The sequence below is a fragment of the Saccostrea cucullata genome, unplaced genomic scaffold (genome assembly GCF_032062105.1).
Source record: "Saccostrea cucullata isolate Sc308-1 unplaced genomic scaffold, CSIRO_AGI_Scuc_v1 ctg229, whole genome shotgun sequence".
Lineage (NCBI taxonomy): Eukaryota > Metazoa > Mollusca > Bivalvia > Ostreida > Ostreidae > Saccostrea > Saccostrea cuccullata.
Window position 1 is genome coordinate 141440 of NW_026928915.1, and position 50813 is coordinate 192252.

Here is a 50813-nt window from a genome sequence, read left to right on the forward strand (position 1 = left end):
TTTTATGTGGTTTTAATTTATATGTATGAAATTCACAGCAGTTGGGATATAATGACCTCGTCAGCAAATACATTTTATCATTGAGTCAAATGCTGACTGACATTTTTCATACCAATTGTTAGTCCATTATTTATACACTGAATTGACGCCGGACCGATCTTTCCGTTATTTCCCGATCGTGACAAAGAACACACGGCGGGTGTGACCGGTCGGCAAGGAATGCTCACTCCTCCATGGCACTTGATCCCACCTCTGATGTTTTGGAGGTCCAAAAAAAAAGAGGTTTGCTCTGCTCCTAATTTGTATTGTTTTATGGACTTTGATATTGAATACTGTTCGTTATCTCAATATATTTCATTGCAATAGGTTAAACTTACTAGTATATTTTTTTGTTACGGACTCGATATAATACCACGATCGTTGTGCCGTAGAAGACATATCCACTTAGTGGCTTTAAATTCCAACGGAAAATTATTGCATGTTCATTGAGCATAAAAAGTATGCAAATTTGATACAGGACCAGATATGAGATATGAACTGAGTATTGTAGCCCACCCACTTTATCAGTTGATTGAAAGCTAGGTATAAGCCCCTGATGGTAGGACAAAGATGGTGATATATTGAAATTGGTTTATATCCTCGAATTTTTTTTTTTACATATCGACTTCTCGAAAGTAAACTCTTTGCCAGTCTAATTGAAATTACTCCTTTCATCTCGCTCTTCTTTAATCTATAGTGGATTGATCTTTTCACGAGAGACAAATAGATAAACGAAGAGCAAGATAAAAGCTCTACTATTAAGTAGATTGATTCTTTGCATTGTTATAATGAGCAGGTAGCCTATCAAGGATTGAAATTCATGCCCCCTCGGTCTTATTTGGGCCCAGGGTAGGAATCAGATGATAAAGTTCGGTTTACAATGTACTTTTGATAATAATATTAATTACTGAACATTTAAGAAGCATAATGTACAGTGTATACAGGTACCTAAAGCTCTGTTCCAAAAGCGGAGGATGATGTATAAGTTGATCATAAATCGAAAATGCGATGTATCTTTATCTTCCGGAAACAAATTTAAATTTATAAAGATAACTTAAAAATCAAAGAGATATTGATCATATCCGATATAAGAAGCTTATAATACGCAGATAACCTTCAAGGCCTTTGGACCTATTGTTTTAAATAGAAGCTCTCATGCATATGAAGTTAATAGCTCTCAGTTGATTGATAGAGCAAGAGCATGTTCTATAGTACAATTACTAGTATTAAAAAAAACGAGATACATGTAGACTGTTGAAAAAAGTTAATGATAAAGGGTATAAAAAATTAGCTTATGTCAACATTTCAGAAATTCTATGGTCGATACAAAGGCCTTGATTGAAAATATACTCAGTCGTTAGGTCCAATGTTGACTGACGTTCTCAAACGTATTCTTAGGCCATTATTTTCACACAGAATTTTCTACGGAGTTTTGTGTGTAACCGATCATACAAGGCACAAGGCGGGTATGACCACTCGGCAAAGGATGTCTATTACTCTTTGTCGCCTGATTCCTCCTCTGTTTTCAAAAGTTCGTAATGCTTATAGTTTGCATTGTTTAAATAGACTTTTGAGGATAATAACTACTAGTATTAGTTTCTCTTATTTGTTCCGTATTTCGAAAATTTATTAGAAAAAGACGACAACTGTAACCTTATAACAAAACTAACGAGGAACGTACAATATACACATCATCTGGATACTAGTATGTTGAATGTGTCTCCCAATACGCGAGTTTCGAGATTGTAACTCTCCTGCGATAGAGGCGCAAAAAGTATCCATTTCAGTATGGAGGTGGGACAGTTTGTTTATGTATACAAACGCGCATAAATAAATGAACGATGTTTATGGCTTTTAAAATTTAATTAATGTTATAGAAAGATAAAATGTTAAGCAGTGATGCGTTTTATGATTTTATCAAGCTCAATTGTGTATATTTACATATCTACTTTCAATTATAGGGTACTTGAAAACGAAATAAACGTCGTGGTCTTTATAAAAAGTAAAAGATTTTCTAGATTGTACAAACATTGAATTCTCTAAAAAGTAAGTGTTCTTTTGAAGTTATGATAAGGTAAAAAATCCATGTGTCATTTAGATTGCCGACATGTAATGATCAGATTCATGTTTACCGTATTTATTAGAGGTCCATATATCTCTTCCCTCGTCTGAAAAGTCTCACATCCTCTGAATTGTCTTTTTTGTTCCGATGTTTTGCTTTAAAAAATGACACCTTTACTTTAATTCGGTTATTCTCAAGTTGAACAGTGCATCTTTACAATTATAGTTAGATGAACCAGTATATCGATGATGCGATATATCCAATAATAAATATCTGTCCCACCTGTTTGTTTACGCGACAACCAAACTTCCCTCCTCAACGAAAGAGCGCACCAAGGGAGATAATCTCGAAACTTGCGTATTGATTCGATACGCAAGAACATGCTCTACGTACAATCAATTTCTAAAACGAGGCAACTATTCACAAACATGATGAAATAATATCAACAGTCTCGTTTAAGGGGGCCGACTATAGTTTCCATTGCGCAATATTTCGCGCATCATGGTAAAATGAAGCGTATTTACTGTTTTAATGCAACTTTTTTCGCTTAATTATTAAAATTAAACAAAATTAAGAAATTATAGGTATAAAAATGTAATTACAATTTGATATAACTGATTTTTTAACCGATTTTGCAATTGATAGGTAGGTTAACGTCGTTGCAGTGTGTTTTTGACGTTATGATAATCTGTAGCTCTTAAAGAAAGGGATAATAAAAATATCATTAAAGAAAAAGTAAAAAACAGATGCTCTTGAAATTCAAAATATAGAAATTTGAGAATATCTCCAATATTTTTATTATGTTTTCATGTGAATCCATGGTGTATGTCATATTTTGTATTATACTCTATAAAAATAGTAAAATTTGCTAATTTTTTGCATTTTGAGATCCCCCCTCTGGTAACAAGACGGTAGAATTTTGTGTTTCTTACATATATTGCATAATATAGTATTATTCATCAAATATTATAGTTTGAACAAAATGTCTATTGTAGTATTTGTATAATTTGCTTTAAAGTGCTAAAAATTGGCATTTTCCTATATAATCCTATAGTAAATGTACCTGTATTTTGAGACGGTCCCTCAAAAATACCTGGACGATAGATTTCCCCCAAACTTTGCATGTACACTGAAGTTAATGTTAGTTATTTATGATATAAAAATGAAGAGTTTTGCTATTGTAGTTTTCATATAATAAAACTATAGTCGGCCCCCTTAAATCTACATTTCTTAAGTTCTTGGTCGATACAATGATATGTCAGCAAATACAGTTTATGAAAAATCGAATGCTGACTGGCATTTACACACAGAATTGTCTACGAATGTTTTCATATGACCGATCAGAACAAGGAGCACATGACAATAGTGATCGGTCGGCATTTGATGCCTTCTTCTCCATGTCACCTAATCTCAACTCTAATGATTTTATATTTACATGCTTTCTCCGAAACAATTTTGTTTCGAAGTTGTTTACTGTTCCTTATCTCCACATCAGACTGCAAAGTTCCAAAACTACGTGGCATGCGTTTAAATATCTGTATTTGCATTTTTTTGTGAATATTTGGATTTAAATTAACTTTATGAAAAGCTTTTCATTTTAGAGAGTGTAAACAAACAAAAAAAAAAAAAAAAAATTCGGTTCTTCAATATACGAAGAGTCGATATTGTCACAACGTTTCCTTAGTGCAAGGCATAATGACTTATCTAAAATTAGTAAAATGAAAACGCAAGGCAAATATTTCACGATCAGTTTATTCTGTTGATAAAGTGAGTTAACATTAATTTGTTATGTAAACTTAACTTTATTGAGACGTGTTAACAACAAAAAAACTGCACCTTAAAGCTGAACACGATAGCAGCAGGAATAAGTCCGCCATATTCACTTGGTTTCTCGCTATATCTGAAGACCCTTCTTTAAAGCCGCTCACTTAGTCACTTTTCAGTATAATGGGTAGACACCGGTGTAGACAAATATATGTTCGAAAATAACTGTGTACTTTTTCTAATGCAGGGGAGAAAAGGAAGAAACTTGCAACTGTTGCACAGGGCCGTGCATTATATAAACGAACGCAGATGTACATAACTGCAATTGAATGAAAACAAGGGTAATGTAAGATAGCCTTCACGAACACGTGTCGCCATTACACGCCGATACCCGTGACAATGAAGAAATCTGGTATAACGTATAACGAATGCGAAAGGTAAACCCTGATACTAATATTGTGGATAGTATGATCGAAAATGGCGTTAGCCTACTTACGAATCGTGTTCAGCTTTAAAACATCATTTTACAAGTACATAAATATACATTCATATTTGGTAAATTATATTCATAAGCTTAATCACAGTAAGCTTTAACAATGTTTACCGAATAGAAAAAAAAATAATTGTGCTTTTCGTTTTTAAAAGTTTGCTTTGCTAAAAGAAAGAGGAGGAGAGAGCCCGAAGTCTCTGAATTCCGAGGAAGAATTTTCTTGAAAATGAATTTAAAATAATTTTAAAAATTCTCTCAAAAAACCTTTTGTTCGTTACTTAATGTTGCCGTATAATGACAAAATGCTTTCTATGATGTTCGAAAATCGACCGCTCTGCAATCAATCTTATTTATATTTACAACTTTTTAACACTTAAATCAAATTAGGCTTATTGTGAAATTTGGAATGGAAATTTAAATATATTGTATGCAGTCAAACATTCATTTTACTTAATAAACATACGTTAAATTAAAAGAAAAAAGATTTTTGATATCGTTATACTTTCACCAATATAACCTATGCATTGTGCAATGGAAAAATTTATCAAAATACATGTATAAAAAAGAATAATTCTCTGAAAATTTTAATTATTGTGTATAAATGGTGCTTCTATCAACAATTTGATAGTTGCTTTTTCATTTTAAAAATTATTTTTTGGCGAAAAAAATTAGTAAAGTTTCAGTGAAGTTTTGCATAATATCAATTGTCACTTTAACAAAATTCATTCTATGTAAATAATTTCTTAAGACAGCTAATATGGAATTCAGCTGGACGTATTTTTGGTGAATAATTAAATGTTGCATTATCTAAAAAAAAAAAAAAAAAAAAAAACTACTTAATTCATCATTTAAATCCATACAAGATGACCCAAAACTTATTCGTATCGAAACCGTTTTTCTCTTTCATGGAAATTTACTTAGGTAAGTTGGGATCAAATTCAAATTGTTTTCCTTGGCCTTGCAAGACAACTCCATTTACTGAAATTGAAAATAGGTTAAATCAGTGGATCTGAAGATAATTAAATAAAACATCCAAACAATCTTACTTTTACTAAATAAAATAAATAAATGAACAAATGCATAAATAAATGCATATTTATTGTATTCAGTACATTCCAAAGATGGTGCTTTATAGATTTTTTTTGTTTTTGTTTTAAAATACTTGCCTAATTCGGGCACAGAGTCAACGACTCTATCTCCATTAGTGGCAGTAAGTCGAATGAGGAAAGGCGCCTTGACAGGTCTCTCAATAGGATCCACACCAAATGTCCAGAATCCATCATGGGTGTGAGCAAGGGTGGCCCAATTTTGCCACTTCGGTTGAAAGAATTCTACTTTCGTGGCAGGAATTCTACAAAGATTTTGGACAGTTAATTAATGATAAAAAAGATACCCTTTTTTATTTGAAATGAAGAAAACCTAGAAATGATCTATTTATTAAAAATCATTATGTAACAATTAAAATTTTAAGAATGTACCGAAAGTATTTCTAAATCCTTCCATGTAGTAATTGTCTCGTCCTTTTATTATATTTTTTTTTATACTTGCCTTGCATTTCTGACTTGAAGCTTGATGTAATAAGGACTGCTCCCTTGAAATTTGTACTCTAGTGTTGAGTTTCCTACAGGACATTGTATGGCCTGCATTTCCATTCCTAACAACCCATCCACATTCTCAGGTAATGCAGGTACCCCTAAATCAAAGAAGAAAGAAACCTTGTCTACTGCATATAGAAACCTTTAGATATAAAAAAAAAATCGAGAAAAAAATCTGAATTAAAATTTACCTACCAGGCATACAGTTGGGACAAAAATCCTTGACAAAAACTGTAAATGTTCCATCGATCGGCAAGCCTCCATTATATTTACCTGACATGTTTACCTGCAAAATAAAGTTATAAGGTAAAATACCAAAACTGAAATTCGTGTTTTAATTGAGCTCGTGATTTTATATTCCGTAAAAAGTTATCTTTCATGAAAAAAAATCTTAAAATACTGGTAAGTTTTGATTTTTACATATTTACCCAGCATGCTTAAAATATGCACAAAATGGACGAGTTAAGATCACAAAACAGGCAAATTCGGGTAATACATGAAAAGGCATGGTTTCTTTAAAAAAAAAAAAAAAGTTGCTCAGCAAAACATACCCTATAGCAGACGCCACATCCATATCCACTGTAAAACTGACCAGCGTTGATGGCTATCGTCCTATCGATGTTCTGTGCAACGGGGGGCATGCTTGGAGGATCGTAGCTACACGTCCCTCCGTGGGTAGCTTCATAAAACATTCCCTGTCCAAAAATGAAAAAGAAAATGACAGAATTTTTGATTTAATGATTTATCTTCGTCCGACACCTGTAACGTCTACATTCTGAAAACTACAGAATGTAAAGAATTACTTATTGCTCGTCGTTTTAAAAACAAAATGAGATCAATATTTTTTGAGAATACAGAAAAGGTCCAAAAACTTGAAGCAGTACGAAACATAATAGCCCCCCTCCCCCCAGCTGAAAGAAATTTCAAAAATGTAGAGGAAATGAACAACTACCTTAAGATTGAAAAGGGTTTTCATTCTACTATACTCACATTTCCTTGATATTTGTATCGATAGAGATCTAGAACATCCCTGTTTGTTGTTTGAGCCTGCACTATTCCAAACACGAGAAAAAATATGGCTACAGCCATCGTGAAAACAGAAATAATAAACAAGGCGTATTTTCCGTGAGATTTTCATCACTGTTTAGCCTGTTTTATTGTTTTTATATAGATTAACAATTTGTTTCAAGCACGACTTGTCAGCAACAGTCGAAAGAACGCAAAGATGTCAGTCCCCTGCAAACACGAAGATGGCGGACACAATAAAAATGTCATGGTCACAGTACAGGTGTCTTCTTTCTTTGTACATGGAGTTTATAAATAATCTCAATTGGAAGAACGATCAATTATCGAGATATATTTAGATGAAAATTAAAAAAGAACGTTGAACCCCTGTTTATTTACAAAGAAATCTCAAAACATAATGATTATTTGTAAACAATTCTATGTAGAAAAAATAAAAGTGTATCTATTAATATATCACAATTTCGGTACGTTTAATTGTACGGCTCATTATTTTTATTCTACTTTAGAGGAACTTTGATATTGCAAGTGGAAATTCAACTTATTCTCATAGTTACCTTTCTAAACAGAAATTCTTTAAAATAGATTTAAATATTCTCAATATATTTCCGACAATCAAATGAATTTTAATTAACATTCCTATGGTTCCTTACTACATAGAACCCCTTAGTTTGATAAGAAGGTAATTCTACCAAGTCTCTTTCTGCATTTCTCTACTTTACTGCAATGAGGGAAAAACTTTATAAGACAAGATGTGTTTGTGAAACACTATGCGCCCGGCAGCAACAAAATTCGAAAAAGCTATTTTTAGCATATAGGTCACAGTCAAGGTCACATAATCATAGTTCTTTGTGTCATTTGAAAGCACTTAATTAGTGGAGTATGCATACCAAATATGAAGTCTCTATCTCCTATGGTTCGAAAGTTATGGCGAAGTTCGAAAAAGCTATTTTTAGCATATAGGATACAGTCAAGGTTAAAAGGTCATTGACCTTGTTGTCAGTTGAAAGTGCTTTTAAATTAGTGGAGTATGCATACCAAAGATGAAGTCTCTATCTCTCACGGTTCAAAGTTATGGCGAAAGTTCGCAAAACAATATACGCCCTGAATATTGGTGTACATCAGGTGTGGATACTTAAACACGCCATGGAACTTTTAAGAACCATAATAAAATTTGAAATCACATAATTTTTACAAAACCTTACGATTTTCATCACTTCACACAATTATTTGCAAGACCGTTTATTAAAAACATTCTGATTGTGTATACAAATCTTCGAAGTTGATAATTAAATGATGCCCGAGTTCCTGATTGACATTACTGAGTATCAATATACCAGTAGTTTTTGGAGTTTAAGCCCTCCTACAATATGTCAAAATTTCGCTGTTTAGGCCATTATTTACTGAACGAACTATCTACATATAATTTCATTTTCCCCGATCAGGACAAAGGACAGACGGTTGGTTTGAGCGGTCGACAGAGGTTGTCCACTCCTTTATCCCACCTCTGATGTGTTTAGATGTCCATGTTTGCTCATCTCCTGATTTGTATTTTTATTGGAATATTGAGCATAGTTACTCCCTATCATCTTTATATTTCATTACAAACTCCATTGTCTACAGATTTTTATGTTTGCCTGATCATGACAAAAAGTACTGTGTTACCGGTCTAGAGGGGATGTTTACTCCTCTATGTCTTCCAGTCCCATCTCTCTCTTTCTCTCTCTAACAATTAATATAACTATGTACTATCGAGATATATTCAAAACATGAATTCACTCTGTATTATAGTGGATAAAATGATGTAGAAAAAATGAAGCTTCTATTCCAATTTATTATAACTATTTGATCATCCAAGAATAGAGTATTCATTTATAAAGCACCACATACATAATTCAAATTTTAAACACTTTTTATGAAACAAGATGACTGGATTTACAGTGGATGTAATGTTAATGAGGTAAGGAGGAATCCAGGCTGAATTGTACTCCGTCTCCATGTATAACAGCGTCGTTTGCTGAAAATATAAGACATTTCGTGTCAGCAAGCTATATGGAAAATACTAGCATGTAAAATAAAAAGATGCTTTCGAAATCGTATATCTTTAAAATACATGTATGTTTAAAACGCTAAAAAAAAAAAGACTTGGTTCAACTTGGATCCCTCTTTTAAAAAATATAAATGAACATAAAAGGTAAAAGCAACTTTAAAAAAAATTAACATTACAAATCCAAAAGCTGATAAAATAATACATGTATTTTATAAATTAATGATTCTTTTTATTTAATCTGTTTATCAATAAAAAATTGGAATGGGTCAAAGGAGCACCATTTTCTTGATATTTACCCAGTCTGGGGATGTGGTCCACCACGGTTTCTCCATTGGCTGCGGTCAGGCGTACTCTAATTGGAGTGACCACTGGTTTATCAATATGGTCATTGCCGAATATCCAGAATCCGTCTGAAGTGTGACGTAAAGCTGACCATCTTTGAGACTTTAGTTGATACATCTCCACTTTGGTAGCCGGGATTCTGTCACAAGATCATATTTTTCCTTAATAAAGCTTTGGTGAAATTATGTTTCTATATAATTTAAGTTAGGGATTGATCTTATATACGAAAGAGTTTGAAAGAAATATGTCAGCATTGTTGTAATTTTTGACTGATTATGTTTTTAGTTAATTTTGATCAAGCTATCATTTTTCTATCTCACCTTGCATTTCGTATTTGTAATTTCAGATACCAGTTATTACTGCCTTGGAATTTGTATTCGATTTTGGTGTTTCCGACTGGACACTGGATGGCCTGAATTTGGATCTTCCATCTTCCGTCTCCATTCTCAGCCAAGTCCAAAGAGCCTTATAGCAAAGTAAAGTACTGTTGCATAATTTTATAAGGGTACTAGTAACTAATATTTTCAATTCAATCAATGAATTGACTATTTAAAAGGATTGAGTGGTTTTTTTTTTAAAATTAATTATCTGAGAGTAAAGAGACTTTGATTAAACACTACTCGGAATCAATGCCCATACTAATTCAGGGTTGTTATAAAATAATGTAATTAGCAATGTAATTCATGAATATAAATTTTTCTGGTTTAGTAATAAATGTCATGAATGTGGAGTTAAAAATTTTGTATCGGTACATGTAAATGTAAATCAATTGTAGTAATCCAGAGGAAGAATATCTCTGTCTCTACAGTAGCTTTCTCATTAATAAAGTGGTCAGCCAAAGATAAACTGGACACCTCTGTACCCTTTAAGATAAGAACTGACCGGCGTGACATTCCGGACAGAGGTCCTTGACGTAGACGGTAAAGGTTCCAGTTATTGGGTCATTGCCAGCTCCCTGGCCAGTTCCATGAACCTTGAAAAGATGCAATTTAATTTAAAATTTTTTTCCCCTTAAAATGTCAATCAATCCGAAAAGAATTTTTAACGTAACAAACAATAGTTAATGGAATGAAACACGTTGAAAATTCACATAAAATAGAACAAAAAGGTAAGGCTACTTAGTCTTAACTACGGACATTTGCAAAATCTATGTTAATTGCTTGAAACAAAAAAATAATTTTTTCTCCACTATAGAAAACAACTAATGCAGCCTGTTTGGTACTCACTCTGAAACACATTCCACATGACAGAGATCCATAGAACTGGGGAGCATTCAGGGCCACCAACTTGTCTAGTTTACTGGCCACGGGGGGCATACTGGGTGGGGGGTAGCTACAGGTACCACCTGTTCCAGCCCCGTAGTAGGTACCCTAAAATAATAAAGTGGCAAAGTTGTTTAAAAACACAATTCAAAATAAATATAAACTTGTTTTCCATACCCATAAAATCATTTTTAAGAGTCAAATAAAGGTACCGAAAAGTTTTCGCAATTGTTTATTACACGAGTCGAAATTTGCAGTTGCAGTGTACAAATTATAGACACGTGGAGCAGTGTCTTCTAGTTCCATGGAATAAAAAAAAAAATTCTGAACTTAAGAGTTAACTAAGTCTGTTGGTTGACACTAATTAACCCGATAAGAAAAAGTTTTTGCGTCTGTTTCATCCTCCGGTTTTTACAAATTGTTAACCACTAACTTTTCTTAAAATAATTAAATTTTTACCATCTCAAATCAGTTAAAATGTTAGCATTGATATTTACACAAAACTTTAAAAATACAGTGAAAACAACATTTTTTCAAATAAATAATACAATTACATAGATGATACTTACATCGCCGCTATATTTCTGGTGATACAAGTTGAGAATCCCTTGGTGTGCTCCCTCTAGTAAACCAAAGACAGAAAACAGAATCAGTAAAGTCATGGTCTACCAATAACCTACAGGACTTTTATCGTTCTCTACAGCCCTTAGGCAGGAATTTATCGTACCAGGTATAAAGAGGGGCTATTTATATTACCACATACCATTAGAGACACCCTACGTGCCGGTGTTGACCGGATCTGTGATTCAGAAATAAGATGTATACTAAACGTCTCGTTCATCAAAATGTATCCTGGTACTTTGACTATGTTTTTTTTTTTTAACTGAACTATCATTTTTCATTCATGTTCATGTAACGCCATTTTCTATCAAATCTGTCATATTTCTCTCAAATATGTGAAGCACCAAATTAACAAAAATTAAAATAATTGATATCTTCGCATAATAGTATATAAACCACTTAACGAGTTGAATAAATAAAATCTCCAAATTGCAGAAGTTCTACTTATGCTTTAATTAATTTCAAACTAATGAACAGTGATTGAGCTAAAAAATATAAAAACAATATAATTCTATAAAACAAGCCTAAAATACAAGGCCTTAAGAAATTCCAGAGTTAGGGTCAGGTGTCTTGAAGGAGTGAACATCTCCTGTAGACGGTCATGCACGCCATGAAACCCTATGTGTATTGATTTGGTTGACGGAATATTCCGCATTCAGATTTAGTATAAAAACAAAGGCCTATCAATTTGAATAAATACAGGCTTGTCAAAATACGAACAAATTACAAATTTTAATATTACTTACAAGGTCATTTTAATGACTGCAGAATTTAAGAAACGCTGAATTTGAACGAGGTTGTTGAATTTCCTGACCTTTGCATTAACTTTTCTGTTAGTTATCTGTTTCAATTAAAAAAAAGTTCGTTGTATAAATTGTAGAAAAGTTGTATGTTTCGATGTATTTACTTTTGGAAAATTTGGTTGATTTTTAATTAGAATAAAGGTCCTTTAGAGTTTTTGAAAAATGCCACTTCTAGAATATGCTTAGTGAACAAGTTTCTCCTTTATATATCAGTTAATAGTTAGGTGTAAATGCAACTTTCTTATCTGTCTTTAATTCAATTTAAGATATGTGGAATTGTTTTGAAGAAAGGTGTAATATAACTGAAGATATATGCAAATACTTAAAATTAAAGATTAAGAAAAATTGATAAAAGATGAAATCAATTGAATTGAAGCTAGGTTAAATTGAAATGTACCTATCTTTAAATCATTTGTAGAAATGTTTCATTATCAATTGTGCCTACCTGGTGTAAAGATATACTTTAAATTCACACCCAACTGTAATTGAATTTGGAGAAGCCAGTAAAAGCGTCCCCTATTAAAACCGTCCCAGTCAAAGCGTCCCTTGATTTTGGTCAAAACACCACTTATAGAACTTTACAGTAAAATGATGTTACAAAACCACCCCCAAATATTGGCGAGAGAGTCTCCTTATAGAATTTTACAGTAAAATGATGTTACAAAACCGCCCTCAATACCAGCAGTTTCGTCATAATTTCGCAAGTTCTTTGGTCGATTCAATAACCTTGTCAGCAAATACTATTTATCAAACGTTTTTCTTACTAATTGTTTGGGCATTAAAGACACACTGAATTGTCGACGGATTTTTCCGTTAAGTCAAGATCGTGACAAGGAACACACGCCGGATGTGACCGGTTAGCAGGGGATGCTCACTCCTCCATGGTACCTGATACCACCTCTGATGTTTTGGAGGTCTGAGTTTGCTCTGCTCCAAATTTGTATTGTTTAATGGACTTTTGAGCTTGAATACTGTTCGCGATCTCCATATATTTTATTGAAATTAATCGTAAAAACTATGCATGTAAACGTTTTATGGTTGGAGTAAATCTTAAATCATCTACGTAGGTTTTCCAAAGTAATTTTATTACACCTACCTGTAAGTGCTTCAGTAGTAGGCGGTTGTGTTGGCACTGCTGTTGAGGGTCGTTTTGTTGGTGCTACAGTTAAAGGTTGTTGTGTTGGTGCTGCGGTCGAAGGTTGCTGTGTTGGTGCTGCAGTTGAAGGTTGCTGTGTTGGTGCTGCAGTTGAATGTTGCTGAGTTGTTGGTGCTGCAGTTGAGGGTTGTTGTGTTGGTGCTGCAGTTGAGGGTTGTTGTGTTGGTGCTGCAGTTGAAGGTTGTTGAGTTGTTGGTGCTGCAGTTGAGGGTTGTTGAGTTGGTGCTGCAGTCGAAGGTTGCTGTGTTGGGGCCGCTGTCGAAGGTTGCTGTGTTGGTGCTTTGGTGGTTGGTGTTGGCATTGAAGTTGAAGGTCTGGGTGTCAGAGTTTGGCCATTTCTATTAATAGTACACGTTCCAGTTGGCATAGGAAGAGTATCAAAGTCAACTTGAAACCTCAGATTTATTTCATTTTGCCTCGCAGGCCATCTGCTTTTTAACTTATACCATAGCCCGTTTGTCTGTTGATCTTCAATATCCATTGTCCAATCCTATAACAAACATAATTCTTTAAGTTAAAATCAATCTACTTTTATAAAATTTGATTTCTAGTTACCCAGAGTTAGTGCGGATAGTATGATAGAAATTGAGATAGTCTAGTTATCAAGTAAATGAATACACTTCTGATACCGTCATGTCAGAAGTTTCTTTGTCAAATTCCAATATGATATTATAGGAGTTAAGAACTGGGTTAATCTGGAATGTACAGATTCCGGTCATTCTATAGCGATTTCCAACACTCCAATGTTGTCCCTCTACGGATATCGGTATGACGTCAGGAAATGATCTTGATATTGCTGTTGTAGATGATCGTGGTCCTGACGTTGCAGTGGGTTGTTGTGTAACTGACGTGGTACTTGCTTGTGGTGACGCTGACGCATGCGTAGTGGGTGATTGTGTTGTTGTAGATGGTGGTGTTATGTTACTGATGCATCTTCCCTTCGGAAACCTCTTCTTGCTACCTCTGTATGTCAAAATGAATTCTGCTTTAAGCATCGTGTTGGAATATGGATATTTGCTTGATAATTCATATGCCCGTCCCTTATTTAGTATTTTGTCGATGTTCATGATCCATATCTGTTTGAAAAAAATTAAAAAGATAAGCTTTATTGACTATATATGTTAAAAATGCCATTTTTGAACATTTATTTCAGAATTTGACGGAGTGAATCCTGTCACTGTCACAAACTTTTGTTCCGAATAGACAAGGATTGTTCAGAATGATTGGGTATTAACAGAAATGAAAACAAATTCATCATACATCTAGCCCTATATGGCCCTTTATACAGAGAGCAGCTGAAACATCACTGTTTAGAGTAATCATTCGTCACTGGTGTAGACGGAGGATGCTGTATCACTCATGGCGAAAAACAGACACTTTGTGCTTCAGAGTAAGATAACAAAAAATTTACAACAGTTGCGCAGGTCAGTGCAGTATACAAACAAAAATATGCGTAACTGCAATAAAATTTAATCAATTGTAATGCTAGATAACCAGCAGGAACATGGGTCGCCATTCCACGCCAATACTCGTGACAATAAAGCAGCCAAGTGTAACGGATGCGAAGAGTATACACCGGTGCTGATATTATAGATAGTAAATAGTAATATCAAAAATATGTAAAATGACGTAAGTCTATTCATATACTAGTCGTGTTCAGCTTAATTTTCTTTGTGTATGTTAGGATGCACGTAGTTTAGTAGTTTTCTAAAGAGTTCAGCTGCAAATTGATTTATAATGGTTGAGTGATGAAAAGAGGAGTATGCATATCCTGAGGCTAGCTAAAGAGCTTTACAACATATAAAGATCACATTTGTCATGGATCATTGTATGCTTATTTTTTTTTCTTTTTAATAAGTAGAAAAGAGATGAAATTTGCGAATTGATTAAAAAATATCCTACCTGAAGATTTCTAGTAGGTTTGTTAAAGATGAGGTCTATTTTAATTTCTCCCGCGTCTCTGGATTCGTTCAGTTCGAACACGCACCATCCTTTCATTTTCCGTGCAGTCCTTGTATCTCCCCAAACATTCCCATTCTTTACGGGTACCTCGTACATTGCACTCACACCCACCCATAAAGCCGTTAGTATTGATAAAATATACCTGGATTAGAAGGAAATTTCTCATTTGAGTTACTAAGCATGAAGAAATTTCAAATTAATAAAATGCACTTCATTGTTAGCTGGTAGTTAATTCATGATACTGGTTGGTGACTTGGTTCCTCTTGCTTGGAATTTGACAAAAGTTCGTTTAGTTTATATTCAAAAAGGAAAATCTGAGATAGGGTGGATATAGTAAATGGTGATGGGAGTTTAAAAAAAACGTAAATATTTTGAATAGGAGCTGCTATTTTACAAATCAAAAGTTAAATTAAAGAAAAAAGGATTTTACCTAAAGGCTTATACGACAGGACAACGATAAAAACTTAACATCGAAGTCTTACGCATGAAACTGTTCCAAGTGTATAATCGTTTTCTTTAAAAAAAAAATCTCAGTTTAAAAAATTTAGTGACCTGTCTACAGTAGATTTGCTGTCTGTGACAATTTTTATAAAATGCAAGATATGTATTGCAATCGAATTTTCATGACAGTACTGTCAGAAACTTGCATGTTCCAAGCCAAAATCTGAAGTTGGCACACCTATCAATTTTACTGATTTTTTTAATATAAAAATTAGCTATAAAAATTAGGTACACTGTATTACATACTCTTTGTTAATCAAAAATTTCAGTAAAATTGGTAGATATAGGATTCCTATGCTTAAGTTTAGAAAAAAATATGCATAAGATATTATCAAGCAAAACTTACTTCATTATGTCTTTTACTAGTGTTTCTCTTCGATTCTCCTTTTCAGTTTGCTTTTTTCTCCTGTGCTTACTTTTTGATGGTCAGTTTCAAGAGAACCTCTATTTATATCCTTTAAGAAGTTTTCTTTGGGTCATCAAAATAAGGTTATGCCGTATCTTTATTTAAATCTCAAGTCCAGTCTTTTATTTTTGTTTGGGTAAAAAGTTTCAATGCAATTCGTGCGTTAACGTTGTGATTCAAGGGTACGGTCAGTTTGTTTGAAATGTATACATGTGTTTATTTGGATAAGTTATTAGTTGTCCTAAATTGCTGCATGAAAAATTTAATAGAAACAAAGATGGAATTGAAAAAAAAGGAATTTACAAATGAATTGGAATATTGAGCTTTCATTTATATATGAACACATGATTTGAGAGATATCCTAAGTATTATCATGTAACAAAGCATTTATATGACGATTTCTGGATTTTGTTAATGCATGGTATACTACGCATGCAATAGCCGGGTTTTCAACATACAGGTGTATGTATTATCGTCCGCTAATTATTTATCAATTATTTTTCATTGATCTTAAACCAAAATCACTTACACTTATGATTACAAGAGTTTATATTTTTTGAAAGAGTTTAATTTAATTTTTGATTGGTTTATTTAAAAAAAAAAACAGTGTCGGAATGCCATTGTTTTCAATAGGTTGCCATTTAAGTAAGGAGGAATTTTATTTTTGATTTAAATATTTGTCATATTTTACCACAGAGATTAACATATAATTTATATTTGAATAATCTACTAGATAAAGACGTTAATGGTAACCTAACAATAAAGCTTTAAGATAAACGGGATGACTTCAACTTTCCATCGTCAACTCTTTCTTATATACAGCAACATTAGCCAACATAACCTTATCAACCACATATGGGTTTTTTGTCTTCCATTTGTTAAGATATAACGCAAGGGAATGCTCGAATATGAACAAAGTTTAAAGAAGCATGCTATTAACAAACAAGTAGATGAAAAGACTGTCTCAACCGTCTCGTTCAAAGTCAGCATATCCCAAGTTCTATGGTCGGTACAATGATCTTGTTTGCAAGAACAACCTGTCACCATCTCGAATGCTGACTGACTTATGCCATTATTAACACACTGAATTGTCTACCGATTTTTCCATTTTTCCCAAAAAGACAAAGAGCATATGACGGGTTTGAAAGGAAGACAAGGTATGCATACTCTTCCATGGCACCTGATCCCACATCTAATGTATTTATACGTCCTTGTTTGCTCTGCTCCTGATTTATACTGTTTTTAAATGAACTTTCGAACATTATTCCTATTTGATATTCTCGCATTTCATATCTAAGTCATTACACTCGGATACTCAGTATATTATTTGCTAATTGTTGTAACTGTCTTCACATACAGTGCACATACAATGATTTTTTTTTTAAATACATTTTCAGCTTTATCTATTCGTTTTTCAACTAATACATGTAACCAACATCATTATCATGTATTACCAAGGTAGACCTGGTTAATTTTACTGTCATATTAGGATTAAAAATATATATTTTAGCATGCTTTATAATAGTCTTGTTTAATCTTTTTACATCCATGTAGATGTCAGTATCAGCTGATAAATCATCCCAATCCACAGTGTTCGTTATCTCAATATAAATCGTAATTGTCTAGATTTAATAACCAATTTCGCGTTTGAATGAATGAGAATTACATTCGCATATATATAAATAAGAAAGTGACAGCATATACCATGGTCCAGGAAACACTATCGCCTACGCTTTTTTCCATAATATTACTATCATTAATTGTGATAACATTAAGAATTGTAGGATATTCTTTAAGTTTGTTCGATTGATTAGGTCATAATATACATTGTGATTCTATTTATAAGATAATCAGGTGATTATTGTTGGGTCAGTAAATTTGCATTGAAATCAGTATAGTATACGTCTATACGATAAAACCACAATGTTAATTGCTAAAAATGTTTAATATGAATTCCAAAATACGAATTTTATTTTGGAAAGTTTTTTTTCGGGGAAAATCCCTTTTAAAAAAAAACAGTCTCAATGGAATCTTTTGGCAAAGATGTATTAGCATGTAAAAAGTAAACATGGCGGGAAATTATGAAGTTATTGAAAAAGTCGAAAAATTACCTCTTGTCATTGACACACATGCATGAACAATGTATCAACCATTATTAACCATTTGAAGAAGTATTAACTTCTTTAAGCTCCTTGTATGAATCATGGACATATTGACTCAGAGATTTGTGAATCATTTACTTGTTTACAGCTGAACCCTTGCTAATGAATTGGTAAATATCAACAATCGTTAAATATGTCGTAATTACGACGGGTGATCAAAAAGTTCGCGAACTATCTCTATATCTAGAAAACCACAATTCAGATTAGAATAAAATTTTGTACATACATAGCCATACACAAGTTCTATAAACAGCATTTTTTCTCCTTGTTTGTGACAATATGAAAATGACGTCACTATGTAGGTCACTTGTGACGAAAAATGGTTGTCTCAGTCGTACTCGTTCAACAAAGGACTATACAATTTATTGAATATCTTAGAAATCCCTTCACAGTAGCATATAATAATTTGTACACAGTTTATTAAGACAAAGGACTTTCTAAAAATTCAGTGAATTATTGGATTGGTCGTTTTAGTGAAGGAATGCAGATGGTTAAAAATGATACTTGTTATGTTGTCCATTGAAAGTAAGTTTGAAAGGAGATGTGTTTTTAATAAAGCAATTTGCTATCAGAGACCTCCAATTTACTTTAGATTTTAAACATATCAGATATGATAAAAAGGAGTCACCCATTCTCTATCCACCTGGAATAAACGTCTCTCCCGAGACAGAAATTTTGGGTTTTAATGGTCGCCATGCTTATTTTTGGAAAGGATATTCTTATCCAAGAATTCTGTTACCGCGATTTGACCATTTCTGACAAATGAACAGCTTTTGCTATAAAAATTAACTTACATGGAAAGAAATACAAAACTCAGAAAAATCTTTCAGCATTTGTGACAGAACGCTACGGAGGAAGTCACGTGACCGCCTATATCATGTGATTTGCGCATGAGCAGAACGGTGGTTGATGTACATTAAAATCGGAGAGGACTAATTTAAAATATAATCAGTACTGAAACCAAATATTGTTTATTTTATGGAAGTTATTGAATTAGTTCGCGAACTTTTTGATCACCCCTCGTATATCACATTCGTTCTAGATTAAATCTTTAGGGTGAAAAATTACTCATCTTATTTACGTCTTCTTTATTTATTTTTTTTTTAACTTATTCAAAATTTTATTCACATATAAAAGTGAATGGGATTGGGCAGCAGGCAGAACCTTTTTAAGTCCTCTCCCATTTTTCATCGTTGTAATGAAATGAAAATGGAAAAAAAAAAGTCTTCTGCATGTCGAAATAACAGCAATTTTTTTTTCTTCAATTTTTAGCAAGAATTTAATAAGGAATCATTGAAGTTCGGTTTTTGCATTAATTTGTATACTAGATCAAACATTATATAAGCATTTTAAAATTTCCTCACCCTTGTTGATAAATATATTTGGTTTTATTATAATTGCTATCGTGAACTTAGCTTGAAGAAGAAGTCAATGAATGTTTGTTCAATTTAATATATTAATTTTGCTTTGTTTTAATATTCTAAACATATAAATGTGTTAATAAATATTTTTATTGAAAAAGAATGGTAATTCCCGCCAACACTTGACTTCTGCATCTGCAAAGGTATTTTGTATTTTAGTCATAAAATATAAAAGAATTAAAGAAAAACAACTAAAGAGGGGGTCACAACAGCCTTGACCCTCCATTTGAGCATTTAGCAAGCAAAACAAAATCACATTTTTACAATATTAAAAAAAAAAAGATTTTGGAATTCTTAGCCCACGTTTATTTTCATTCTTTGGTTTGAACTTGAATAACACGATTTAAGGTTTACTGGTGTGTGTCACAGGCCCAGCCAGTGTAAATACTGGTTGTCAATGGTCTGTCGTCATTTAATTGAACTTTAAAAACATTTATACAATAAGGTCTAACATATTTTATACACTTAGAAAATTATCTTGTATAAAATAGGAAATACTGAACTTATTCATTTTCGTTTTTAAGCAACTTTTTACAACAACAAACTGTTCAGCATTGAAAAAAATTATGTAAAATTTTATTTCATTGATTGTCAAACAAATTATAGATGAAAATAATTGACTTGAACTTTAACATGATATTTTGTACTGTTTATTATACATGTATCCGGTATTATATTCTTTTTCTATGTGTTTGTATCTTTTCCTACCTCCTCTCTACAATGTACGTTTGTACATGTAAGAGAATAAATCATTGTCATTGTCATTGTTTTAACATGTTAAGACCTGACATTAACCCCTCAAAGACACACAAAGATGTCACTTTTGTGGCAAATGTTTGATATTTATTTATCTTGATGTATAAAAAAAATGTTCAAAATGATTTGAAAGTAATACGCGGGAGTTTTTAAAATGTCATCTTAAAGTAGTCTTAAGGACAGATTACTCTAAAATGCGAATAGTGTGCAGCTAACAGACAATCCTTTTATCTACTGGGAAAGGGTCTTTGTAACACTTAACAAATCAAATCTCTACAATGAATTAGAGATTTAAAATTTTAATACAATAGTTAAATTTAATAAATTTAAACCGAACTCGTAAATTTAAATCTTATATTTGAGTCAAAAATATAATTTTTCAAATTTCTAAACATGTTTTACGTGTTAACGTTTTACCTTTTTATCATAAATATTCAAATTTAATTTCCAAAAACAAATTTCAATTTTCAAAACGTAAATTTTTACATTTTTACTGTAAGGAAAAATGATTTAGAAAGGATAAGTTTTAGTTTCTTACATCAATTCAAAATTTTAGAAAAATACAGGGCAATATCTGTATTAAAACTGTACTTTGTTTTCAGTAGAAATCAAAAGTCCATCAAATCCCACCGCCAATTGTACTTAGGGTCAGGTCACCTACAATACGGGCACTTTATTTGCATCAGAAAATTTCAAAAGGAAGCTAAGTACACGCAAATAATAATTCAGGATTTGATTTTAAAGACTGGTAGTATGCATCCTAAGATGTACCATCCATGCAAGTTTGGTCATTATATGTCTCATAGAAACTTGGAAATGAAGCCTGCACCAAAAACTTTAAACTGTTCACTCAACCGGAAAATGTAGGTCAGATTCAGCATCCGAAGCAAGTCTTGTAATATGCATCCTAAGATGTACCATCCATGCAAGTTTGGTCATTATAGGGCTCATAGTATCTTCGAAATGAAACCTGCACCAAAAACTTTAACCTGTTCACTCAACCGGAAAATGTAGGTCAGATTCAGCATCCGAAGCAAGTCTTGTAATATGCATCCTAAGATGTACCATCCATGTAAGTTTGATCAACACAGGGCTTATAGTTACTCGGAAATGAGACCTACACTAAAAACTGCACCAAAAATGTTAACCTGCACCAAAAACATTAACCTGGTCATTCCTTTGCTGAAATTGCAGCATCTGAAACTTTGACTGGTACAATGAAACACAATAGTAACATCTTCCATGCATGTCTAATCAATTTTTTTTTATTTTAAGAAGTTTTGTAAAATATCTGCATGTGTATTTCATTTCCTACCTTAAGTTCACAAGACTATGGTGGAACAAGGCCTTTTAAAAAGGGCTATGATGAAGAATCGAGTAAAACTTCGCCCAACCTCAACAAAAATAGCAAAACATGTATACCGGTACTTTCATTTCCGTCGGTTCACCTAAAAACAATTTCGCTGATTTATAATAGAGTTTAAAATAATATCAAGTATCATCTCCTGGATACGTTTTGGATACTGACATGCAATATTATTGATAAAAGCGGACAAATGGAATCGAAATGATGTACGAATTAATATTTTTAGCGATACCAATTCACCGTATTTTATTCACCTCTTTTGACCTTCGTCAAGCTCGTGTTTTGCGTAATTCTTACGACTCTTCTGAAAAGCAGATTTACTGGTCGACAGCATAAACTTTTCGAATTGGTAAGTGTAATATGTGATTAAATTCTGTATGATACTTTAAGTGTATCATAATACTGTACATATTTATTTAAAATACAAATAGAAAAAATAATTGTATAAACTTTTCCGAGTGCATCGTGTGTTTTCTTCCACTCTTACATTGAATACGGAAGGCAAAACGGACAAATTATTTTTGGGAGTAGAACGAATAAATTTGAATACTTTTTAGCTCACCTGTGAGCTTTTCTGATCACATTTTGTCCGTCGTCTGTCCGTCTTTCTGTCTGTCCGTCCGTCTGTAAACTTTCCATATTTTCGACTTTTTCTCAAGAACCACGGGGCCAATTTCGATCAAACATGGTACAAAGCATCCTTGGGTGAAGGGAAATTTAAATTGTTAAAATGAAGGGCCAAGTCTCCTCACAAAGGGGAGATAGTCAAGAAAAGACAAAAATAGGGTGGGGTCATTAAAAAAATCTTCTCAAGAACCACTGGGCCAGAAAAGCTGAAACATAAGTGGAAGCATCCTGGGGTAGTGTAGATTTTTTAAATTGTCTAAATTATGATCAGTGGGGTAGGTGGGGTCACAATATGTTTTATCAGGGGGAAATCTGGTAAAGAACAGAATGGTCAAAGCTTCTCAGGTGAGCGATGTGGCTCCTGGGCCTCTTGTTTAATTTAAGTTTTTGATCTACATACATAGTAGATGGAAAGATGACATTGGTGCAATTGCATTTTTGTTAAAAAATTTATAATTTCAAACAAATTAAGGTTTCTTCAAAGGTCAACATGTCCAAAAATTTATTTTTACAATAGCTGCAAAACTATGTAAGGTGTAAAGTTAAAACTTTAACAGTTTATAAATATATAACTGATTAAGAGATAGAAAGTATCACTTGATAAAAATACTTTGAAAAAGTAAATTTTTTTTAGAAAAATTGTAACAAAAAATGTGCATCTGTAAAGAAAAATGCACCTGCTTAATTCTGTCCTTTTGTGGAAACCATCAATGCAGAAATTATATATGTTTATCAATGAAGGGCAAGTTTGACGTGAATGGTCTCTACAAGGCTGTTATTGAACATGACATAATGTGCACATACAGTGACTTTGTGGAATTCTCTTCCACACTCAGTGGTGGCAGCTGCCTCTCTGGACCAGTTCAGAACTCTGGTCACAAGCCATGTTCCATAACTCTTATATTTATAGAGCTAATAAGAGCACAATGTAATTATATATATATATATACACACCTTTTTCATGCACAATGTAAATTGTTTTCCATAGCACTTAGTTTATTTAAACTTTCCATGGCACTTCGTTTTTTTTCATATACTTTTTTTAGAGGTCCGTTTGTGCAGGGCCAGCGTATAATCATCAGGTTTGAGGGAACGCTGTACTATGTAGATGTAGGTGTAAAGACAGACCCCTACATAATTGGCCATTTGCAATGTACTTTCAGTTCAGATCTAAACATTTGGATAAAATTAACACAGAAAATAACTTACCAGAGACTATCAAAGTCCAACTAGCCTTTCATTGATACACATTTATTGTTTCTGCAATGATGGCTTTCACTAAACGCACAGAATGAATTATTTGTTGTTTTTTCTAAATAAATGCATTTTTTATAAAGAATTTTTCTTGATAAATATTTTTTCTAAGTATTTGTTATCAAGTGATACTTTCTATCTGTTAATCAATGGTGTATAATTTATAAACTGTCAAAGTTTTAACATTATAAACCACATAGTTTCGGAGCTATTGTAAAAATAAATTTTTGGACAGGTTGACCTTTAAGGAAATCTTCAACGACTACATCCGAGTATTCAAATGTATAGCACATTTATTGCATGACAATACGACACAGACCCCTATGTTTTAAGGACATAAGCAACCTACCTTACCAACTGATAATTTTTCAAGATATTCTACTATTAAAGAACGAGGGCGCTTTTGATTGGCATTCGGCAGGAATCTGGGTGTAATTGAAAAGTGAAAATTTTACCGACATGTCACATGAAATTTTAACATTTTTTTCATTTATCGAGTTCCTGTGCAACAGGAAAGGAATTTTTCCCCCCTGAAATTGAGCCTTTGATTTGCTAAAAAATAACTTGAAAATTGGCCAGATCAGACATTTGGTACAAAATTGTACATTTTTAAACACGTTTTTCTAAAAATTTTCTATCTCTGGGTCTTCTCTCCATGATTTTGAAGAATTATTTGTGTGTATTTTAATTCAGAGAAACTAAGACACATTTTTAAAAAATGGAGAGAAGACCCAGAGACCACGAAAATGAACTTTTTCCCAAAAAATCCAAATGTGTGAATGTGGTGCTTCTTTGTCCTATTAAAATCATCTGTATGTTTGTTGATAGCTCAGTAAGTTTGGCTACCTGTTCGGTGCACTCGAAGCGAAATCTTTTGGTTCGAGCCTGGCATGGGCCTTAATTTTTTTTCATGCAAACAAGCATTTTTTTTTGTCAGTTTCGATTTATGTACTTACGTATTAAAATTTTGTATTAGATAAATTTTGGTTCAGTTTGGTTCTCGAGCGAAATCAATTTCGATCTTCTATTCTATAATGACAGGTACACGTATCATGCATCTATGTATTAAATTTTTTGGGTGTTTATTTTTTGTGAAACATTACTATGTTATAGTACCCCTTAGGAAAAAAGACATAAATGTTACAATCTCACAAGTTCTTTCAAACTAAATAAAAAAAAACCAATGGACGTGTTTGTAAAACCTGACCAGCTATGTTCAGCCAACCAAATTATGGACATTTAAACCATAAATGTTTCGTACAAATAATTCCTGCAGATCACACGCCAAATGCGCCCATCTTCTTAAAAATTTCAGTACCCATGCATGTTCTTAGACATGTGTTACCAGGGGTTTTGAACAGATATCTAATGATGAAAATTCTTGCATTAGTCAAAGAAAAATATACAAAATTTACAAATAAATAAATTCTATTTATTCCCCATCCAAATTTGTTTTAGAAGAGGTGTACAACACCATATATATATAGACATTAAAAGCATTGCAAAGCATCTTTGACTTACTTAGTTGAACTCCAGGGAAGTTGACAATAAATTCAAAATCCATTGCGTATGTCCTTGAAGCGGTGATAAAACAATTGTTTCTTGGAACTTATTTTGATTGTACACCTACAATGCGATCATTTAATGCCAATTACCTTATATCCATAACAGTTTAGAATAATGTATTTTTAAAAATTAATGGTTGATAAGATATAATGATCATGCTATAGCCTTTGATAAATAAAAACGATCAATAGAACGAAATAATACTCTTCTGGAGGAGCCAGAATTGATGAACATGGGGGCACCGGGTATCTAGAAATTTACACAAATCCTCCTAGCGATTTAAACTAGACTAGAGGGACTGTGAGCTATGATTATAATACGAAATATAATGACCTTTCTAAAATTTAAGAAAAGAAATCAATTTTATATATAACAAAAAGTATAACTGAATATTTATTATCCTGCAAGTATATAAATTGAAAAACTAGCATGATTCATGAGAAAAATTGTGAACTTAAGTTTTGACTTAGCTAACACCTCACAAAGTTCGTTTTATGTTACGGTTTAAGACATACTTAAGTAGTATTTAGACAGGTCCTTGAATTGTGCCTAAAACACACTTATGACCCTACTCAAGTCGAAAACTTAGCAAGCTTTATGTTACGACCCCCTGGTGATTAAACTTCTTCACAACTTGCTTTCTTCTTAAAGTACATTGATACTCTGATAAGAGGGATAACTCTTAAGGTTTCGTCAAAGGTCAACATGTCCGAAGATTTATTTTTACAATAGTCCCAAAACTATGTAAGGTATAAAGTTAAAGCTTTTACAGTTTATAAATTATTTATTGATTAACAGATAGAAAGTATCACTTGATAAAAAAAATGCTTGGAATAATATTAAATGAGAAAAATTCTACTTAAAAATGCATATATTTTCCAAAAAATACACCTAATTAATTCCATGCTTTTAGTGAAAACCATCATTGCAGAAACAAAATATGTTTATCAATGAAGGACAAGTTGGGCTTGGATAGCCTCTGGAAAGTTGTTTTCCCTGTTTATTTTGTTCAAATGTTAAAACTTGAAAGTAAAAGTACACTGCAAATGGCGGATTCTATAGGGGCCTTGTCTTTATACATGTCATGCTTTCAATAACAGCCTTTCAGAGACCATTCACGTCCAACTTGCCCTTCAATGATAAACATATATTATTTCTACAATGTTGGTTTTCACAAAAAGGACAGAATTAAGCAGGTACATTTTTTTAAAATATGCACATTTTCTGATACAATTTTTCTCAAAAGGTATCTTTTTAAAAATATTTGTTATCAAGTACACTTTCTATCTATTAATTAGTGATATATTTACAAAATGTAAACGTTTTGACTTCATACCACACATAGTTTTGGAGCAATTGTAAAAATAATTTTTTAGACATGTTGACCTTTGACGAAACCTTTATGACATAAATGTCTATTTATTTATTCCTCTATAAATTTGCCAAGTTAAAGTGTCTTTTTTGTCCAATTTTCCCCGCAAGCTATGTTATAGTTGTTTGTATTTTACTTATAAAATACATTTCTTTTGAAAAATCACTAAGGTTCACGCAACATTTTATATGAATGAGCAGAGGGTTTATGAACCTTAAGTAGCAAAGAAAGAAAAGTGCGAGACCACTGATAAATATTTTTTGTTTTCTTTCTCCCGACAACGTTGAGGGGTAAAATAAAAAAAATATCGTAGACTGAAGGTTAAAAAAAAATTAGGTGGCCCATTTATAGCCAGTCGGTTGGGAGAAGGCAAACAAATCAGTTTTTTTTTTATAGATGACCTTATGTAGGACATTTTTGTGGAACAGCATGATGTCATAAAGTTGTTCGTGACTCCCTAACAAAAGCCGTTTCAGAGAAAAGATATGAACAGTTTCCAGATTTTGGCACAAGGTCCGCGAGGATTTTTGACCTGATGGACTTTTTGATTTATTTCTTATATGTACTTAATTAACCTTTAAAGAAATATCAATTTCCTCATTTCAGTTACAATGCCTGTTGGGATATCTGACCTACCGAATGAACTTCTTGTGATGATATTTTCTTTTCTGTCATTTTATGACATTATAAAGAACGTTAAAGCTGTGTGTACTCACTGGCGAAATTTGGGAGACCGGAAGTGTCTTTGGAATACACGTGGACTTCTGAAATGGGTAAATGAGGCCAAAGACGAACAAGGATATATACAGCGTGTCCGCGGGATAGCAAGACACATTGATGAATTGAAGTACTCAGAAATAAATGACGACGAATTCGAACCTGACGAACATCTTGCCTCAAACATTGAAAAACTTTATTTGAAAAGATTCTGCGAACCATCACCATTTCACAAGTACTTTACATATTATGAATATAACGGACCACTTCTATTTCTAAGAAAAGACATTCTCTGTCCGAATTTGAAAGCAATATCTTCTGTTGATAGTAACATATCTCCGACAAGTTTTCGGAAACTGCTTGAGAAATATCCACAGGTTACAACTATTGTGTGGGCCAGGAGTCTTTTCTCAGAACTATGTGCTTATTTACCTTCAATTCAACAATTGCCCAAAATTGAAAACCTTACGGTTCTCGAATGCCATGATACAGAAGATTTTCCAGAAATTGACATCTCCAACATTAACTACAACAGACAAAACAGAAATGGATATTTGCAGGATTTGGTCAAGACACACCCAGAGTTAGAATTCTTGCATGTTTCCTTACGCAGTACGAGTGGCCGCACAATTAAGACAATATTTGAGACATGTCAGAATCTACGGGTTTTAAAGATAAGTACTTTTAAAACCGATGAACTAGAACTCACATCGACATTGCCGATACTTGAAGAATTATTTTTAAATAACTTTGACAGAAACCCAAGAGAAATGAAAAACTTATTTGTTGCTGCTTGTAAAAGTCCAAAATTAAAAAGAATTTCCCTCTTAAACAGTATGAACGTTACGGAGGAGATGTACAATTACATCAGCAAAGAATGTCCTCTTCTAGAACAGTTTGCTGTAGCTAAGCGAAACTTTGACGACACGGAAATGGACCTAAGCTTTTTCTTGAAACATTGGAAAAATACTTTCATAAACAACAAGGCTCTGGAATATATGTCCAATTGTAGAAACCTCCAAGATCTGTGCATTTGTTACTCAGATAAATCAGCGGTTACCGACGAAGGAATTCTTGCTCTTTCACGAGGATGTATTCAACTGAAGAAGGTCGATTTTGAGGGATGTTTAGGAATCACGGACTATGGAATTATGGAGCTGTCTCGGCATTGTCATGGCCTTTGCTTTGTCAATCTTTGTAACTGTTATCATATTACTGGTTTCGGGTTTTATTGTTTGGTTATAAATTGTCCGAGACTTCAGGAAGTCCAGATGCACAGCTGTCCATTTGTAAAAGAGATTCTTCGAAATGATGATAGCTTTCCAGAAGTTTCTATTTCCTCTCTGTTTGAAAATGTGGCAGCAGTTGGTACTAAGTGTGATTGTATTGAAATCTACAACTCATGGGAATCATGGGATTCGTACAGCGAATCAAAGTGCTGCCCTATAGTCATTCAAGGCCAGAACGAGATCAAAGTTCTATACGGGCTAACAGATGAAATGATCAGGCAATGCAGTCGAAGTAATCAATATGAAGAGACTCAAACTGGATTTCAATTAACCGACTTAGAAGACAGGGACTTATCAAAAGACCCTACAGCAGTCCATCATTTGCAAGCTCCATTCGATTGCTCTCGGATACAAAAACTGGATCTTTCCAATTGTAGAAGAATCTGCGATTCTGATGTTTTAAGGATCTGCAAACATTTTCCAGAAATTAGAAACCTAAATCTCGCCCACAACTTCAAGTTATCAGACACGAGTGTAACAGCTGTATCCAGACAACTAACACTTCTGAAGGTTTTGGACTTGAAAGGTATTGAAAACTTGACAAATGCTTCTTTGAATTATCTTCTTGAACGAAGTTTGGAGTTTTTCTCTTTTTCTCCTTATTCACAAGTCTCAGTCACTGGTTTAAGGAATTTCCTTGTGTGTAGCAAGAACTTGAAGGAAATTAAGCTTAATTTCAAAGTGGATATTTCCGCAAAGTTGACGCCAGATATAATCAGAAGTATGCTTTCCGAGGAAGACTGTGGATTTTTCATGACTCTTGGCGAATTGTCGTCTTACGTTATCATTGCATCTAGATGTAGTAAATATGACTAATCATTCGTTTAAGCATTGGATGATTTGTAACAATTCTACATATTAAATGATTTCTGACTGAACGCATTAGCAATTCTATTAGTGTTACGATGGTAATTTATAGTGATAATTTAAATACTAGCAGGCATTCAAAAGCAGTCCACTTATTATCCTATTGACCTTTAATTTTTACATCGTTATCATTCATTTGTGTAATTTTCACATCCTTAAAGGAATGTACTTAGTATTTTTTGGATGATTCTATTTTCTATAACCAGTCATTTATCGTTTTGTGTCTTGTTTACACGTATTGCAGACGTTCAACGTTCAGAAAGATTGACCATTTTAAGGTTTTGTCAAAGATCAACATGTCCACAATTTATTTTAACAATAAATCCAAATCTATGTGAGGTGTTTAGTATAAACTTTTACAGTTTGTAATTATGTCATTGGTTAACAGATAGAAAGTATCACATGAAAACAAATATTGAAAAAATAAGATATTTTGAGAAAAAATGTATCAAGAAATTTGCATACAACTATTCAAAATAAAATTCACCTGCTTAATTCTGTACTTTAAGTGAAAAACCATAATTGCAGGAATCATATATGCATGTTTATCAATGAAGGACAAGTTGGACTTGAATGGTCTCTGAAAGGCTGTTATTGAAAGCATGACATGTATGTTTATAAACCACATAGTTTTGGAGCTTTTGTAAGTTAGATATATATTTTTGAACATGTTGACCTTTGACGAAATTTTAATGATCTCAGAAATACGTGAATGTCAATGAAAAAAAAAACCCAAAAAACAAGAAGCCAAAGGGCTTTAAGGGTTACCGTCTGTTTCATTGACTCATATCTCCCTTCCTTTAAAAAAAAAAAAAAATGGAATTTCTGTCTTGTCTGGTTCAATTTTTAAAGATAAAGTTTAAATCTAATTTATTGGCATAGCGAACATACGAGTACCTGGTTTGATCGAGCTTGCTGATATTTTAGATCGTCAGCTTGGGTCCTGCATATGCTTTTCACAATGGAAAGGCCTTAAAAAACAAATGCTTCAACAGTTTGTGTACTGATCTATTAAAAATCAATGTGACTGTGACATATGTTGATTCGATGTTTAATGGGGGTTCTTCCCATTTTTTTGTCATTAAATTCATTAGAAAATGTATCATCTTTTTTATTTCAATGTTTATTAAGTAATATGTGTGTGAATTTTTTTAAGATGGGAGAAGACTTTATCTTCTTGTCTTTTTTTTTTTTGAATAAGCTAACTATTCTGGCAGCATAACATTGGAGACAGTTTGATTTACAGCCTTAGGCATCAAGCTGTTCAATAAAAAAGGATTTTATGAACCCATGGTTTGTGAATTTTTTATCACCTTTGGGGATCTTCCGATATGAATAATTAAAAACTGATAAATGCTTTTCTATCATCAATGGAATGAAGGTGAATACGTTAGTCATTAAAAACTTAATTTTGGCTGTACCAGTCCACCATATATATTTTACCTTTCTTGACCTCGAAAGCTTGTTGGATTTTTGCGACTGTTTAGAAGAGCTGCATTTGCTGGTCGTTTACATTTACTGATCGCACTGGTAAGTAATTTGTATGATATCTACATTTTAGAATTTATGCTTCTTTAAACTCCAAACACGAACTGAGAAAAATGTACTTATTCGGACGTTTACGGATGTGATTTCTCCCGCTCAAACAAATATCGACCCAAATAGATAAGGAAAGCAAAACCTGACACTAATTAATTCTATGAAAAATGTGTATGCATGGAAGTTTGAAAGAGGTGCAATTGTAGCATCTCATGCCAAGAAATCTCGTCCGATTTACGCACCGATGAAGTCAATAAAAGTGTAACTGATTGCTAGCGCTCTCGTAACGTAACATAAACATATAAACAAAACGTTGAATGTCGATGAACAAATCCTAACAAAATGCATATGAAATCTTTTATTGCTGTGGACTTTATTTAAATCAAGAGTAGAGATGACAAGGATATTAATTTACATTTATTGGTGATCGTATGTATCTATTTATCGTAATGGTACATTTAAAGTCAATACACATACCTCGGAATTATGTCGTATTTTTATCAATGGACAATAAAGTTAGGTTTTTCGCTCTTTTTCATATGTCTTCTCGTTCTTCTATTCTTTAGTTAGAATGAAAAATGCATTTAACATTTAAAATTGGATTGATACTGGCATGTTTTGTATTATCCGCAATGCCATGCTGTCCCAGTCAGACGACCAAACGCGCCTCTAATTCTGAAGATTTCACTAATGGAAATACAACGTATAAACTAAGGGGAAAAAAATTATATGGAAATACGTAAAAAATTAAAAGACAGCTTATTTCTACTGAAGATTTTGTTTACTATAATTAATAATTTTTAACTTTCTTTTTTTTTTTATTTACTTCTTTTACGTATTTCATTTAGATTACCCCCCCCCCCCCTCCCCGTAAAAAAAGAGGGGGTGCAATAAAGGCTTCTAAATAATTAGTTTTGTACCTATTTTTTACATCCAGTAAAACTTAAGATCCCTCCCTCAAAACTGATGACATTAATTCGGCTTTTACCGAGTTCGCTCTCCGAATAGAATGCCAACCTTTTCTTGGCATGGGAGCAATCAGTTTTATTGTCATATGAATTTTATTTAACACCTCAGTCAACAGTAACATTTTCACCGTGATTAATAACGAAAGAACGTTTTATTATTTTTTTTTTACAGGAATTAAAGTGTTTCAGAAATTTAAATGAGTATGATAAAGTTTCAGTTAAATTAACATTCATTTAAACGAAATGCAACCGGTTCCTGGTGCGCCAGAATTGATGATCTCATTCGAAATAAGATTTTAATTAAAAAGATTTTTCATTTAGTCTAAAATCCTTAAAGTGATTTAATTAAAGTGAATTATATATCCATGTCGATTAAGAAAATATATTAAGTTGTGCATCATAGTCTAGGGTAGAAAATGTAATTGCTTTCTAATCTTGCAAAGACACATATAAAAACTTTTAGATATCTTTAAATTTGCAAATTCAGAAAGTGACCTTGACATTCGCATTTGGTCATTTAAAAATTGAAAGACATTTTAAAAGGGAAATTTAAAAAAGTGTAAAATCAATTTTTAAATTTTCCAAAAGAATTGCTAATACGCAAGAACTGTGAAGGATTTTTTGACAAGGGTGTCTTTTAAATTAAAATGATATTATATTCATTATCTGCCTCTGTATTCGAAGAAAGGGACATTTAATTTTTACCTCTCCGTCTGTTTTTAAATGTTTATCAACGGGTCTGATTGTCAAAAAAAATCTAATCTTGTCCTATAACCTTTGAATGGTTGGAGCTAGGGCTTTCATATTTAAGGTCAAACAACATGTTCCTCAAAAATATATAATTTTTTCCAAGAATTTGTCTTTAAAGTATAGGTACTTAAACAAGTTTCCTCACAAAAATTAAGATAACTTACCAGGCATTTGGATAAGACACCACAGGGTGATATTTCTTATATATCCCATATGGGTAAACATCTGAATGGCCTACATCACAATTTTTAATGTACTTATATTAAAAAACATAGTGAAAACAATGTAGAAATCACAAGAGAATGACAAATATGCATATATATATTTTTTAATATTAAATACCAAGAAATACAAAAGATATATTTGTGGAACGTGTCGTCTGACCTTAACAGGTAGATTTCGTAAGACACGTTCTTTCTTTGAGTATTAATATATTTGACCTATTGACCTTGCAGTTTGACACATTTGCAAAATTGACCAAACTGAAACGTTTTGAACGATTGACGGTAGATAATTTCTTCATATATATTTGAATTTCAATGATTTTTTTAAAGTTGCATTCTATACTCCTCTGCAAGGCCCTTGCGGTCTGGTCAATTTTATATTTTGAATTTAGTTTTGAGTACTTGCAAGTATTTTCTGCGAGTGCAGCGTTTTTTTTATATAACTAAAATGTTAAAATAATAATAAAGAAAAGATGCAGATTAACCTTTTAAAAATACCAATCATCTCATTTCAGTTACAATGCCTACAGGAATATCTGACCTACCCGAAGAACTTCTTGTGTTGATATTTTCCTTTCTGTCATTTTATGACATTGTAAAGAACGTTAAAGCTGTTTGTACTCACTGGCGAGATTTGGGAGACAGGAAGTGTTTTTGGAATACACGTGGACTTCTGAAATGGGTCAAAGAGGCCAAAGACGAACAAGGATACATACAGCGTGTTCGCGTGATAGGAAGACACATTGATGAATTGAAGTACTCAGAAATAAATGAAGAAGAACCTGACGAATATCTCGCCTCAAACATTGAAAAACTTTATTTGAAAAGATTCTGTGACCCATCGCCATTTCGGTCGAGTCTTGCACCTATGTATGAAGAGTATAACGGACCTCTCTTATTTCTCAGAGAAGATATTTTATGTCCGAATTTGAAAGCGATTTATACTGTTGATACAAATGTATCTCCTGCCTGTTTCCGTAAACTGCTCGAAAAATATCCACATGTAACAATTATTGTGTGGGCTAGAAGCCTCTTTTCAGAACTATGTTCTTATTTGCCTCCAATACGACCTTTACCGAGGCTGAAAAAACTAACAGTCGTCGAATGTCAGAATACGGATGACTTTCCAGGGTTTGAAGATTCCAATATTGTCTGGAACCGACAGAACATGAATGTTGAATTGCAGGATTTGGTGAGCGAACATCCCGAGTTAGAAAGCTTACAGGCTTCTCTGCGGAGAACAAGTAGGTACACAATTAAGACAATATTTGAGAAGTGTCAAAACTTACGGATTTTAAAATTAAGTGCTTGTAAAACACACGAAACAGACGAATTAGATCTCACATCGTCATTACCGATGCTTGAAGAATTATCTTTAGATAGTTTTGACAGGGATCCAAATGAAATGAAAAACTTATTTGTCGCAGCATGTTCAAGCAGGAAGTTAAAAAAGCTTATTCTGTTGGATTGTGAGAACATCTCAGAGGAGATTTACGAGTACATAAGCAAAAACTGCCCTCTTCTGAACACGTTTGCTGCAGCTGAGCGAGAATTTGATGATAGGGATCTGCGCTTTTGCTTGGACCATTGGGAAAATACTTTCTTAAACAACAAAGCTCTGGAATATTTGTCCATTTGTAGAAACCTTCAAGAACTAAGCATATGTTACTCAAATGAATCAGCAGTTACCGATGAAGGAATTCTTGCTCTTTCAAGAGGATGTGTTCAACTAAAGAAGGTTGATTTTGAGGGATGTTTAGGGATCACAGACTATGGAATTATGGAGCTGTCTCGGCATTGCCATGGACTTTGCTTTGTCAATCTTCGTCACTGTCTTCATGTCACAGGATTTGGATTTAGTTGTTTGTTAATGAATTGTCCGAGACTTCAGGAAGTTCAGATGTACAGGTGTCCATTTGTTGAGCAAATTGTTCTTTGTAGTAGTCAAGGTTTTCCGGAAATTCCAATCACCACTCTGCATCAAAATATTGTAGCAAACGACAATAAATGTAATTGTTATGAAGCCTTTAGATCAGGAAATTCATACAGCGAATCAAAGTGCTGTCCTAGAGTCATTCAAGGTCAAAGCGAAATCAAAGTTATGTACGGGTTAACTGATGAAATGATCAAGCAAAAGAGTCAAATGAATGGAAATTTAGAAAATAAAACCACATCGCAATCAAACGTTTCATATGACTCCAGTGTATTGAAAAATTGTAAAACAATTAATCCATTGCAAGTTCCATTCGACCATTCTTGGATACAAAATCTAGATCTGTCCGCATGTAAAAGAATCTGTGATTCCGAAATTTTAAAGATATGCAAATATTGTCCAGAAATAAGAAACCTTAATCTCGCACACAACAACAAATTATCTGATACAAGCATCATTGCTTTGGCCAGGCACCTAACATTGCTGAAAGAATTGGACTTGGAAGGTATCACGAATTTGACAAACGCTTCCTTTGCTTGTCTTGTCGAAAGGAGTTTGGAGTTTCTCTCATTATCTGCATGTCCAAAAATGTCTATCATTGGTTTTAAGAGTTTTCTTGTTTCTAGTAAAAACTTGCAAAAAGTGAAGCTCCTTCTGAACAAGGATGATCTTTCCGTGGAGTTGAGGCGAGATACAATCACAAGTATGCTTTCCGAAGATGACTGTGGATTTGTCATGGATCCTGATGAGTTTTCGTATTATGCTACACTTGAATCTAAAAACAGCAAATATGACAAACATTGAATGAGCCTTGAAATCTTTGATAATGATTCTGCAAATCATGAAATTAAATAAGACTGAAGACCTTCATTTAAATTCATCTATTTAATCATTGTTACCCTGGTGAATGGTAATAAATTCAGACAACCAAAAGTAGCGATAGTAATTTATCCTTGGATCATGGATTGTTATAAAGTCGTTACATACTTCTGTAATTTTCAGAATTTAGTATGGAGGTTTTTAATTGGATAGCTGTATATTTGCTTCAACCAGTTAGGTATTGGTTTCATGTACTCTTTAAATACCTTGTCTTCATGCTTGGCAAACGTTAACTTAAAAGGTAATTCTATCCTTTTATGACGTCATAGGTTTTTGCAAAAACTTTCAAATAAGATTAAACATTTTGCATGCTGGAAATGTATATTTTGTAGAGGTAGTATTCAGATCCATGAAGCAAAATAAAATGTACTTAAAATATTTCTTTTATTGTTCATTTTCATTAAATTAAAGAACTCGTTTTTATTGCCTCAATCTAATTAAAACTAGATATTCCGCATCCGCTACCTCTTTTGAGATTGGTATTGATCTTGCTCTCGCAAAAGCGAGGGAACGTTATACTAGTATCTCATTCGACTTTCAATGTGTAATGAATGTTTTGAATGAGAAGGGATAATGCTGTCATTTTTCACGTTTACATTGCCTGTGAAAACTCCTTATCAAATATGCTATAGTTTGGGTGGATAAATTATTATGCTTTACGGGTTATTGAAAAGAGAAGCAAGATTCGCATTTTATCCCAAAAGTGGAAATCTTGGGTTTATATATCGTAAAAAGCGTAAAAGCGTAAACTGTCGCAACCCAAGTTATACCGTATAACTTGGGTAGTTATCTTCAAAACCATCGCAATTGTTCCCATATAGTACTAGCATTAACATATAAAGACATTCAATGATTGTTTATATATTGACGAAAAAATAACAGATATTTTATTGAAAAAGATTAACAACAAAGCTTTATGATAAACGTGATGGTTTTAACTTTTCAATCGCCAACTTCCCTTATTAGTCCCCTACCGGTGAAACCGGAGGGGACTATAGGTTTCCTCTGCGTCTGCCTGTCTGTCTGTCTGTCTGTCTGTCTGTCCGTCCGTCCGTCTGTCTGTCTGTCTGTCTGTCTGTCCCCATCTGTCTGTCCCACATGGTTTTCCGCACTTTTTTTCTAAACGCTGGCAGAGATTTTTGGTACGTCGGTGTATCTTGATGAGTTACAGATTAAGTTTGAATATCGTTCCGATTCAATGATTTTTAACGGAATTACGGCCTTTTCAATTTTTCAGGGTTTTCCGCACTTTTCTCCTAAACGCTTGCAGATATTGAGCTGGTTTTTAGTATGAATCTTTACCTTAATTAGTTATAGATCAAGTTTGCATTTCGTTCTGCTTAATTGATTTTTGAAAGAATTCTGGTATTTTTGATTTTTTTTAAATTTTATAATTGGGTTAAATATAGGGTTCGTGATGCATTACATTTATGTCGTGATGCACTCAATTTATGTTCTAAACGAGATTGTCATGAATTGAAACTTGCTGGATAGCTTTTATAAATTGATTAGTTATAGATCAAGTTTGCATTTCGTTCTACTTCACTGATTTCTGAAGGAATTTTGGTATTTTTTTTTATTAATTGGGTTCGCAATAGGGTCCGTGATGCACTAAATTAATGTCGTGATGCACTACTGGATTAATGTTCTAAACGAGATTATCATGATTTGCAACTTGCTGGATACCTATATAGTGACAAATATAGATCAAATTTGATTTTTTTTGGTATAAAATTGTTGTTCAACCATGTAAAATAAGCTGTTCTGATCAAGGCATCTGTGTGTGTCAAATGGCATTCAAAGACGACACGATTCTTTCTTTGTAATTAAGGCAGATTCAATACATTTCATTCATATTCAAGTAATAACTGAAATGTCCATATTTAAGTAACATTTTTTCATACACAGGCTCTAATAAAATCACACCCCAAAGAGAAAAGGGGAACCCGGTAGGGGACATGTATTGCTTATGCAATACTCTCAGAATGCTTGTTTAGGCAGCAATATCCCCTTATCAACTGCACACGTGATTTAAATCTCTCTGTTGATTCGATACGCAAGAACACGATCTACTTATAAACAATTTCTTAAACGAGGCAAGTTATTGAGAAACAAGTTGATGAAGCAAAAATTTCAACAGGCAGGCTTGTTTAAAGTCACCATTTTGTAAGTTTCTTAAGTTCTATGATCGATACAATGACCTTGTCAGAAAATGCAATATATCGTTAAGTCAAATGCTAATGACGTTTTTTATGGTATTGTTAGGCCATTATATACACACTGAATTGTCGATGGATTTTTCTGCCATTTCCCGACCTTGACAAGGAGCACACGTCGGGTGTGACCGGTCGCCAGGAGATGTTCACTCCTCCATGGTACCTGATCCCACCTCTGATGTTTTTAAAGGTTTATTCTTGTTCTGTTCCTGATTTGTATTGTTTGAATGGACTTTTAAACTTGAATGTTGTTCGTTATCTCCATACATTTCATTAAAATTTTAAAATCTATCCGAGAGAAAACTTTTAAGAAGGTAATTAGCTCCATAACTTCATATAGCGATTTGCGACAAAAGATGCTTTCTGATCATTAATTCATACATAGGGCGAGAATGATGAGATTTCTTATTATTGATTTTTTTTTCTATGTTGAATGAAGAATCAGATAAGAATAATTAGAATAAATATTTGGAAAAGAAAAAAAAAAATTCTGATTATCAACCAGTTTACTCTATGCTTTTAAACGCTAACGGCGTTTATGGAAGTTATCACTGATCAAATTAAATGGTTGATCATGAAACATAAATAAAAAGAAAAAAAAAATGGACAGCTCTATTTCTTAAATATCTTCTGATCAACATAAAATTTATATGCTCGCCCACTCGCATTGATTAGCATCAGAATAAGGAGATACTTATCAACAACGCTTGTATTTTTAATTCTATCTCAATATATTTTTGTTAAAAAAATCTACACTTGCTAACTTTAAATAAAATTTGGTAAGAATGTTATTAAATCAAGAGCAAGCACTGAGCATTTTTCTATTAACAATGTTTAGAGTATTCCAAGTAATTAAGATTATTCACTTACAAATTAGTGAAACTAAGGTGAATTAAACTCAAGAGTCTAAATATATCATTGACTTGATGACAATTATATATTTTTTCGACCTTAATAGAGGACACATCTGTTGACTCTTGGAATTTTGTGTAAAGAGAGAGAGAGAGAGAGAGAGAGAGAGAGAGAGAAAGAGAGAGAGAAAGAGAGAGAGAGAGAGAGAGAGAGAGAGAGAGAGAGAGAGAGAGAGAGAGAGAGAGAGAGAGAGAGTGGGGTAGGGCACACACACCCCCCCATTACTATTTTATGATAATGGCAAACTTCTTTCCAGGTTCGTTTAGTTTAAACAATAAAAGAATCACTGAATGAATTAGGAAGAAAGTTGTGAATATAAATAAATTGATTGATTGTATATTGCATAACGTCCCTCTCGAGAATTTTTAACTCATATGGAAACGCCAATAGAAATTCTAGAGACTCTTATAAATGCTACCGCTCTAATTTTTTTTTTCAACTATTTGGATATATTTCAGACGAAGTCATCCTTCCAACAGAAGTAGGAATTAATTAAAATATAAGTTGACAGCTGAAACACTAGACAATAAATAAGGAGGCAAGCATGCAGTATATAGGTGAGATTTAATGAAGTATGTTACTTTGAAGAAGTATTAACGTACTTGTCTTGTCAAAATTTACATATTTCTTATTAAATTCTGTAATTCAAAGAACCTTGTCAGCATTTATATCGGTCACACAAGAGAGGGAACACCAGTGCTGCATGTAATTTAGATATGATGTATTACACGTAGTAAGATAATTCATTAATTGTAGAAATGTATTATTGTTTGTTGTATAAAGAAAAGAGGGCACATAAACATTTTTTGTATGTCTAAAACGGTTAAAACACGGAATGTAATAAATAAATGCCACAAATCTGTGTATTTTTATCTTTTATTCTGACACCTTTACGTGCGCTAGTGCGAGTATCATGCTGTATGTGCAAGAAAACCATTTAATAACTTTATACATTACACAATCCTTGACCGAAGGGATAAAATGTGTCAAAAAGTATACGACAAACAAGAAAATGAAAATTGTGGAGAAAACAAACAGTATTCGAGCTCAAAAGCCCATTAATGAATACAAAATCGGAGCGGAGCAAGCACGGACCTTCAAAATATCAGAGGTGGGATCAGGAACCACGGAGGAGTGAGCACCCCCTGTCGACCGGTCACATTCGGCGTGTGCTTCTTGTCATGATGGGGATATAACGAAAAAATCCGCGGACAACTCAGTATGTAAATAATGACCAACAATCAGTATGAAAAAAGCAGTCGGAATTTGACTTAATGATAAATTCTAGATCTATTTGCTGACAAGGGCATTGTATCTACCATAGAACTTTCGAAATGATGAATTTAAACGAGATTGCTGATATCCTTGCTTCCTCAACTTGTTTGTTAATAATAACAAAAATGAATTGGTTTTCGGAAGTAATTTTCTAAATAATTAATGTCAGCTTCTGTAAATACAAAATTTGCTATAGGGCTTAAATGATATGCTCTTTCATTGATGTACATGTACCTGTCAAAAGTCTTTTCTGAAGGAAATGAAAAGAGAAGACATACTAAACCTGAACCGATCTCTTTTCAAGTTCAGTTACTTTTGAAATAAAATAAGGATAAAAACGAACTGTAACCAAGCTCAAAAGTTCACGGAAACGATACGAATTTAAATCAGAGCAGACACAGACCCCCTGAAAGCATCACAAATAGGATGATGTGACGTGGAGAAGTTAAACATCCCTGTTCAGTACATGTACACGGCGTGTACTCCTTGTTATCATAGGGTGTGCGCAAAAATTCCACAAACAATTCAGTGCGTTACATAACTTTCCTAAAATTGGTTTGAAAAAAGGTTAACTTATAGGTAAAAACTGTTGATTATTAAACTTTAATCTATAAAAGCTAGTGTGTCAGTTAAAGTTATATGATAGGTCAAAATCACGTGTTTCTTTAATATATCTGGACATCTATTCACAAAAAATCTTACGACTAATAAAGATTTTGGTAATTCACAAAAATACTTGTGAATCGATGTCCTGTATCACACAGAGAAAGATTTATGAAAATTTTGAGTATATAATGAAGACATGACAACTAAACTGCACTGTATTTTAACAAGAAAAGACTGCACAATACAAAAGCCGAAAAACAAAGTTTGTATCTACCGTTTCATTGTTTTCGTGTATGTCAAGGTCATGTCACTTTATTTTTTAGCTCAGACTTGTAAACAGCATTCAACTGAAGCATACAAATGTAGGAAATATGTTCTAACAATTTTAAAAAAAAGATTTTATCAAAATTTTTGGTTTACCTTCATTCATCATAGGTACTAATACTTGAGACAATGATAACCATGGTACATGAAACTTATTCAACTTTTCTGTGCATGCGTACGTACATAAGGGAGGAAGAATAAACTTAAGCAATATTTTCGTGCTTGGGCATACTTAATCTAATTAAAATTAGATCTTTGATCCGCTCCAGTTTGATTGCTACACACAGCGATCAAACTGGAGCGGATCAAAGATCTAATTTTAATTAGATTTGAGCATAATGAAATTATTTTTACTTATATTTTTATCCATAGATTTTTTTAGGGTTTGAAACCTGTAATTTTCAGAAAAGTAATACTTTTGGGACATGCAAAAATTCTACGTTTGTCAATTTTCCCATTTGTGCGTCACTTAAGAAATAAGGTATCATTTTTTGAGTTTTATTGAGATGTAAAACGGGTTGGTCACGTGATCAAATCCCATAAAGCCCGAAGGGCTTTATGGAAGATTTGATCATGTGCCAACCCGTTTTACATCTCAATAAAACTCAAAAAATGATACCTTATTACTTATATTTACATTTGTGACTTATTCATACTTTATATTTGCCTGATTGTTACTTTTAACATGTGAAATGCGTTAATTTTTCAAACCCAACGGCATGTATGTAATCCACTAAACGCGCGTCGACCCTTTATGACGTCACAGAGAAATTACGTCGAACGTTTATCCAAACGCACATCTATGACCTCTTGACCCCATACCTGTATTTATACAGTTATAAAAACGCTTGCCTTTAGTAGTGTTATATAAAGGAAAACATTTGCAAATGTAAATATAGTGTTTTAACAGTTCATTAACCTTCATGAAACCAAAACAGAGAACAGGTCAATGTCCTTCTAAATCACAGCTCTGAATGAATTGCTTTTTATAACAGTTTGTGTGTTGTCTTGTTGTTAGCCGAAGATTGGACGATCAGAAAGATTCAGACCCACTCCAAAGAAAAAAAAGTTTATTTCTACCTAAGAGCACACGTTTATCGATATACGTGTCCAGGCTGTTCTCAATGGAAGAGTTTACAAGTGCAACCTTTTTTCAAAGTAGGAAATTTATACTTGGATTTTCCAACTTTACAGCTGGAAATTCCAGCTTCAAAATTATTTTTTTCAAACTTTAAAGTGGACTTTTTAACTTTCCAATTTCCATCGGGTGTGCATATGCTGTGGTTTTCTGCATGGTCCATAAATGCATCCATTTATTTTCGATTAGAAAGCTACATGTATATATCTGCAGCAAGTTGCAAGCATGCGTACATGTAAGCTGTGTACCTTTTTTATTAAATTCTAGTATTCCTTGGCGTTAAGATTCCTGGTCAAGCCTAAAAATGCGTTATGAGATGCATTGCACATCTGTATTTTTTTTTGTTTTGTTTACAATTTAATAAGACACTTTTTAAGTACAAAGGGTTTATTCGTTTAATAATATTGCTTTATGTAAAATACTGTATAAAGTACTGGTCATTTGTGATCCTGTGATAGTGTTATGTATGTTTCATAAATTAAAAGAATTAAGGGGGAAAAAAGTCTTGTATATATTATAAGGATATTGCATTGCCATTTTAAATACGTGTACATGTATAAATACATGTTTGTACGTATCATTGTAAAAAATAAAATCATAAATGTTACTTACAAAAAAAAATAATTATAATAAATTTTTCGTTGAAAAAGACTCCATGCACACAATGTAGTTTTTACAAAATACGATATCAAGTTTATCTTTTTGGCAAAACCATCGATGAAACCAAAAAGCAGGTCTTTTAAATGACGAGTTCATGAAGCCTTGCGATACTAGGAATACCAGTAGTTTTCGAGACCTTAAACTCCGTCAGCTGTAAACTACCGTCCATGAAAATAATTGCCTTTTCTACAACAGAAACAATTTTTTTTTTTTTTTACATTTCCCAAGAACATGTTGTAAAGCTGATAGAATTATGTAGGGATTCTTGTTCGTAAGTTAAAATATATCAAATAAATATGTTTTTCCAATAATCTACAGATTTGTTGTTTTTTGCTTATCATTATACATGACTACTTAACCACATCTAAAAATATTAAAGAAAAAATATACGAAGTACGCAAAGACCTCTATATTCCATGAGGCATTTGTTACGTATACGGGGTACCCCCCCCCCCCCCCAAATAAGAAGGGTGCCCCGTATATGGAATAAGTGTCTGTACCTATTTCCTAAGAAAATAGAAATTCGGGATAGCCAGTCGATCCGTTTTAGTTACAGTGTCTAGTATTTATCTTAATTTTGCTCTATCATCTGATAGACCGTATGTGGTAATATTTTTAAGGGAAACGAAATTTCTTTTTCTTTTGAAATAGAAATGACCATCACATAATTGACAACAGTGAGAGAAAAAGAGGTCAAATGACAGAAAACAATAATATTAGGCTTCCAATCTTTGGTTACAAAAATCTTTGCTAAAATAAAAGGGGTGAACACTTCAGACACATTGCAAATAAGAAAAATTGATATCACGTGTTTAAAGTTAACCAATGAAAAATCCCAATCAAGTCACGTGTTTAAATATATCAGCACTTACCAGGTTGTGTATAGGTCGTAAAATTGACCCCGAGACTTTACATTCATAGATTCTGAATAAAACATTTTCGTCACCGTTCTTTCCCTCCTTCAAAAAAAATAATTTTACCATCACTATTTTACAAAGTGATTAAATATATACAATTTGTAAAGAGATGTAGAGTCTATGTATTATATGTTAATTTGAAACCTACTCACTACATAGAAACTTTCAGATAATTGTCTTTTTTGGGAGGGGGTCATGTTTGTTAAGAGAAATTAAGTTCTGATGGCCCGAAACTATTATTTATTTAATACTAAAATCTCCTTGAATTTAAATAAAGGTTAATACATGATAGGGTTATAACTGAAAGATAAAAATGATACCAGTATAGTGGTTTATGACTAGTCTGACCAATTTCAGTTGAAATGTTTTTCTAGTATTTGATGGTCATGATTCTTTTCACTTTCAATTCTGCTATGTAGATTATCTCTAAGAAACAGGTAGCCAGTGGACTGTTTTGTAAAACTATGCTTTTTCACTTGTTTTAAAAATAATTTCCTTATCATGATATTATTATCTACTTTTTCAAATATTCTCTGTCTGCATGTATTTTTCCCTTTCATTTCAAATAATGAAAAAAGAAAATTTTAATTCTAATTTTAAGTTCAGTCCTTAAACTCTGATATGTAAGCTTTGTGCCCCCTAACAAGTTGGATCCAAGTCAAAACTTGTCAGAAGAAGCCAAATTTTGAGCTTGCTTTTAATTTCTCTACAAAATCATACAACATTTCTTTGACAAATATTTGGGTGACAAAGTCCAATGTTTATGAGTATGATTTTCTTTAAACAATTATTTGAACAATTCTGGAACGCAAAAAAATTAAAATAGAATTCCAAAAAAAGAAAAATTAATATGAAACAATAAGGTCTATAGACAAGAGGAACTTTTTTTCCAATCCATGCTTACATTGGCGTTTCTTAAAATCATCCAGTCTCGAGAGTCTAAGGTGCCCGCCATCATTAATCAGAAAAAAACTGACTATTATTGGCAACTCTGAGTGCCATTACTGACTGTTTAGAGCTGGCTGTTGGATACTTGAAAATTAATTGCAAGCATTCTACAAAATGGATAAAAAATGAGTTTAGCATAACAAAGCGGAAATTTAGAAACGTTTCCAATATTAAAAATTGCTAGTACACGTATTTGAGTAATATAATGCAGCAAAGTTTAATGATTAATACCTGAATAAATATTTGATATAAGGTTACATGAAAGATGAAAAAGGTGTTTCAGAAATGTTCAAAGTATATTAAGGTATAGGAAACATACTCTGTTATCTAATAATTTTTTTTTTGGTCTCACAATAAAATCCAATCAAAATACTACGGAACGTGTCATAATTACCATCAGTTTCTTCGGACAAATCTATAAAAAAAAAAAAGACGAGGTGAAATACTACTTTAGTTGGTATATTTCTATAACTAAATGTTTTAAAGCAAAAAGTCAATTAATTCTGGATTATGGGCACAACGTACATTCAATCGTGATCATACTTTTTACTGATATACATGTAGCATTGACATTCATTTATTAGTGATGTTTTTTTTACCTTTTAAAATGTCCTTTATACAGAATTTAAGTTTGAAGTAAACATATTTCTCACTTTGTGGTCTGCATATCATCTATCAAGAATTTAAAAAAAGACAACTTTTTTCTATGCAAAGATCTCTCAGTATCAAATTTTCTTCAAACAATTACAAACTTACCCATTTGGGCCACAAAAATGCAGACGTTTTGTTATTCTTCATGCAAAATCGAAACTTGCACACCAAATATGAAGTTTATATCTTTCATGGTTCAAAAGTTATGGAGAAGGTTAAAGTTTGCAGAAAAAAGCTATTTTTGGCAATAGGTCACAGTCAAGGTCACAAGGTCATTGACTTTGGTGTCATTTGAAAGAGCTTCATTAGTGGAGTATGCATATTAAGTATGAAGTCTCTATCTTTCATGGTTCAAAAGTTATTGCGAAGGTTAAAGTTTGCAGACAAACAGACAAACAAACAAACAGACAGACAGGACAAAAACAATAAAAATTCTCATAATCTCCATTGCGCATCAGTAACAAACTTGATTTTCCTGTGCATTGAATTCACCAGAGCATTTATCTTTTTCATAGGATTATTATTCAACCCTTCCGACGGTAGTCTTAATGGCTAAGAGTAGCTATATTATTCCAAAACCAACAAATCCCCCGCCCAATGAATCCCACGAATTTTCGATTTAGGATAGAATATACAGAATCCAGCTGGTTTGGTACACGTGAATGTTTGTAAAAAAAAATCTTAACAAACACTAGCTACATTTTTCCAGTGTAAACATGCTAGAAACATTACGCATACGACGCGTACGTGCGCGTTTGAGAGTAAATTCGACGTAAAGTTGCCAAGTTCCCGGTCCAAATTAGAGTAGAGAGTTTCTATCAATTTTAGGGTGAAAAAATGAGTATGATTGTCTGCTGTATAAATATCAGTTTCAATGATAATACCTATACAATAACCGAGGTGGCATGATGAATAGCCCTATCTTGATGCGACGTTGTTACGCGCCAACGTCACCGTCATGGTTGGTTGGAAACATTTTAAGTTAATCTCTGACAACTGAAAAAAACCTTTTTTTTTTGAAAACTTTAAAACAAACTGCACAGCAACATCTTAATTGTTGCCTTTTTATTCACTTACGCAATTCGATTACTTGGAACCAGTGTACCTTCCGTCAGCCATACCATAAAAAAAATTTTTGTAGAAAAGTTGAAAACAATCTGCACAGCAACATGTTGTTGCTTTTTTTTATTCATTTATGCAATATTGAATTCAATTACTAGACCTAATGTTACTTCCGTCAGCCATACCATGATTGCAAGAAATTTATACTGACTGCAAATATGCAAAAACAGTGTCTATCGCTCTTATACATCGTATGGCACTACAAAATGTTGTCACAAAATTATCATCATAAATAAGCACTGCTACCTGGCTTAGTAGATCAGAAAAGCGCCTCTCGTGTTCTACCGAGTAATCTGGTGCTTTGTTTGATTTAACTTAAAACTGTTCACTTACCTGTTATACAGGAAAAGTCATATTTATTCTAATGTTGAACTTAAGGACAGATGATACAAACAATTTTTTTCTTTGAAAAAGATTTAATATCATGTCACAAGTTTAGAAAAGTGGATGGTTCTTAGAATTTTTCTCCGAAGAAGTGGAAAATGAAATAGACTTGGAAAGTATTCGTAATATTTCAATAAAAAAAAAACAAATATAGATAAATCACATTCAGTAAACATTTACAGGTGAAAACAAATTTCAGAATACATGTATGTTACTGTGACCAAGTAATTACATATTTTAATTCATATATTTAATTAGGCTAATACCGTACTCACTTTTGTTAACTTATTTCTTATTCGATTATTGAATTAAGTGAGAATGATTCTAACATTTTGTAAAGGCTTTTGTCGAACACTCTTTGTAATCTCATTCCTGACTGGCGTATTTTTAAAATCAACTCAATCCACTTGCGCAGTAGGTCTATGTATAAATACTCATGTTCGATTGAAATTACTTGTCCCGCCAGCCAGTTTTCAAGGTCACAACTTCTCGAGGCCGTGCTGTCCGTAAAGGTATTTGCTTTTGAAATACTTTTCTTTTCCATATCTTGTTATTTTTTTCATAACTTATGTATTTTTCATTCTATTTGAAGTTATAATTATGTATTTTCTTTTATAGACACATGCCATTGTCGTTTATTGCTGTTAATAAAGATTTAAACGTGACCTGGTCTTGTTACTGCTTGGTTACATATGGCGCTGCGAGCAGTCACTTAAAACGGCAATGGCAAAGCACGTAAATCCCGAGGACTGAACGACTACAAACTACGGAGGCCAACGGGGGAAACAGGAAAGTGTCAGACCCAAAGTTAGGTGAATTGAAACAAATTGTGTTACCAATGTGTATGAAAAACATTGTGATGGAAAATTTACATGACCATACAGGACACCAAGGTATAGAAAGAACAGTGAACCTAGTAAAACAACGATGTTATTGCCCAGGCATGTACAATGATATCAATGACTATTGCAAAAAGTGTGAGCGATGTTGCCTAGCAAAACTTCCTACACCTAAAGTCCATACTCGTCAGGAACATCTGATCGCTTCTGAACCTTTGGAAACTGTCGCTATTGATTTCACGGTATTAGAACCAGCGCAGGGTTTCGAAAACGTTTTGATAATCACAGATGTATTTACCAAATGGACTATAGCTGTACCTACCAGAAATCAACTTGCTCAAACTGTGGCCAAAGTGTTGGTTAACGAATTGTTTTGCAAGTTCGGAATATGTAAACGAATTCATTCAGATCAGGGGAGATGTTTCGAGGCAGAAATTATACAAGAATTGTGTAGGATTTATGGAATTAAAAAAATCAAGAACCACCGCTCATCATCCTGAAGGAAATGGTCAATGCGAACGTTTTAATAGAACTCTGCATAACTTACTTAGTACTTTTTCTCCGTATAAAAAAGAAACGGTGGCCAGATTACATTAGAGAAGTGGTGTTCGCATATAATGTTACCGTTCATTCATCAACTGCATTTACACCATACTATCTAATGTTTGGACGTGATCCGTATCTTCCAATAGATTTTCTCTTAGGAAACGATGACAAAAGTCAAACACAGGACTTGGACCGATGGATTCAACAACATAAAGAAAAAATTCAGTTTGCGTATCAACGTGCACTACAAGAAACCAAACATAACGCAGAGATGAGGAAAGAATCCCGTGACAGACGTATCACAAAATAATACAGAAATTTCCGTTGGCGACAATGTGTATCTTAGAAATCCCAACTTCCGGAAACGTCATAAAATTCAGGATAATTGGAGTGATGTTCCTTACGTGGTTACTGGAATTCCGTATCAAAATTCTTCTGTGTTTCGTGTTGCACAAGTGAAAAACCTATGTGTTGAAAAAGTTGTGAATCGATCCGAAATCAGGAAATTTTCTTTGTGATGTATCTATATTTTTGGAATATATTGTTCTATGAAAGTGAACGTTGAGAGTGATATGTATTATATGTTATGATTTTGAATGTTTTTCAGATTTAATGCATTAAATTCTGATTTTTCCAGGCATTATTTATGATAATAATCGATTGAGCCATGTTGCATTTAGCACCTGTCTGGGAAATTCATTTTTGTAAATATTTTTGCACGTAAAAGCTGCATCGTTTTGCTTTTCGGGTGATGACAAATTACCTATATCATTACTTGTGCTGAGGACAGCCCAATTTTTTTGGCCGGGGAGTGTGTGACCAAGTAATTACATATTTTAATTCATATATTTAATTAGGCTAATACCGTACTCACTTTTGTTAACTTATTTCTTATTCGATTATTGAATTAAGTGAGAATGATTCTAACATTTTGTGAAGGCTTTTGTCGAACACTCTTTGTAATCTCATTCCTGACTGGCGTATTTTTAAAATCAACTCAATCCACTTGCGCAGTAGGTCTATGTATAAATACTCATGTTCGATTGAAATTACTTGACCCGCCAGCCAGTTTTCAAGGTCACAACTTCTCGAGGCCGTGCTGTCCGTAAAGGTATTTGCTTTTGAAATACTTTTCTTTTTCATATCTTGTTATTTTTTTCATAACTTATGTTATTTTTCATTCTATTTGAAGTTATAATTATGTATTTTCTTTTATAGACACATGCCATTGTCGTTTATTGCTGTTAATAAAGATTTAAACGTGACCTGGTCTTGTTACTGCTCGGTTACATTACCTTGGTGCTAAAAGTGTAAATATAAACTTAAGAAAAATATACCAAGCCAGGTGAATTTTAAGAGGAAGATCAAAATGACAAGAAATTTGCAATATCACATAGGCTGATTTTTACCATTTAGCTTTTCCTAATAAAATTCACCTGGCTTGGTATATTTTTCTTAAGTTTATATTACACTTTTAGCACCATGGTAACATATTCTGAAATTTGTTTTCACCTGTAAACCTTTACTGAATGATTTGTATATATTTGTTTTTTCATTGAAATATTACTAATATTTTCCAAGTCTTTTTCATATTCAAGTTCTAAGGAGAAAAAGTTCTAAGAACCATCCACTTTTCTAAACTTGTGACATGATATTAATTCTTTTTCAAAGAAAAAATTTGTATCATCTGTCCTTAATTAAAAATAAGTATGTTTAAAGTAGACAGTACGTTAAGCATGCATTGCAGTGCAATGATATTTTTATTTAAGAGCATCTACTTCGTTTTCCTAAACTTTAAAAAAAAAAAAGAAAAATGAATTGTAAACAGTGTTTGTTTCAACCTTATCTTTAAATTTAAAAAATATGTAATGTAAAACAAAATTAGACTTATCAATCTTTGATTGACATTACAATGTAGTGCAATATAAATGTAGGTAAATTCGTATTAAGATAAGCAGTTATATGCGTACAAATAAAAATCAAATGACTCAACAGTAACAAAGTTCATTTCTTCAGAATATATTTCGCTTACCAAGCTACTCGCTCGATAAAATAATTATCAATATGTTTTGTCGAAAAAGGCGTCCCACATACAAGTAAGTGCTGGAGCGTTAATAGAGATTTGTATGAAAGAGAACAGTCACATATTTTAAAATTACGTAAATGTAAATAAAATTTCATCCAGTTTGTGTTATAGAAAAGAAATTCAAAACGCATTAATTGAAAGGAAAATTAAGAGATTTTTATTTTGCGCATACCCAAACTAGTCATTCGATAAAAAGTTATCAATACGTAGCTTTATCGATGGAGTCCTCCCACATATATGTATGTGCTGGAGTGTTAATTGAGATTTGTATGAAAAAAAAACAGTCACAAATAAATTAAATGTAAATAAAAAAAATTCATCCAGTTTGTTTTTTTAAATAAAGATATTCAAGGCACTAATTGAAAGGAAAATTTAAAGATTTTTGGGGGGCATACCCAAACTAGTCTCTCGATAAAAAAAATA

General features: G+C 32.8%; 5 protein-coding genes across 5 annotated transcripts; 2 read left to right on the forward strand and 3 right to left on the reverse strand.

Annotated features, from left to right (window-relative positions):
* Positions 1-5268: 5268 nt before the first annotated feature.
* LOC134279185 (uncharacterized) lies at positions 5269-7039 on the reverse strand. The gene is made up of 6 exons (XM_062761536.1): positions 6941-7039; positions 6502-6645; positions 6146-6236; positions 5904-6048; positions 5522-5706; positions 5269-5333 (listed from the first exon to the last, which is right to left on the reverse strand). The coding sequence occupies exons 1-6, from the start codon at positions 7037-7039 to the stop codon at positions 5269-5271; spliced, it is 729 nt and encodes a 242-aa protein (XP_062617520.1).
* A 1750-nt stretch (positions 7040-8789) lies between these two features.
* On the reverse strand, positions 8790-11440 carry LOC134279184 (expansin-YoaJ-like). The gene is made up of 6 exons (XM_062761535.1): positions 11197-11440; positions 10592-10735; positions 10248-10338; positions 9686-9830; positions 9320-9504; positions 8790-8990 (listed from the first exon to the last, which is right to left on the reverse strand). Exons 1-6 carry the CDS (start codon positions 11287-11289, stop codon positions 8926-8928), a joined length of 723 nt encoding a protein of 240 aa, XP_062617519.1. The 5' UTR covers positions 11290-11440; the 3' UTR covers positions 8790-8925.
* Positions 11441-13106: 1666 nt separating this feature from the next.
* LOC134279186 (mucin-2-like) lies at positions 13107-15305 on the reverse strand. The gene is made up of 3 exons (XM_062761537.1): positions 15110-15305; positions 13837-14283; positions 13107-13697 (listed from the first exon to the last, which is right to left on the reverse strand). Exons 1-3 carry the CDS (start codon positions 15263-15265, stop codon positions 13107-13109), a joined length of 1194 nt encoding a protein of 397 aa, XP_062617521.1. The 5' UTR covers positions 15266-15305.
* Positions 15306-28153: 12848 nt separating this feature from the next.
* On the forward strand, positions 28154-29422 carry LOC134279187 (F-box/LRR-repeat protein 2-like). Its single transcript, XM_062761538.1, has one exon. It carries the CDS (start codon positions 28154-28156, stop codon positions 29420-29422), a length of 1269 nt encoding a protein of 422 aa, XP_062617522.1.
* A 1506-nt stretch (positions 29423-30928) lies between these two features.
* LOC134279199 (uncharacterized) lies at positions 30929-36184 on the forward strand. Its single transcript, XM_062761549.1, has 2 exons — positions 30929-31003; positions 33470-36184. Exon 2 carries the CDS (start codon positions 33475-33477, stop codon positions 35689-35691), a length of 2217 nt encoding a protein of 738 aa, XP_062617533.1. The 5' UTR covers positions 30929-31003; positions 33470-33474; the 3' UTR covers positions 35692-36184.
* The last annotated feature ends 14629 nt before the right edge of the window (positions 36185-50813 follow it).

Bases quoted from the DNA above. Each gene is read 5' to 3' on its own strand.
- LOC134279185 (XM_062761536.1), bottom strand. From the start codon at position 7,039: ATGGCTGTAGCCATATTTTTTCTCGTGTTTGGAATAGTGCAGGCTCAA. The intron at 6,049-6,145 runs GTAGGTAAATTT...TCTTTGATTTAG, and splicing joins TTGTCCCAACTGTATGCCTG to GGGTACCTGCATTACCTGAG. The intron at 5,334-5,521 runs GCAAGTATTTTA...TTTCAATTTCAG, and splicing joins TGACTCTGTGCCCGAATTAG to TAAATGGAGTTGTCTTGCAA.
- LOC134279184 (XM_062761535.1), bottom strand. From the start codon at position 11,289: ATGACTTTACTGATTCTGTTTTCTGTCTTTGGTTTACTAGAGGGAGCA. The intron at 10,736-11,196 runs GTAAGTATCATC...TTATTATTTTAG, and splicing joins ACCAGAAATATAGCGGCGAT to GGTACCTACTACGGGGCTGG. The intron at 8,991-9,319 runs GTAAATATCAAG...TTATATTTTCAG, and splicing joins GGACCACATCCCCAGACTGG to CAAACGACGCTGTTATACAT.
- LOC134279186 (XM_062761537.1), bottom strand. From the start codon at position 15,265: ATGTACGAGGTACCCGTAAAGAATGGGAATGTTTGGGGAGATACAAGG. The intron at 14,284-15,109 runs GTAGGATATTTT...TTTTTCAAACAG, and splicing joins AACCTACTAGAAATCTTCAG to ATATGGATCATGAACATCGA. The intron at 13,698-13,836 runs GTATCAGAAGTG...TGTTTGTTATAG, and splicing joins AAGAAACTTCTGACATGACG to GATTGGACAATGGATATTGA.
- LOC134279187 (XM_062761538.1), top strand. From the start codon at position 28,154: ATGAACGTTACGGAGGAGATGTACAATTACATCAGCAAAGAATGTCCT.
- LOC134279199 (XM_062761549.1), top strand. From the start codon at position 33,475: ATGCCTACAGGAATATCTGACCTACCCGAAGAACTTCTTGTGTTGATA.